At 45.3% G+C, this 72089-nt stretch overlaps 3 protein-coding genes across 4 annotated transcripts; 2 read left to right on the forward strand and 1 right to left on the reverse strand.

Moving 5' to 3' along the window:
• Window positions 1-30044: 30044 nt before the first annotated feature.
• On the forward strand, window positions 30045-39813 carry LOC136542544 (pentatricopeptide repeat-containing protein At2g41720-like). Of its 2 annotated transcripts, none has more exons than XM_066535045.1 (11): window positions 30045-30470; window positions 31564-31736; window positions 32620-32725; window positions 34511-35620; window positions 35689-35794; window positions 35881-36085; window positions 36813-36945; window positions 37522-37626; window positions 38073-38193; window positions 39120-39292; window positions 39378-39813. In XM_066535045.1, the coding sequence occupies exons 1-10, from the start codon at window positions 30096-30098 to the stop codon at window positions 39143-39145; spliced, it is 2460 nt and encodes an 819-aa protein (XP_066391142.1). In that variant the 5' UTR covers window positions 30045-30095; the 3' UTR covers window positions 39146-39292; window positions 39378-39813. The 2 variants fall into 2 exon arrangements, with proteins under 2 accessions (XP_066391142.1, XP_066391143.1); XM_066535046.1 differs by having other exon boundaries at window positions 39120-39239.
• A 5758-nt stretch (window positions 39814-45571) lies between these two features.
• On the reverse strand, window positions 45572-46024 carry LOC136544504 (transcription termination factor MTEF1, chloroplastic-like). Its single transcript, XM_066536645.1, has one exon. It carries the CDS (start codon window positions 46022-46024, stop codon window positions 45572-45574), a length of 453 nt encoding a protein of 150 aa, XP_066392742.1.
• A 4325-nt stretch (window positions 46025-50349) lies between these two features.
• Window positions 50350-50766, forward strand: LOC136544506 (secreted RxLR effector protein 161-like). The gene has a single exon (XM_066536646.1). It carries the CDS (start codon window positions 50350-50352, stop codon window positions 50764-50766), a length of 417 nt encoding a protein of 138 aa, XP_066392743.1.
• The last annotated feature ends 21323 nt before the right edge of the window (window positions 50767-72089 follow it).

Below are 72089 nucleotides of genomic sequence, written 5' to 3' on the forward strand. Positions count from 1 at the left end.
TGGGAAAATGATCCTCACCCCATTGATTGACATTGATAGTCTCAACCTATCTATATTTTGAACCTTTGTGGTCATTGATGACAAAGGGGGAGAAAAACAAAGATATTAGTGATATTAGTACATGGAGAGAAAAACAAAGATATTAGTGTATTAAGATAATGAAAAGACAACAAAGGGGGAGAACTTGATATAGGGGGAGAGATATGACAAAGGAAAGGGATCAATTAAAATGTTGAGCACATAAGTAGGGGGAGCAAGATCATAAACTTGTATGGTGCATTTAAAGGTGCATTTCATATATTTGCTTGCATGGCACATGTTTTAAAATTTCAATATCCATGCTTGTGTGGTGTATGCTAGTTGTAGGTTTGAATGATGAAATGAAAAACTAGCATGCATAGGTTATCTAGTGATTTCATTTCCAAGTGTTTCTAAGTGGTATCGAGCTAACCATGGTGCTAAGGATTGTATAATGGTGCACTCCAATTGGTATCACACTTCAAAGGTCTATCTTTTATACCTTAGCATCATTTGGTAGACATTGTCTCCTATATTTCCTATCTAAGCATATGTGTAAGCTACAATCCAAACTCTTAGCACATATGTAGGGGGGGCAATTGCTACCATTTGGAGTTCATAAAACTTGTCCATATCCTTTTACACATAGTAAATATGCTTGGGCAAGCAACATGGATTCAATTAAATTTCAATTCATATCTTTGTGAAAGGGTTATCATCAATTACCAAAAAGAGGGAGATTGAAAGCTCTAGTTTGATTTTGGTGAATTGATGAAACCCTAAGTGCTAACTTAGTTTATCAAAGTGATAATGAGATAGGTAGCACATTCTAAGTGATGAAGCAAATGAAGACCATGACATGATGATGGTGATGCTATGGTGATGATCAAGTGCTTGGACTTGAAAAGAAGAAAGAGAAAAACAAAAGGCTCAAGGCAAAGGTATAAATGGTAGGAGCCATTTTGTTTTGGTGATCGAGACACTTAGTGAGTGTGATCACATTTAGGATCGATAGTCATACTATTAAGAGGGGTGAAACTCATATCAAAATACGGTTATCAAAGTGCCACTAGATGCTCTAACTCATTCGCATATGCATTTAGGATCTAGTGGAGTGCTAACACCCTTGAAAATATTTATAATAAAATATGCTAACACATGTGCACAAGGTGATACACTTGGTGGTTGGCACATTTGAGCAAGGGTTATGAACTTCACCGGTGGAGTGTCCGCTCATAGAGTGCGGACAGTCCGACGATGCCACCGATGCCCTAGACAGAAAAGATGGAGGTCACTATAAGTGACCAGATGCTAGTCTCATTAGGACTAGTGTGTCCGGTCAGGTGGAGCATGAAGACATTGGCGTCGGTCTCTGATCGGACACTGGGTCACTTAGTGACCGGACGCTGGAGGGTTGCATCAGGTCCTACAGACTGGCAGTGCATAGAGGAGACGTCGAGTGACCGGACGCTGGGTGAGTCCGATCGAGCATGACCAGATGCGTTCGGCTATGAAAAATCATTTCTGGATGCTTACTAGAAATGACCGGATGCTGAGGTCTAGCGTCCGGTCATATTATAGTAGCACGTCCGGTCATCACTTAACCATTGAGATCAGGCGCTCAGTATTTGAAGAGAGGGGACATGTGGCATGCATTGCACGACTAGACGCTGGGGTCCTACATCATGTCGATATGACCAGAGCATCCGGTCACCCCATGTTATGCCCAGTGAAGGAGTACAACGGCTCTATTTCATGGGGGCTTCTATTTAAGCCCCATGACCGGCTCAAACTCACTCTCTTGGCTATTTGCATTGACATAGCAACCTTGTGAGTTTAGCCAAGGCCCTCTCACTCATCTCCATCATAGATTAAACATCTTTGTGAGATTGGGAGAAAATCCAAGTGCATTGCTTGAGTGTTTATATCTAGAGGCACTTGGTGTTCGTGTTTCGCTATAGGATTCGCTTGTTACTCTTGGTGGTTGCCACCACCTAGATGGCTTAGAGCAGCGAGGATCATAGAGCAGAGGGTGGTGATTGGTTCCGGCTCTGATCGCGGTGATTGTGAGGGGTTCTTGACCTTTCCCCGATGGAGAGTCAAAAGGCACTCTAGTGAATTGCTTGTGGCTTGTGTGATCCTCATCTTGTGTTGGTTGTGCGGCACCCTATTAAGGGTTTAGCGTGTGATGCCAATTAGCATGTGAACCTCCAAGTGAGTGAATCACCACAACGAGGAGTAGCTTATCGGCATTGTATTCATCATTTGATTCCGAGGTGATTGGTCTTTATTGGCATTCATTCTTGTGATTGATTGGCTCATTCCTCGACACGGCGGTATAAACAAATTGCTCACTCTATTTACATTACCGTAAACTAGTTGTCAAGCTCTTTAGTGTAGCTAGTTGTGAGAGCTTGTTAGTTTGATTAGTGTGGCTCTTTAGTTAGCCTTTAAGAGCACACTAACTTAGTGTAGTGACATAGTTATTGTATGGATAGAAACTATATAAACTATAATTGTGGTAGATGGCTTATTTTTTTAGTAGGCTAGCGCAAAAGGTACTCTAGTGAAATGCTCGTGGCTTGTGTGATCCTCATCTAGTGATGGTTGTGCAGCACCCTATTGAGGGTTTGACATATGATGCCAATTAGCGCGTGAACACTTGCTTCGCCTTATAATTGTCTAACCGGTTTTGTTATGTGTTGTTGTAGAATTTTTTAATAGGCTATTCACCCCCGTATAGCCATTAGGACCTTACAGCTGTGCTCCGACCGTCTCACGTCATGTCCTGGTCCCTACATCCCTGTGACATTGTCGGACGCCCGTGTGCGCTTGTTTCCTCGTCGGCCCCGCTCTCGTCCTTGCTGCTGCTGTCGTGTATGGTTTTGCTTGCTTTTTCTCCCTCACTGCTTGCCACGTTGTCTCCTCGCATTAACTCGGCCTTGCCTTTGCTAGCAGAGCACGTGGTTCTATCCCTGCCGCGTCATGTCCCTTCATGTTCTATGCACGTGCAGGCGTTGCTTCTGGCCATGTTGTGCTAGGCCGCACATGCTGCTGCACCTTCCTTTGCTTCATGAGGACACCGAGCTACTCTCGCCCTGCTCACACCCTCTCGCGTGCTCTCCACTCGTCCTCGCCCTGTTCTCCCTCTCTGGCTATTGCTTGCCGTGGCCGCGTTGCCTTGGCGCTGCCCCTCTAGAGCCACCGTTGCCCACGCGTCGTTCCGCCGTGCGCCTTAGGAGCACTGTTGCTGTGCCTTCTGCCCCCGTCGTAGTTTCACCTCCATTGCCTAGTGCCAAGCCCCCACTATGCCCCAATGCCACTACTGCGCGTAGCATTGCCTTGCCGCCGTCGAGCACCAAGCACCGCGCGCCAGTGTGCCGCACCCCACTGTGGCCATGCTCACCATACCGAGCCGCAATGCTCTGCCATGGCTATGTCCACCAGTGCCAGCTCTTCCCCACGTGCGAGGCTCCCTTGGTTCCATGCTAGAGCAGCGGCCCTAGCTCCTGCTGTTCTCCCTCCCCCATGCTGTTTGCCTCGCCTCGCTCCTCCGCATTGCTGTGGCCGCTTCCTCTGCCGCCACCGCGCACGAGTGTGAAGTCCACAGCATGCCCAGGCGGCGTGGACCCACGCCGCTCCACCTCCGCCGTCGCTGTGCCTTCCATAGTTCATCGTCGGTGCATCCCAGTGTTGCGCTGCTCCACCTCCTGTCGTGCCCCATCGTCGCCCCTAGGCTAGCCGCATGCATGCATGGCCAGGGTGCTGTGGGCCGCCTTTGGCCGCATCACCGACGCCCGTGCACATGGGCAGGTCCGATGCTGCTACTGTGCCGCCTGGTCGCCGTTCCACCGGTGGGAATCAGCCAGAGCCGGTGCTCCTCTGTTCCTCTGTTTCACCATGGGAGAGAGAAGGGTAAGAATCCAAGTAGAAAGTTTGTACAGGGTTCTTATTGCAAGATATGTGACTCACATGAATAGTACGTTTATACTACGAGATGATTTGAGGAAAGCTCAGGGGTCTCATCGCTAAGGTGTAGCCATCGCCCTGCCCTGATCACGTGGGCTGGCTTATTGGGCCACCGGCCGTGCCCTCGCTTGGGCTGGCTTATTGCTCGATGTGCCGGTGGGCCGTCCGTTGCCGTGCTCGCATGTGGGTCGTCCTACCTGTGGGCCTCGCCTGGGCCACTGGTCGCGCGCCCCGCCTGGGCCGCCGTGTCCTTACCGCGCCACTGGGCCGCGCCTGGCTAGCAGGCCGCGTGCGCGGCTGCTGGGCCGCCGCGCCGTGTTGGGCCACGTGCGCACCTACAAGCCAAGCTTGGCCGCCCAGGCCTTTTCCTATTGAGTTGTTTTGTTTTGTTAAATTAGTGCTCTTCAAAAATTGAAAATAAAGTGTAGAAAAATCATAAAAATGCCAAACTAATTTTGTTAGGCACCTAAAATCATAATCTATCTATTAGCGTATTTGGTTCATCTAGTTTGAAAATGTTTCCAAGGTTGCTCTAATTATTTTAACATGCTTAATATTGTTAAAAGGTGAACTTGTAGGAATTTTCGTGATAAATCGGTGATAGTGTTGGCTCTAGAAATTTTACAGTAATTACTAATATTATTAGTTGCTCACTATAATTTTTATAGCTCTAGAGTAATTAGTTTGTTAGGTAGATGATGATGCCCTATTTTGAATAGAGATTAAATCAATAGGACGAAGTAAAGAAACACTTTAGAATTTTATAACTAAAACATTTGTTGGGAAACATCTTATTTGATATGTAGCCTAAATACGATCATCGTTAGAACTAGCTCGTTAACTTGAGAGGCGTAAATCGTATTTCTACGAGTCACGATTGCAGTTGATTAATTACTTCTTGCATTGCATCGCATTGCATATCATATAGGTACGATGATGGATCAATGTATCAAGTGAAGGATGAGTGGGAATCTGGGGATGATGCAATAGGCTTTCCATTCAGAAGATGTGGGTGATCTGAAGATGCAAATACTAATTTTTGGTTATATCTTACCCAGGCAAGCCTCGGTGCATAACCCCTACTTTTCTGCAATTTAAATTATATTCGTGCGATAAGTTTTAAGGAGTTGAATGAAACCCACTTGCATATATATATATATATATATATATATATATATCTTTATCCTATGAGTCTTACTAGTATGGCAGGATCTTATAGATTGCTATGCTACATGACTCCGGTAGAAGTCGAGTGATTGCCTATCACTCACGAGATATAGGAAATATATTACTGTATTATTATTACTTAGAAAATATAAATGGTGGAAAGCAAAAATGGTGATGGGGCAGGGATATGGTTGGGTATTGGTGGGTGTAAGAGGTTGTGTCCTATAGCCACGGGGCATAGCTTGGTTACACTGCTTTCCCTGTTTGTGTCGGTTAAGGACCGACCGTTGTATAAGACTCTAGGCAAGTCATATACTTATTATTCCGAGCACATACTTGGGTATAGATGCTTGGAAGACTTATTGCTCTCTTGTCATGGGTTCTGACTCTTTCTGGATCGACTGATTGGAGGCGAGGATGGGGGAGATCCTTGCACCGCACTGAGTCCAGGACTCAGAAGTGGGAGCTTGGAGTCCAAGTTTGGATGAGGACCAGGACCCTAGGATAGGAGGGTGATGGGTTGGTCCGGCTTGTGCCTAGGGTACAAGTAGAGCATATGTTTTTGAGATACCTAGCTGGGGGCATTGATTCATGAATCACTGGGAAATGCGGTATGACTTGTCCTAACTCTAGCACCATAGTAAGAACTGAAAGATAAAAGATGGAAAAAGAAAATCTAATTGCTTACCACCTGCTTGAAAGCAGCACAGGTTCTTACACAGAATGGTTAGTTAATGAACTAATGCACTGCTAATAAAAAACAAATATAAGGACACACTTTTAGTAATGCTCCTGCTGATGCAATAAACCCACAAGCCAGATAGCCTTGCATCTCCTTGGAGTCTTTTCTTTTCTCCTGTCGGGTAAGTCTTGCTGAGTACAATTGAGTACTCAGGGTTTTATTCCCCCTGTTGCAGGTGACAGGTGGATGTTAGAGCTGACTCTTGTGTGTGGACTCCTCCTGGTGGGCTCAGCGAGGATTCCTTTATGCTGCGATCGTAGTTTTTACTTATAACTCTCACTAAATGTTTTTCTAAATAAAAATTTTATAACATGTTGTCCTAGTTTATTTATCAATGCTTTATCATGTCATGAATAGATATTTAATTCTGTTGTAAATCTGTTCACATGTTTATATCCCGCTGTTAATTTAAATTATTCATAACTCTGATAACCTGTTTATGTTCTGCTGTTATAACAATAAATATTATACTCTGATGTTGTATTAAAAGTGATGTAAGAAATTATTAAGAATAATGTAAGCTTTATTCTCTCATTTGTGATCCTAATGAAAAAATATGGATTTTTGGGTTCTCCCCTAGGATGTACCCGACCGTGTAATTTAGTGTTCTCCTTTGAGTGCTTAGTGTCTAATTGAAGACGAGCACTCCTGGGAGGCATTAGATTAGGTGGTTCTGCCACAGGTGGTATCGAAGCCAGGTTGAGGAAATAAAGCTTTGAAAACCTCTTTCTAAATAAAATTTGGCAACAAATTCTTTTCAAAAAGTTAGGGCGTTTAGCTACGAAGTTATATAAGTAGCCCTATTACTATGGTTAGGTATCTAGGATAGATGGCACTCTGCTGACTTAGGTAGGCTTAATCAATTTTCTACAGGTACACTGACCCCAAGCATAGTTCGATAGTATCAACTAGCTACAGGGAGAGAACGATGTGCTAAAATTCTGAGAATGGTTGCCCTATATGCTGGCAACAGTGGAAGGACGTATAGGACGTGCATTCATGCATATCCTATTTGTGCATTGTAGTGTCGTATTGCTTGAAGATACGCTACACATAGGTATCACGTGTGTCGTATTGTGCATGACTGCCTTGTTCTTGTTCGGAGTTATTTCTGAACTGTGGCTTCGTGCTCCGCGTTCGCCCATGATTCATGCCTATCGTGACCCACATCTCCCCATACTCTTTTCTACGCTCTTGTCGAACCCTTGCCCTATAGTCGTACTAGTTAGTAATGGCATCGCACGTCGCTCGCCTCGAACACGCGAAATTTGGTCCATTCATTTATAGTGATCCCGCATAGAAACCCTGGTGAACCACGTCAGGACCACTGACCGCTTTGCCTTTATAAGTAGGGTTCAGCTTAGCCATTGGTACCACCACTCGGCGCACTTTAGCTCGCTTAGCTTTTCTTTTGAGCAAGCCTTCCGCTCAGCCTTCTTTGCAACCATCGTCAGGGATGGCAAGACCCTAGGTTAGTAGTTACTACCTGAATGTTGAGGGTTTTCCCAGAATCCTGCATGCCACCTTGCAAAGGCTCAGAGTCAAAGATCATCCCAAGTATGAGGGTCGTGAGTATGAGAAGCATGGCACCGAGCGGTGTGAGGTTACCATCTATATTAGGAAGAGTGAAGAGTTCCCCGATCTCACTGAAGCCTGGAATGTGACCGCAACCGGGTTTCGATTCATCGACACCTACCAGGTTGTGGCTCGCAAAGCCTTATGGTACCTATGCTAGATCTATGAGGAGCCCATTGCCCGTACCCTTATGAGGTTCTTTCCACCTTTGGACAAGAATCGGCTGGCATGGAGGGCTCACATGAAGGCTTTGCAAGGGTGGGATGCGCAAGAGGATAGTTCAACCGTGGTGCACTAGACCATGTACCTGCTTGCTCTGGATGAGCAGTATGACCGGCAAGCCATGGAGATGAGGAAGTGTCTCCGATGAGCCGAGGAAGCCAAGATCTTCACCCGGATGCTCTAGGTGCAACTTGCCAAAGCACATGCTGGTGCGGCAGCTGCTGAGAGCCAGGAAGCTGCCATGTTAGAAGCTCTGAAGGAGGCTAAAGATTAGCATGCCCATCAGCTGGGTGTGGCCTATCTTGTCACCAGGGCCAAGCGGAGGACGATGGCTGTGGAATGGCAGGATCCCTTAATTATGGAGGGAATCCGTGTCTACCCGCTAGAAAGAAGGAGAACCAGTGTTGTCATGCCGCCAACACCTCCACCTTCGAAAGTGTCTGAAGTAGAACCTTTGATTCCTCTCACTCAGCCATTGTCAAGAGACAATGCAGATCCATAGCTAGGGCGGTAGAAGAATCTACCAAGTCCAGGAATGAAGACACGTAGGTCAAAGTAGATTAGTCGCCTTGGGATGTTGTACCCGTAGTAGTAGTGCTTTTCATCACTGTCCTCCGGTATTGTACTCTTGCCGTTGTTCTTTGCTCGTAGTTGTTGAGATCGTTCGACTATAGGTGAATGATGTATCGTGAATGGGAGGCTAGATGCCTATATGATGTACTCGTATAAGACCGTTGGAAGATGCATTTTGTTATTTTGCTGTGTTTATTGCATCCATCTACCCTTAAAGTTTTGTTATATGTGCTTAGAATTTTCAAGGGCGATGTTAAGAGGGTTACAAGAAAAGTTGCCATTCAGATGCTAGCAGATCAGCCGTGATTGGAGAACATTAGACACTGTATCAACTAAATATGGATGTCCCAACAGAATACTTGAATCTTTTTTTTAAATCAAATCCATCGTTGGATTTGAATTCCTTGTCCCTTGTTCTTTGAATCTTCCCTTACAACACTCCCCTTACTCTGTGGTCTATGACCCCACCACCTTTATAGCATGTAAGTTGGTAATAGTTGCATGGTTAATAGCTTGTGGTGCCACAACAAAACTAAGGGCTCTCTGTGGAACAACTATCACATGGTGACGCCGCTCGGCACGTGCTGGTATCGAGGTTGTTGACCAAGTGCCTTTACCAAGTTACACCGTGTTGACGAAATATGGTTGGCAGTCTACCTAGGGGTATGCCCAAGGTAGTAGATTATCGGTAGACAGATGCGCAAGCCCCAAACAAGACGGTGACGCAAAACAGACACGAGGTTTTATCCAGGTTTGGCCGCCAAGAAGGCATAATACCTACGTCCTGCGTCCGATTTGTATTGCTGTATGTCAATGAGAGATGTTTTTTAGAGGGGTCCCCTACCTGCCTTATATAGTCCGGGGGGCAGGGTTACAGATCTGGAAACTAATCCTAGTCAATTACAATTGCCATATGTGGCCGGATAAGGATTCCTATTCTAACCGACCAGGATCCTGCTTGGTCGCCAAATCCGTCTTGATTCCTTGTGCAGGATTCCGATCAGGTTAACTGGGCTGCACATCGTCTTTCGGGTGGACCGAACCCATTAATCCGGGCCAGCCCAAGCTTAGCCGTAAGGGTATAGGGGTTAATACCCCCACAGCTAGTCCTCGAGCATCATGTATTATGCTGCGACATGCCATTTTAACCTTCTCCGACAAGTGAGGCTTGAATCCTTGACGCCTCCGACCACCGTCATCACTGGAGAAGTAGGTTGTCCGAAGAATGTATGGTGCTCTTAAGAAAAAAGAAAAAGATTTCTGTCCTAAGAAGTATGCCCACTTGTATTTCTGAAAAGAAATGTAAGTGGTCTTTAAGCATTAGAAGCGTAGGGGTCGAAAAACAAATACATTCACCGCAAGGTGAAGTGTGCCCACTTAGTCCCCGAGCCTGGTAGTAGGTGACGTAGGCACGTGGTGCCAGGGTCTAAAAAGAATTCATAGTTTAGTTGAAAAACCGAATTGCCGTACAGACAAAACGTGATGCACCGGCAGGTGCATCATACCGACGTAGTTCCCGAGCTTGCTGGAAGGCAAAGTATGAGCCTTGTAGCAAGGTCTAAAGAAATGTCTCTCAACTGTATGTGAGTACAAATCACATGTAGCCAAGGAGAACCATTATTCAAGCAGTGGTCGGGGCAGTCCCTTAGCATATTAATAATCCTTACAATCATTCAAAGCACAGGGGTCGATTTAAACAAACACATTCACCGCAAGATGAAGTGTGCCCACTTAGTCCCCGAGCCTAGTAGTAGGTGATGTAGGCACATGGTGCTAGGGTCTAGAAAGAAATTCCGCTGAAGTTAAGAATCCAATTGCCGTACAGGCAAAACAAGATACACCGGCAGGTGCATCGTACCGACATAGTCCCCGAGTTTGCTGGAAGGCGAAGTATGAGCCTTGTAGCAAGGTCCAAATAAATGTCTCTCAACTGTATGTGAGTACAAATCACATGTAGCCGAGGAGAGCAAAACTCCAAGAAGTGGTCGGTAGAGTCCCCGAGCACAGCGATAGTCATAGCAGTTCCTGAGTATGGTAATAGTCGGAGCAGTCCCCGAGCACGGCCGTGGTCGGAGCAGTCACCGTGGTTGGAGTTGTCCCCGAGCGCGAGAGTGGTCTGGGCAGTCCCCGAGCATAAAAGTGGTCTGGGCAGTGCCCGAGCACAGTAGTGGGCTGGGCAGTTCCCGAGCATAGTAGTGGTTAGGGCAAATCCACGATCATGTGCGCTGCTTGTACTATTATTTGGTGTATTTATTTTTCTCTATTCTCTGCCAAGTCCAGTCTGACATGTCTGGTCAAAAAAGTAAATAGGTATAGTACGTCATTCTGTCTTTTTTTTTGGCAAACAGTCGGTTGACACCTGTATTGAGGTGTGTCAGTGTGGGCCCTCTTACACCATCAACGAAGAGGCGCGTACACTGTTAACGAAGGAGCGTGTTTATTGGCACAGATTTTGAGGTTGTGTGAACAACTGTCTACGGCGCGTGCGCACGACTCCCAATATTCTCGGGCGAACGAAATGACGGTGCTCTTTGTTTTATATAAAGTAGACCTGGTAAGTTACTCACACCGTTCCCCATTGTCATCCACCGCTGCAACCTTCTTCTTCCTCCTGCCGAACCCTTCCTCCGAAAATCATCGCCAATCCCCTCGGCCTCCCGTATCCACCCTCTTAAGCGGAACGAACTAATGGCGAAGAGAGACACCTAGAAGAAAGGCGGGGTCATGGCGAAGGAATGGTGGAAGTCACGGAGCAATGAGCAAACCATCGAGGACCTCGTCACCATGGGAGTGCTCCACAACAAGGCACTCGCGGGATGGCGCGCACCGGAAGGAGAAAGCTTCCCCGATCCACAACCAGGTGAGATTATGGTTTTCGAAGACTTCTTCAAATGGGGTTTTGGGATTCCAGTGCACCCTTTCCTTCAGGGTCTCTGCTTATACTACGAGATTGGGATTTGCAATCTGCATCCCAACTCGATTCTTCTTGTCTCCACCTTCATCCATCTCTGCGAAGCTTATGGTGGCTTCCAGCCCCATTTCGACCTCTTTCGCCACCTGTTCTGTCTTCGGAAGAAAGGGAGCGGTGGCTCGAAGATCGTCGGAGGTGTCTACCTAAACCTGCGTGACGACATGAAGGCTCAATACTTGCACTGCCCCTGGAACACCTCATTGGACGAGTGGTACAAGAAGTGGTTCTACATCCGTGAAGAGCCGAACACCATCACTCTATACGACGTGGGGCTGATTCCAGAGAAGAAGAATAGCTGGTCGGAGAAACCCAAAAACTTGGAGCAGATCGCCGAACTGTTCGGGATGATCCTGTGGGGAAGGCTTGATGGCCCGAGCGTGGTCGGCAACTTCATCAGCCGAAGAATTCAGCCCTGCCAGAAAAGGATTCATCCTGGCTTCGAATACCAAGGAGGCGCTGATCCGACGAGGACCAGGAAGGAGCCGCTCGACAAGATGGAAATCAAGGCCAGGATTGGAGAGCTGTTCAACCTGGCCGATCCCAATTATGTCGCGCTAAACGCCATCGAGCACGCCTTCAAGCTGGCTCGACCTCCCCCAAAGGTAAATGACGCCTCCTTTTAACTGTAGAGTCACATTGTAGCAAGAAAATAATTGTTTTGTCCCCATTTTGTGTCTCAGTGTAATGGTCGGGACCGGGCAGCAGCGTTCGTGTCACCTCCCCTGGTGTAGAATGGCCGCAAGCTATTGGCCCAGCCGCCCAGACCAGCGCCAGGACCGACGACGTTCACTGGGCGGTACATGAGACTATAGAGGACACATCGACCAGAGTCGCTGGCAAGCGTCTGGCTACTAGCAAACGACGCCAAGCCATCTTCCCTCTGTCGGACAACAAAGCAGAGGATACGGACATCTTCCGGCTCGTCCCTCGAAAAAGGAGAAGGTAGGTAGGACTGACGGAGCAGGGTGGCTCTTTTGGGCCAGCAGTGGTCACGGCACCGACCACTGCAACATAGAGGACAGATGAAGGAAACGTCCAGCATCATACCCCGACGCCTGTACCGGAGGTGGAAAGAGTTCTGCCGGAAACTGCTGAGCAAGCGGAGCAAGGGCGGTCGAGGAGACGTTCCTTCGCCACATCATTCCGCAAGTCAAAACTGTAAGTATCTATATTTTTTATGTAAGCTTGCATTTTGCATTGGGTACTATTATTTTCTGAATTTCTCTCTGATGCATTAGATCGGCATCCACCGAGAGCCCCGACCAGCTAGCTGGGTGCGGCATGTCCTTGCCAACAATGGTGGGACAAACTGCCCAGCAGCCAGCCGTGGAGGAGCCCATAGTAGGGACTCCACCTGGGCCTCAGCAGGCGGATGACCAGACGCCAGTCCCCGAGCAGCTGGTCAAGAAGACAACTGAGCAGAGTACAAGTGCTCCAAGCATGAACCCTACTGAGGCGGATACCATGGCGCCAAGGGAGCTGGATATAGCCGAGGAGCAGCAGCCAGAAGTGGCGCAGGACGTTTTTGCCAATGCGACGGCTTGTGAAAAAGCCCTGGTGGTTGTGGAGTCAGCAAACTCCAGACCAGCGCCGCCTCCCGAACAGGAGGCTGAAGAGGAAGAAATCAAAGAGGTCCTGGGCTGTCCCCAAGATAGGCGACAACATGTATATGTGTCACGCTATCGGAACGACGAATGGGTCATGCACGAGGAAATCCCAGAGGTCGAAGAGACCTTAAGAGTCGAACGGGCGGCCAAGCGTCTGGTGACAGAAGTCTAGGTATATTTGGCTTGAGTCCTTGACCCTATTGTGTAGTTGAACTGTCTGATGTAGTTTGTCTGTATGCAGGACTTGATGAAATCTGCAAGATACCAAAAAAGGTGCTTCGACCAGATTGAAGGAATTACGGCGACCAATAAGGAGCTGGCGGCTGAAGTGGAACGCTTACGGCGCCAACTTGAAGCCGCCGATCAGGAGAGGACAGACTGAGAAGCACAGAATCAAAACCTGGTCGGCCAGCTCAATAACAAAGAGCGGGAGAGAACAAGTAAGTTTTCACCATATCATAACAAGTGCAGGACTTGTGTTATTATGTTCTTGGCGGTAACAGCTATAATGCAGGTTTAGAAGCTGAAGTGACCCGCCTCTAGGGGGAAAATAGCCGTGTGACCGTGGAATGTGGTCGCTTGAAGGAGGATAACGAGAAACTAGCACGCAACCAGTCTGAACTCCAAGACCACACTACCAGAATGAAGGATGACCTGAAAAGTAAGCATTCTAGATCACCTTTCTCATTCTATTGCCCACCTTGTCTTGTCTTGTCATCACGTTTAATGTCTTGTACTGCATTCAGTTTTGAAAGTCAATGCCAAGAGGCACCTAGAGGCCATGATCAAGGAGCGCGACGACTAGAAAGCATGATGCCTCAAGGCCACCGAGGAGCGGGACATGTGGAACAAGCGATGCCAAGAAATGGCAACTGGCATTGTGCCCATCCTCGATCTTATTGACCCGGCGCTCACAGAGGAAGAGCTAAGGACGCCCCAGCTCGGACTGGTCGAGAGATGCAAACAAGCATGGGGATGGTTCCAAGAATTCGTGAAGGAGGCAGGTGAGTACACGGGTGCCCATGTGCTAAGCATGGTGCGTGCTCACTACCCCCTGATCGATCTCAAATGCCTAGAGGCTGGGTACCCAAAGGAGATAGACCCAGACAAGGCAGAAGAGCTTCGGACGGCCCAGCTAGACTTGTCGTCAAAGATAATTGGCAATATTAACCTGTGTGGAGGTGGGACAGCACCTGTACAGGGTATGCCATCGACAAGCTAGCTGGAAATGCCATCAGCTGCGAGCCAACCAACGAAGCCTGTGGTCTTGACCAGCCAGGCACCGGTGGGGCCATCCCCTTCAGCTCGACTAGCGCAAGAGTCCCTGAGACTCGAGTAGGGTATCAGAGGCGGCGAGCAGTAACTGCCATGCGCCCCGACCAGCCAATGTAATAGGCTTAGAGCTATAGGAGGATATAGTTGTGTTATTGTAAACTTGAGCCTCTTTAGGCAAGCTTGTAATAACATAACTGTATATCATAATAAGCTTGTTTGCTTTGTACAAAACGTATTTAAGCTTGAAATTTTTCGTTGGTGTAACTAAGTGGGAACATGTTAACGTTCTGTTTAGTTGTACCATTTTGCTCGACACATCATCCCGAAGAGTTTGTGTGGCCCTAGTTGGCATGTGGTCGGAGTGTGAGGTAATATGACCTGTGCACACGTGGACATAGACAAGTCAAACCAGGGGGGACCTGCCGATCACCCACAACGTAGAGAGCGGATCCCGTGCACGTGTTGGGAGGAACCGGAGACAGGACCTGCTCTGAAAACCGTAGAAAGAGTGGTGGTCGGCTTGTACTGGCTAAGTCAGAATAACCACAAAATTCGGAGTGACACATTAGAGTGGTCGGAGAAATCATAATTGCTTTATTAAAGTAAATCGAAAATACAAGTGGGGTACATATCTCAGTAGTTAAGCATAGAAACGTCTAAGCTTGTTGATGTGCCACGAGTTTGGTATGTCCGTGCCGTCAAGGTGAGCTAACCTGTAAGACATTGGACGTGTGACTTCCTTGATCATGAAGGGTCCCTCCCATGGGGTTGCGAGTTTGTGGACACCAGCCTAGTTCGTCTTCCACTTCAGGACCAAGTCCTCGACCACGAAGAAACGCTCTTTAACATTCTTGTTGTAGTACATGTGCAAAACAGCAAGGTATTTGGCCGTGCGTATGCAAGAATCGAGCCTTTTCTCCTCTGCGCTGTTGACTTCTAGCTCCCATACTTCATTGACCTTGCCCTCATCGAAGTTCTCTACCCGTGCTGATCTGAAAGCTATATCTGGTGGGAGGACTGCCTCAGCGCCGTAAACCATAAAGTATGGTGAGACGCCGGTGTTATGACTGGGCTGGGTCCGGAGGCCCCAGACCACGGCTGGTAACTCCTTAAGCCATCTTCCAGGGGCTTTATCATTTTCTCTGTACATCCTCTTCTTCAATGCGTCTAAGATCATGCCATTTGCCCGCTCGACTTGTCCATTAGCTCTAGGGTGCGCCACCGAGACGTATTTTACAACTATGCTCCTTTCATCGCAGAAGTCTCAAAAAGCGTTCCCGGTGAACTAAGTACCTAGATCAGTAATGATGCTGTTGGGCACGCCGAAACGGTGGATGACCTGGTCGAGGAACATGACAGCTTTCTCTGAGGATGCCTGTACCAGAGGCATGTATTCTATCCACTTAGAGAATTTATCAATTAGCACAAAGATGCATGTAAATTTCCTAGGAGCCGGTTTGAAAGGTCCGATCATGTCCAGTCCCTAGCATGCGAAGGGCCAAGATGATGGAATCGTCTAGATCTCATATGCTGGTACATGGATTCTCTTGGCGAAGAACTGACAACCCTCACAGCGGTGGACTAGCTTCTCTGCGTCGGCTACTGCTGACGGCCAATAGAACCCTGCTCGGAAAGCCTTACCGACCAATGTTCTCGAGGCCGCATGGTTACCATAGGAGCCAGAGTGGATTTGGTCTAGGAGATGCCCACCTTTCTCCTAGGTTATACACTTCATCAAGATTTCCTCCTTTGTATTTTTGCGCCATAACTTGCCATCAACGAGCAGATACTGCTTACTGCGACGCATCAGTCGTTCGTTTTCTGTTCGATCAGTATAACCGCTACCATCTGTTAAGTACTTGATGAAAGGTGTCCTCCAGTCTGGCTCATGAGTGGTCGGAAGCGGCTCGGTTGTGCTTGTTGACGGAACCGTAGCCACTAATTGCCGGTTTGGAGCTTTGTCGACCATTGAATCTTCGTCTTCAATGGAAGGCATGAGCAGGTCTTGGACGAATACGCCATGTGGGATTTTGGCTCGAGATGATCCTAACTTTGACAACGCATCCGCTGCCTGGTTCTTGTCCCGGAGCACGTGTATGTACTCGATGCCATAGAACCTGCCTTCCAGCTTTCTTATCGATTTGCAGTATGCGTCCATCTTTTCACTGGTCGTGTCCCAGTCCTTGTTGAGTTGGTTGATGACCAGAGCTGAGTCTCCGTAGACATAGAGACGTTTAACACCAAGCTCAACCGCAATGCGTAAACCATGGAGGCATGCTTCATACTCGGCGGCGTTATTAGATGCTGGGAAATAAATCCTGAGGATGTACCGGAGCTGCTCCTTAGATGGTGACATGAAAAGAACTCCTGCTCCCGCACCGTCAATGTTGAGAGAACCATCGAAGTACATCGTCCAATATTCGTCGGATCCTAGAGAGGCAGGCATGCTTAAGTCTGTCCACTCGACGATGAAATCGACGAGTGCCTAAGACTTGATTGTAGTACGGCTTGCAAATTCCAAGGAAAAGGGGCATAGCTCCATTGCCCATTTGACGATGCGTCCGTTCGCATCCTTATTGCGAATGATGTCCCCCAAAGGATACTCGGTCATGACCACCACATGATATCCGTCGAAGTAATGTCTCAACTTTCGGGATGTTATCAGTATGGCGTAGATCAGTTTCTAAATCTCTGGGTACCTGGTCTTGGTTTCGTTGAGTACCTCGCTAATGAAATAAATTGGCCGTTGTACCTTGTAGGCGTGGCCTGGCTCATCGCGCTCAACCACCATTGTAGTGGAAACCACCCGATCGGTTGCCGCAATGTAAAGTAGGAGAGTTTTGTCTTCTCTGGGAGCAGTAAGTACTGGGGGTGATGTGAGGTATTCTTTTAGCTGCGTAAAAGCAGCGTCTGCTTCCTCTGACCACTCAAACTTCTTGGATGCTTTGAGCAGTTGGAAGAACGGTAGCCCTTTTTCTCCTAATCTTGATATGAAACGGCTTAGAGCAGCCATGCATCCGGTAAGCTTCTAGACATCTTTCACCTTTTTTGGGGGCTTTATGTCTAAGACAGCTTTAACTTTCTCTGGGTTAGGGCGAATGCCGTCGTAACTGACGATGTTGCCGAGCAATATGCCAGAAGGAACGCCAAAGATACACTTCTTTGGATTTAATTTCCATTGGAACGTATTGAGGGCTGCAAAGGTGCGTTCCAGGTTGTCGACAAGGGTACGTGCTTCCTTGGTTTTGACAACTACATCATCCACATAAGCCTCGATGAGGCCGTCTTTTATCTCGTCATTGAGGCAGGCCTGTATAGCTCGTTGGTAGGTAGCCCCGGTGTTTTTTAGCCTGAACGACATGGTCATGTAGCAGTAGGCGCCAAAAGGCGTAATAAAAGATGTCTTGATCTGGTCATCCTTTTTTAGAGCGATCTGGTGATAACCAGAGTAGCAATCGAGAAAGGAAAGCAGCTCGCAACCGGCGGTTGAATCTACGACCTCGTCTATGCAAGGTAAGCCAAAGGGGTCCTTAGGGCAGTGTTTGTTGATATCAGTGTAATCAACGCACATTCTCCATTCATTATTCTTTTTGCGTACAAGAACCGGGTTGGCTAACCATTCCGGATGATACACTTCTTTGATAAATCCGGCTGCCAAAAGCCATGTAACTTCTACCCTAATTGCCTTCTTTTTGTCGCGAGCGAACCGTCATAGCTTCTGCTTGATTGGTTTGGCCTTGCTGTTGACATTTAAGGAGTGCTCAATTAAGTTCTGAGGTACACCGGGCATGTCGAAAGGTTTCCATGCAAACACATCCACGTTGCCCCTCAAGAACCTGACGAGCGCGTCTTCCTATTTAGGATCTAGGTTGGCCCCGATGAGGGCCGTTTTGCTGGGATCGCCATCGACCAGCTGGATCGTCTTGTGCTCCTTGGACCTGATGTTCTTGCGTGGAGCCTCGAGCTCCGGGATCTCCAGGTGGTCGGCCGAGGTCTTCTTAGCGTCGAGTATGGTCTCGGCCATGCGAATAGAGAGGTCGTGGGCCTCTGCTATTTTGAAGCTATCGTCCTCGTAGGTATAAGCTGCGTATACATTGCCTCTGAGGGTTAAAACTCCTTTCTCAGTAGGCATCTTGAGCACCAGATACCTGTAATGAGGTATGGCCATGAACTTGGTGAGCGAGGGTCGTCCAAGAATAGCATGGTAGGTGCCGTCGAAGTCAGCGACTACGAAGTTGACGTAGTCGGTGCGGAAGTGGTCCGGAGTCCCAAATTGCACAGGTAGCATGATCTGCCCGAGAGGTGTGGAGCTCTGTCCGGGGAGAACGCCCCAGAACTGTGCCTCGTACGGCTTTAGGTCCGCCTGGGCTATTTTCAGAGCGGGCAGGCTGTTCTTGAACAGTATATCAATGGAGTTGCCACCGTTGATCAGTACCCTGTTGAACTGAACCTTGTTGATACAAGGATCGAGGACCAGGGGAAAACACCCTGGCTCAGGTATGGCGGCCCATTGGTCCTTCCTACTGAAGTAGATTTCACGGTGAGACCACGGAGGAAGCCGTAGATCGGTGAGAAGGTTGTCGGTGTTTGCCACGTTCAAGCAAGCGCGGGCGAGCAGCTTGCGTTCTTGTTTGGTCTCAATGGACACCTTGCCGCCGATGATGGTATGCACGCGATTAGTCGGCTTGACGTATTTATGACGAGGGTCCGCATCGTCATCGTCGTTGTCCTCGTTGCGTTGTTCCCCCACGTCGTTAGGCTTGTCGGACGTACCTAGAGCCTGTTGACGCATGTAGATAGTCTTAAGGACGCGACAATTCTCCATGGTGTGGTTTTACTTAGGATGGAGCTGGCAGGGCCCCTTCAATGCTTTGGCGTAGTCGTCCTCGTAGTTACAACGTCCACCGCCCTTTTTCACGGTATTGACCTCGCCATCGTCTTCCCAAGCACGCTTGCTCCTGTAATCGTCACAGCAGTTGCGCCGCTGATTACGTTGGTCACGGTGGTCACGGGAGTCGTTGCGCTGGTTGCGGCGGTCAAAATTGTCGTTCCGACCATGATTGCCGCGGTAATCGTCGCGGTGTAGGGGGTGGTCGGAGCGTGGAACCCTTGCTGCTGCTTCAACGATTATCTTTTTAGCGTCGTCAGCGTCCGCGTATTTCTTAGCGGTGGCCAAGAGCGCTGTGACTGATTCAGGCCTCTTTCAGAGGAGCTTGTCTCTTAGGGCGTCGTGGAAACGGAGTCCGGTGATGAAAGCCTTGATTGCTTCGTTGTCGAAGATTGATGGGACCTTGATGCGCATCTCCGAGAAACGCCGAACGTACTCGCGCAGTGGTTCATCCTTTCGATCTCGGATCCGTTGCAGATCGTACTTGTTGCCGGGTTGTTCACAAGTAGTGATGAAATTGTCGATGAAGGTCTGCCTGAGCTCCTGCCAAGAGTCAAAATAGTTCGCCGGTAAGCTAACCAGCCATTGGTGACCTGCATGACCAACAGCAACTGGGAAGTAGTTAGACATGACGTGCTCGTCAGCCATGGCTGAGCGGCACGCAGTTTCATAGAGCATGACCCATAATTCAGGGTTTTCCTTGCCGTCATACTTCTGAAGTTTCTCGAGCTTGAAATTCTTGGGCCATATGACTTGGTGAAGGTGTGGAGTGAACTGCTTCAGACCCAGTGGACCGTGGGCGGTGTCATACTCCATACGGCGATAGCTTTCATGGGATGCACGATCGTTGGCTCTCTGGTTGATACGAGCACGCAGATCACGTCCACCGAGGTAATGGCGGAGATCGTTATTGCCATCGCGGCAACCTCGATTGCCATCTAGATTAGCCCTGTGACCGTGGTTATCATGGCGATCGTCGTGGTTATCACGGTGGTTGTCACCTCGAACGTCGTGGCGGTTATCCTCCCGACGGCGGTTTTTGTCCCGACCACCATTATGACCACCGTTTCCGCCTTGACGATTGTTCGACGGGTCATTGTTGTGCGAGCCACGTCGGTTGAACGGCTGTGAGCGACTTGAGTATTGGCGGCTGTGGCTTGATTCAACTGAAATGGATGGAGCCCGGGCTTGATTCATCTCTGCGGTCTGAGCCATAGCAGCCGTCAGATAAGCTTGTATGTCATCACGGACTGCTTGGGTCTCGGGAGTGTTGGGCAGCCGCTGCATTATCACCATGGCGACGGCTACATTGGCGCTTGGGGTCTTGAAGACTTGTTTGTCCCCCACCCTGTCGAAAGCATTATTGAGGTCACGTGGTTGGACCCTTATGCGTCGTGCCTCCTGGTCTACTTCAGCTTCGATTTGCCGGCGATTAAACCGGTTGATATTGCGTGCTTCGCGTGCAGTCTTTTCTTGTTCTATTTCGCCGACCGCTGGCGGCTCGTCATTGCTGACAACATGGATCAAATCCCCTCGTCTCGGCGGGAAAGACGGAAATTGGGGGAAACCTGGGGCGTGGTCTGGTAGATCCGGATCGTATTTGACGCCTTCATCTTCGTGATGCTGAAGCTCGGTGTGGACAGATGCGTTGGATGCGATGCCGGATGAGGAGCTGGAGTCACCCTCTCGGACCGTGTGGACAGATCCTTCTCGATAATCCTCAATCCGGACCATGTTGACGATGTTGCATGGCTTCGGCTGAGATCGATGTACAGGACACAGATCCGAGCAGCGTCGTAGGTGGTATGCGTAGCTGGAGGCAGCATTTTGCAGGTCGTAAGGCTGGACCTGGTGGTTCTTCATCGGGACTTCGTACTTGTAGAGTCAGAGACTCGTCGTGAAGGCTGGCTGGCGACGAGCGAAACGCCCCTCAGGAGTAGATACGACCACGAGATCTGTTCCAAATCGCGCAGGACGACTGGTCTGAGCTAGTCAGATAGATCTATTGTGGGGAGCTGTTACCTGCTCATTAGGTTGGCTTTGAATCATGCTTACCAGAGCTAGGGTTTCGGCGAGTTTGATGCTGACCCCACCGATGGAGTCGAGCAGGTCGGTGTTGTCGATCTGCTTTCCTCTGTAGCGGGGAAGCGGATGACGGGTTGTCGGCGTGGCTATAGGCATGGTCGGAGCCAGATGTACCGTGGTCAGAGCCAGATCCATCGTGGTCGGAGCCATGTTCACCGTGGTCGGAGCCGCAGCCGATGCAGGTGAAGTAGTCGTCGGCGCAGGTTGGATCCACACCCTCTCCGTGGTCATGGCAATGGAGTCATCGGAGTCGGTGGTCCAGGTGATCTGGCCAACGGTGAACGTGAGGCCATTGGGCATAACCATGGAGCCAGAGATGATGACCATCTTGTTTGCTTGGAGAGCAGTACGCACACCCCCTACCTGGCGCGCCACTATCGACGAAATATGGTCGGCAGTCCACCTAGGGGTATGCCCAAGGTAGTAGATTATCGGCAGACAGATGCGCAAGCCCCAAACAAGACGGTGACGCAAAACAGACACGAGGTTTTATCCAGGTTCGGCCGCCAAGAAGGCGTAATACCTACGTCCTGCGTCCAATTTGTATTGCTGTATGTCAATGAGAGATGTTTTTTAGAGGGGTCCCCTGCCCGCCTTATATAGTCCGAGGGGTAGGGTTATAGATCTGGAAACTAATCCTAGTCAATTACAATTGCCATATGTGACCGGATAAGGATTCCTATTCTAATCGACCAGGATCCTGCTTGGTCGCCAAATCCGTCTTGATTCCTTGTGCGGGACTCCGATTAGGTTAACTGGGCCGCACGTCGTCTTTCGGGTGGACCGAACCCATCAATCCGGGCCAGCCCAAGCTTAGCCGTAAGGGTATAGGGGTTAATATCCCCACACACCGTCATACCACTTTTGCTACAAATATTCTCCTTGGGAATATTCGGGTGTTCAAACGGGAAATCCACAACAGGTTGATGACATAGTGTTCTCTCAAGGTAAGCAAGAGGAGGTGGTTTTGGAGGAAGAAAGTATGAAATGGTTTTAGTTTATATGAAAGACGGATATGGTCGAGGAAGGGAAAGAAAAAGAAGAGTAGTAGGGAAAAGTTAGTCGTGGATAGTCGGGAGTGACTATAAAAGCCTGAGTGGATGTTATGTCCCAAGCCCTATGTTTAGTTGACCGCGCTACGCATGCTGAGTTATTTTCGCTATGTGCCCTATGGACATTGACTGTGTTAGGCCCAATAGCACCCCGTTCTCATGTGGTCGCGACAACGTGCCGCACTCGCCATCCTTGTGCACTATGCGCTTTTCCTTTTTCCTAGCGTCCGGTCAGCTCTCGACCCCCATGCCTTCATCCCTGTACCAGACCCCCCACTTCCTCCCTCTCCCTTCTTTCTTCTTTTGGGGGCACGACCACCCACACGCCTCCCTCGTCAAGCGCATCCTCTTATCTCCTCTCCTTTATTTCCCATCCGCTCACTTGTGTAGGGAGCACACCATGGCCGCGTTTATCCCCACAACATGAACCGTATGTGTACCCTATCCACGCCATCTCCACTTCCGGTGTGTTGCGCCCTACCTCCATTCGCCACTATAAAATACCCTTGGCCCTTGCTCCGCCTCCCTATGTTGCGCCGCTCCGCCTCCTGTCATGCCCACCGTCGCCCCTGGGCTAGCCACGCGCGTGCGTGGCCAGGGTGCCATGGGTCGCCGTTGGCCGTATCGTCGACGCCCGTGTGCACGGGCGGGTCCAACGCTGCTCCTATGCTGCCTGGTCACCGTTCCACCGGTGGGAATCGGCCAGAGTCGGTGCTCCTCTGTTCCTTTGTTTTGCCGTGGGAGAGAGAAGGGTAAGAATCCAAGTAGAAAGTTTGTACAGGGTTCTTATTGCAAAATACGTGACTCACATGAATAGTACGTTTGTACCGTGGGATGATTTGAGGAAAGCTCGGGGGTTTCATCGCTAAGGTGCAGCCGCTGCCCTGCCCTGGTTGCGTGGGCCGGCTTACTAGGCCACCGGCCGCCCCCCCCCCCCCCCGCTTGGGCCAGCCTGCCTCGCCGGTGGGCTGTCCGTTGCCGCGCGCGCCTGTGGGCCATCCTACCCGCGTGCCTCGCCTGGGCCGCTGGTTGCGTGCCCCACTGGGGCCGCCGCGTCCTTACCGCGCCGCGGGGCCAAGCCTGGCTAGCAGGCCGCCGCGCCGCGTTGGGCCACGCGCGCGCCTGCGACCGCCCAGGCCTTTTCCTGTTGAGTTGTTTTGTTTTGTTAACTTAGTGTTGTTCAAAAATTGAAAATAAAGTGTAGAAAAATCATAAAAATGCCAAACTAATTTTGTTAGGCTCCTAAAATCATGATCTATCTATTAGCGTAATTGTTTTATCTAGTTTTAAAATGTTTTCAAGATTGCTCTAATTATTTTAACATGCTTAATATTGTTAAAAGGTGAACTTGTAAGAATTTCCGTGATAAATTGGTGATAGTGTTGGCTCTAAAAAATTTACAGTAAATTACTAATATTATTAGCCGCTCACTGTAATTTTTGTAGCTCTAGAATAATTAGTTTGCTAGGTAGATGATGATGCCCTATTTTGAATAGAGATTAAATCGATAGGATGAAATAAAGAAACACTTTAGAATTTTATAACTAAAATATTTGTTGGAAAATAACGTCTTATTCGATATGTAGCCTAAGTACGGTCATCGTTAGAACTAGCTCGTTAATTTGAGAGGCGTAAATCGTATTTCTATGAGTCACGATTGTAGATGATTAATTACTTCTTACATTGCATCGCATTACATATTATATAGGTACGATGATAGATCAATGGATCAAGTGAAGGATGAGTGGGAATCTGGGGATGGTGCAATAGGCTTTCTATTCAGATGATGTGGATGATCTGAAGATGTAAATACTAACTTTTGGTTATATCTTACTCAGACAAGCCCCGGTGCATAACCCCTACTTTTCTGTACTTTAAAATATATTTGTGCATTAAGTTTTAAGGAGTTGAATGAAACCCACTTGCATATATATATATATATATATATATATATATATATATATATATATATATATATATATATATATATATCCTACGAGTCTTACTAGTATGATAGGATCGTGTAGATTGCTATGTTACAGTATTCCGATAGAAGTTAAGTGATTGCCTGTCACTTGCGAGATATAAAAAATATATTACTGTATTATTATCATTTAGAAAATACAAATGGTGGAAAGGAAAAATGATGACCAGGAAGGGATATGGTTGGGTATTGATGGGTGTAAGATGTTGTGTCCCGCGGCCACAGGGCATAGCTTGGTTACACTGCTTTCTCTGTCTGTGTCGGTTAAGGACCGACCGTTGCATAAGACTCTAGGCAAGTCACAGACTTATTATCCCGAGTACATACTTGGGTATAGACGCTTGGAAGACTTGTTGCTCTCTTGTCGTGGGTTCCGGCTCTTTTTGGACTGACTGATTGGAGGCGGGGATGGTGGAGGTCCTTGCACCGCACTAAGTCCGAGAGTCAGCAGTGGTGGCTTGGAGTCTAAGTTTGGACGGGACCTAGACCCCAGGATAGGAGAGTGATGTATTGGTCCTGCTTGTGCCTGGGGTACAAGCGGGACGTGTGTTTTTGGGTACCCAGTTGGGGACATTGATTCGCGAATCGTCGAGAAATCCGGTACGACTTGTCCTAACTCTAGCACCGTAGTAAGAACTGAAAGATGAAAGATGGAAAAAGAAAATCTGATTGCTTACCACCTGCCTGAAAGTAGCACATGTGCTTACACAGAATTGTTAGTTAATGAACTAATGCACTGCTAATAAAAATCGAATATAAAGACACACTTTTAGTAATGTTTCTACTGATGCAATAAATCTATAAGCCAGATAGCTTTGTATCTTCTTGAAGTCTTTTCTTTCCTCCTGTCGGGTAAGTCTTGCTGAGTAAAATTGAGTACTCAGGGTTTTATTCCCCCCGTTGCAGGTGACAGGCGGATGCTAGAGCTGACTCTTGTGTGTGGACTCTTCCTGATGGGCTCAGCGAGGATTCCTTTACGCTGCGATCGTAGTTTTTACTTATAACTCTCACTAAATGTTTTTATAAATAAAAGTTTTATAACCTGTTGTCCTAGTTTATTTATCAATGCTTCATCATGTCATGAATAAATATTTAATTTCGCTATAACTCTGTTCACATGTTTATATCCCGTTGTTAATTTACATTATTCATAACTCTGATAACCTGTTCATGTTTCATTGTTATAACAATAGATATTATACTCTGATGTTGTATTAAAAGTGATGTAAGAAATGGTTAAGAATGATGTAAGCTTTTATTCTCTCATTTGTGATCCTGATGAAAAAATATAGATTTTCGGGTTCTCACCTAGGGTGTGCCTGACGGGACCACGTAATTTAGTGTTCTCCTTCTAGTGCTTAATGTTTAATGAAAGACGGGTACTCCTGGAAGACATTAGATTAGACGGTTCTGCCACAATTTACTTGACTAGTTTCACAAAGTAGTGTTGCCAAATCTTGAAGCCCTAAGCAACAATGTAAAGGATATTAGGTCTTGTTTAGATTTATAGAGCTAACAACTAGCTGACCTATCTTTATTTCCTAAAGATAAACTGGCATACTATTTTTAGTCTACTTAGCTATGAATTAATTGTTAGTCCATTAATCTACATGTAAGTAGGGATGAAAACGGATCGGATACGAACGGATATCACTCATATTATATTTGTTTTCATATTTATGTTCGGATTCGGATTCGGACACGGATAGCGTTCGGATACATATACGAATACGGATTGACTCGGTTACGGATACGAATAATGAGTATCGAATACGGTATGAATCGGATTCGGAGAAGGTCGGATACAAATATCTATTCGGATATTGAGTAAAAGCAGCATATATATATATATATATATATATCATACGTGCGCAAACCATTACACCACTCTATGAATCCATAATCCATCTAGATTAAGCCAAAAGACTAAAGAGTAAAGCAACAAATAAGATAAAGATACAAATACATCATACATCAAACATCATACAAGCACCAATCTTCACGGCATGAGTAGAAATAGCCAAGCTCATGGCTTCATGGGTCTCATGGAGTCATGGTCATGGATTCAAGATCTACAATCCTTATATAGGCCATTTTTTTATTTGAGAAAGTTTGAACAAAATATAGTTCAAATTTCATAAGTGTGTGATATAGTTTTAGAAAGTCTATATGAGATTCAAGAATTTGTGACTAGTGTTTGATAAAACTTTCTCAAATGGGAAAATGAGCTATGTAACAATTGTAGATCTTGCTGAGATGATCAAACTTGGTATTCAGAGTTTTTTCATCTGAGGTCATTTAGTGTCTCATTTGAGCAAGTTTGACCAAGTCAAATTTGGTCAAATAAAAAAACAACACTTTGACTCTAGTATTATGAACTCTAAATGACTTCAAATTGAAAAGTTTTGAATACCAAGTTTGTTCAACTCATCAAGATCTACAATTGTTGTTTTGGTCAACTTTCCATTTGAGATAGTTTGGACGGTTCAAATTTGTGATTTTTAAATTTCGACGCCTACAAACTAGTTTTTGGAACCCTAGATTATCTCAAATTGAAAAGTTTTGAATACCAAGTTTGTTCAGATCATCAAGATATACAATCCTTATATAGGACATTTTTTCATTTAAGAAAGTTTGAACAAAATGTAGTTCAAATTTCATAAGTGTGTGACATAGTTTTAGAAAGTCTATATGAGATTCAAGAATTTGTGACTAGTGTTTGATAAAACTTTCATAAATGGGAAAATAAGCTATGTAATAATTGTAGATCTTGCTGAGATGATCAAACTTGGTATTCAGAGTTTTTTCATCTGAGGTCATTTAGTGTCTCATTTGAGCAAGTTTGACCAAGTCAAATTTGGTCAAATGAAAAAATAACACTTTGACTCTAGTATTATGAACTCTAAATGACTTCAAATTAAAAAGTTTTGAATACCAAGTTTGTTCAACCCATCAAGATCTACAATTGTTGTTTTGGTCAACTTTCCATTTGAGATAGTTTGGATGGTTCAAATTTGTGATTTTTAAATTTTGATGCCTACAAACTAGTTTTCGGAACCCTAGATTGTCTCAAATTGAAAAGTTTTGAATACTAAATTTGTTCAGCTCATCAAGATCTACAATCCTTATATAGGCCATTTTTTCATTTAAGAAAGTTTGAACAAAATGTAGTTCAAATTTCACAAGTGTGTGACATAGTTTTAGAAAGTCTATATGAGATTCAAGAATTTGTGACTAGTGTTTGATAAAACTTTCTCAAATGGGAAAATGAGCTATGTAACAATTGTAGATCTTGTTGAGATGATCAAACTTGGTATTCAGAGTTTTTTCATCTGAGGTCATTTAGTGTCTCATTTGAGCAAGTTTGACCAAGTCAAATTTGGTCAAATGAAAAAACAACACTTTGACTCTAGTATTATGAACTCTAAATGACTTCAAATTGAAAGGTTTTGAATACCAAGTTTGTTCAACTCATCAAGCTCTACAATTGTTGTTTTGGTCAACTTTCCATTTGAGAAAGTTTGGACGGTTCAAATTTATGATTTTTAAATTTCGACGCCTACAAACTAGTTTTCGGAACCCTAGATTGTCTCAAATTGAAAAGTTTTGAATACCAAGTTTGTTCAGATCATCAAGATCTACAATCCTTATATAGGCCATTTTTTCATTTGAGAAAGTTTGAATGAAATGTAGTTCAAATTTCACAAGTGTGTGACATAGTTTTAGAAAGTCTATATGAGATTCAAGAATTTGTGACTAGTGTTTGATAAAACTTTCTCAAATGGGAAAATGGGCTATGTAACAATTGTAGATCTTGCTAAGATGATCAAACTTGGTATTCAGAGTTTTTTCATCTGAGGTCATTTAGTGTCTCATTTGAGCAAGTTTGACCAAGTCAAATTTGGTCAAATGAAAAAACAACACTTTGACTCTAGTATTATGAACTCTAAATGACTTCAAATTGAAAAGTTTTGAATACCAAGTTTGTTCAACTCATCAAGCTCTACAATTGTTGTTTTGCTCAACTTTCCATTTGAGAAAGTTTGGATGGTTCAAATTTGTGATTTTTAAATTTCGATGCCTACAAACTAGTTTTCGGAACCCTAGATTGTCTCAAATTGAAAAGTTTTGAATACCAAGTTTGTTCAGATCATCAAGATCTACAATCTTTATATAGGCCATTTTTTCATTTGAGAAAGTTTGAATGAAATGTAGTTCAAATTTCATAAGTGTGTGACATAGTTTTAGAAAGTCTATATGAGATTCAAGAATTTGTGACTAGTGTTTGATAAAATTTCTCAAATGGAAAAATGAGCTATGTAACAATTGTAGATCTTGCTAAGATGATCAAACTTGGTATTCAGAGTTTTTTCATCTGAGGTCATTTAGTGTCTCAGTTGAGCAAGTTTGACCAAGTCAAATTTGGTCAAATGAAAAAACAACACTTTGACTCTAGTATTATGAACTCTAAATGACTTCAAATTGAAAAGTTTTGAATACCAAGTTTGTTCAACTCATCAAGATCTACAATTGTTGTTTTGGTCAACTTTCCATTTGAGAAAGTTTGGACGGTTTAAATTTTAGATCATTTCTCCATCCAAGGTCGTTTGAATAATATCCGGATAATATCCGTTTGGAATATCCGGATATATCCGATACTTAATCTGATTATCCGATATCCGCCGGATATCGATGATATTACATCTGTATTTGATATCCGCCTAAGATATCCGTTTTATTATCCGTATCCGAAAAAAATACGGATATCCGAGTAACTATCCAGATAAGTGTTCATATTTGTTCGGTCGAACGGACGGTCGAATAAATATCCGTACCGTTTTCATCCATACATGTAAGAGAAAGCAGACTCTTAGCCGCATAATTGTATTGGGCATCAAAAAGAATATTGTTTTCCCTATTTCAAATGTGTCATAGACCAAGAAATGTCTTGAACTTATTCAATACTACTTTTCAGCCATGAAACAATGTTTTTCTCTCATAACATTTCAGCATAAGTCAAATTTCAGCATAAACAAACATGGAGATTGTATACAAATCTAATGGCGACCGCCTTCCATGAGATGTCACATATAAAGAACATGCGCTCATCAATAGGCAAACTATATGGCATGTTTGGTATGGCTCTAGTTTCAGTTCGGACGTTAGTTTTTTAGGAACCCTTAGAACCGTTTTTTATAAATAGTAGAGGAGAAAAAAAAAGCCTCCAGAGAATTTGTGGAGGAGGCTACCAAAGAGGCTCATGGTTCTTGACAAATGAAAAATGAATAATGAACTCATGGGATAATTTTGGATTTAAACTTATCAAATCACAAATGAATCACTTTGGATTTAAACATATCAAAAAGCCCTGCCTAAGGTTTAAACTTATAGAAATGTTATGCAACACACATGCGTTTTAGCACAAAAAAACACATGAATTTTTTTTATCTCTCTCCCTCTCTCTTTCTCAGGGTGAGCGCACGCGGCAGCGGAGAACCAGCACCAGCACGCGAGCGAGCGAGCGCGGCGGTCGTCGGGCGAGCACACACCGGCACGTGAACGCGCAGTGCGGGCGAGCATGGCGTGGCTCCAGCGAGTGGACGCGGCGGGCGAGCATGGCGCGGCTCTGACAAGTGGACGCGGCGGGCGAGCGGATGCGGCTCCGGCGAGCGAACGGCTAGCAGTCTGGGAGGAGCGTCGAGCGAGGCAAAGACGGAGGCGAGCAGCCTGGGCGTTAGCGGCGGCTACCTGCAGCGACCGCGACCTGGGGCGGTGACGGCGGTGGATCTGTGATTTGTTTTTTCTTATAAAAAAATTATTTTATATGATTTATGATGAGGTCGGAGGTAAAAGAAAAGCGAAGGCTAGCGAATTTTAATCTTACGGACTTATCAAATCACATGACGCAGTCCGGAAACGCCTCGCCCACACGTCCATCCGCAACGCTAAAGCCGCCGCGCCGCGGCGATGTCTTCCGCACCCCCGCCTCCGCCGTCGCTGAACCCCGACGCGCCCCCGCGCGTCGTCCGCGCGCTGGCGCGGCGGCCTCCTCCGCGCGCGCCCGGTCCGCCGCCGTGGGCGGAGCGTCGGCCTGCCGTGTCTGTCGACCTCGACCGCGGCCGTCGCTGGGTCCGCACCGAGGTGGACGGCGTCCGCGCCGCGTCGCTCCCTGCGCGGCACCGCCTCCGCTTGGAGGGCAACCGGTGGCAGCGGGACTGGAAGGTGTCCGAGGTCGCCGCGCGCGTGCTCGCGCTGCCTCCTAACGACGCGCACGCCGTCGACGCCGTGCTCAACTGCTGGGCCGGTCGCTTCGCACGCCGCAATTTCCCGTTGCTCATCCGCGTAAAGCCCCATACTCTCCCTTTTTTCTGCACGCCTGCTTGCTATACCGATACATGTTCGACGAAATGACTGTTGGTGCTGATGCTACTATTGGCCAGTAGTGTGGCATTCAAATGGGCAAATACTTGAGAGGAGCAGTACGCGGTGAACTTATAGTGCAGCATCTATTTCACTTAGGGGCCGTTTGGATCCTTTCATTTTGGAGGAATTGGAATCTACTCAATAAATTAAGCTTTGGTTTGGAATTTGGCATTCCACAACTTTCCGAAGTTCACATAAGCCTATCTCAAATTCATAGGGTGGGAAATGGAATTTGATTCTCTAGATCATCATGCTATGTTTCTACTCTCTAACTTATAGCACGGTCTTCAACTTGCTTCCCTATAGTTGAAATGCTACATAGAAGTATCTCCCTTGTATGGCTAACAATAATATACAAATATATTACATATACAACCCTATTAGCTTAATTAATTTGTGCCTAAATTATAATTATTAGAATGAATTCAATTCGAAGGATCCAAACGGGCCCTTAGTGTTGAGTTCTAGTTGGTATTGATGGTAACAAGTTCATTCTCAGTTGAGATTATGATCATTTTCGCTATGCAATGATTACAAATTTACAATCACCACTTTTGTTTGTTGCTAACATGCTATCAGATAATCAATTTACCTTAATAGCGCAAGTATTCTGTAGCAACTATCTTTGGTGCTTTATATAAGGATTAAACTACAGTTTACGGTAGCCTTGCGTCTATTTGCAGGTGGCATCGGCAACTTTGCTGATATTTTGTTTTGTCTATGGATTTCTCAGATGGACATTTACAACTTTGATGTTCACTATCAATATGTCTCTAAAGCTACGGTTTTCTCAATCAGTTCAGAAAATCTAGTTGTTCTCGCAATAGTCAATTGTCACCATATTTTTTGTGGGCATGTTATTAGAGACTGTATTATAGAACACCTTAGTAGCTTCTGCACTTGCAAGTCATGGTTCTTATTTTGTAGCAAACCAAACATCTCCATAACTTCACTGATTACAAGTTAGCCTGTTCCAGTGATAACGCACTCACACAGTTTGTGTCACCTGTAGGAAATTACAATTTCTGGATCCTTGAAACATGCTGTACATGTGTTCCGCTGGATGAAAAATCAGGAGAACTACTGTGCTCGCAATGACATTTATGGCATGATGATTAGGTTACATGCTAGACACAATCAGGTTGATCAAGCGCGTGGCCTGTTCTTTGAGATGCAAGAATGGCGGTATGGGTCATATGTCATACTTTCAACACCTTGAACAATAATTACCTATTCTTTTCTTTCACCGTCACAAGAATTCACAGACTCATATAAGTTAACTACAAATAATAAGTTTGCTGTAGAAGTTCTACTGATTCATCGTATTAGATTGTCATTTGCAAAGTTTCATGACGTTTATTTGTTTTGCGTTTCCTTATTGTACACTATTGAAGAGAAAATCCATCCTATGCTGCTGAATCACCGAACTGATTCAGAATAGGATACTTGCTGTAGGCCCCACATACGATTGTGGTGTATTGTGTGAAGACTATGTTATTTAGTAATATTCTTCAATGTATAATGAACCACTCTGTAATGTGGGGCCATCAGTACCAACGCAGGTGCAAGCAGTCAGCAGTAGCCGCGTCAGGGTAATCGGTGAAGTTTCAGAGTTAGTTCAGTTTCAGTTAGGCTCTTGGTTCAAGGAGGATTCAGTTTATAAGAAGATATTGGTTGTTAGGAGATTATGTTTGTCTAGAGATAAGATAGTTGCTTGTGCATGGGGCGATTGTAATCAGGCCTATTATATAATATAAGTCCTTGATGTATTTTGGAAACACCAAGCAAGATTAATCTACTCCCTCCAACCTCTCTCTCTACCAAGCGCAGGGAAGTCAGGGCTTGACCCCAGCCCTCTGTCTCCTCTCGTTTACCAGCTATATCCTTTTCTGTTCCATGCTCCTTATTTTCTACTGTTATTATATCACACCAATCAGATATGTTGCTTAAAATATAGTTTACATGCAGCTGTTGTTCTTGTATTGTCTTTTCATTAGTTTGGTGAAATGGTAGCCTTTCCATTATCTATTCACTCTTGGTATGCTTTACACTAACAATATATCCATAGGTGCAAGCCTGATACTGATACATACAACTCTTTGATCCATGCTCATGCTCGAGCTGGCCAGTGGCGTTGGGCCATCAACATTATGGATGATATGCACCGTGCTGCTGTAAGTATTCTTCACAGTTATATTATTCATTCCGTCATAATTCCATACTTGTCTGGATGTGCTTTGTACTTTCTTAATGCTATGGAGCAACTTGGAGAGTTTTCTTGATCATTGCTCATGATTGCTTTCAGACTGTGAACTCACTATTGAATTTTTTGCTCACTATGCTTAGAAGGTGGAGGCTTGCTAGCCTTGTGAATGAATGTAACAAGTTATTGTTGCAGTATAAATTCATAATCTCCATTCTTCGTAGATAGATGCTCATGGGAGAATTTCTTTTCTTTTGTTTCTTCTTTTCCGGGCAATGAGGTAGAAGCACCTTCTTGATTGAAATGAGTCGTTGACAGCTCCCCTGCATATTCGAGAAAAAAAGGGGTAGAAGCACACTTGCACATGCTTTCATGTGTGAATACCCGTGGAAGTGAATTCAAGTAGTACTACCCCTGCACCAACACCAATAATGAATTAATGGCAATTACTAAAGTACATAGTGCTTCATGTAGCTTTGCTACAAATTTAGTTTTATAATGCCATAAATCATCTCATGTACATCAAAGATATGTACTTGCTGGTACATTTTGCATGTGATTTCATTTTTTATGTTGTGCTTACTTTCCATTTTAAAACATCTGACTAATCTTGTGTTTTCTCAAATTCTGATGTTATGTTTAATTTTTTTATATGTTTTTTTTTCTCGAAAAACGTAGGAGATCTGCGCCTCATTATATTAAGAAGAAGGAGGGTGTAAGAACCCAACAACAATTACACCAAACACCCAACACACCAACACAAACACAACACCACGCACTCACAGCCTAACACGCCTCAGGAAACAACTGGAGGCCGATCCTAACAGCACCAATCAGCACCAGGGACTAACCACCAGGGAGGGGGGCAGACAGGAGGGATAATCCTCGAGCCCCTGCCGAGGTCCACAGCCGACGCTCCTCTCCAGCCAAGATTAAAGCCCCAGCAACACTTGGAGCCGACCCATCAAAAACACAGCGATTATGATGATTCCAGATAATCCAGGCTCCAAGAATGATTAGGGAATTAACACCTTACCTCACCAGCTCAGAAGTAGCACTACTAGTTCTTTCCCACCAATCAAGAAAGGAGTTTTCTGAAGGTTGTGGGGATAAGGCGTGAAGACCGACCTGTCTTAGCAAAAGAAACCAAAATTCCGTAGCAAAGACGCAACCGACCAGGAGATGGTTGATGGTTTCTTCATCTTGATCACAAAGTGGACAGCATTCCGGGCGGGGCAGCCCACGGCGTGCAAGTCGGTCTGCTGTCCAGCACTTATTGTGCGCAACAAGCCATATGAAGAACCGACATTTAGGTGGTGCCCAGGACTTCCAAATTTTCTCCCATGGAGCAAAGAGGGTCGAACCCAAGAAGAAACTCTCATATGCCGACTTGGCTGAATACTGTCCATTAGAAGATAGCCTCCAAATATGTCTGTCCTCCCTTTCTGGCTGTAGAACAGTGACTGAAAGGATGTCCCATAGATTGATTAGAAAAAAAATGCTACCATGGTCCTAATACATGCAGCAGTCATTTTTTTAATGAAATTTTGAGAGTTGTTGCTGAAAGTGAATAGGCATCACTAAACCAGAATAGACATTGAGGATTACTATGAAGATCTGGATTACTGCTTAAAAACTAATTGCCTGAATGCTCCTGGAGTGACATTAACAAAGAAACATCATTGGAAAAAAAATCCTAGTCATTATACATTATGGTGGTTTAGTTTACTCTTTTAAAAGATACTTTTTGTTGCAGATACCTCCTAGCCGAACTACGTATAATAATGTTATAAATGCGTGTGGGGCTGCTGGTAACTGGAAGAAAGCTTTAGAACTTTGTAAGAAGATGACTGAAAATGGTGTAGGACCAGATTTGATCACGCACAACATTGTCTTGTCTGCTTTCAAGAATGGAGCTCAGTATTCAAAAGCCATAGCTTATTTTGAAATTATGAAATCCTCTAAAGTTGCCCCTGATACGTGCACCATGAATATTGTGATCCATTGCCTTGTAAAGGTTGGGCTGTATGGGGAAGCTATTGAATTGTTTAACTCAATGAGGGAAAGAAGAACAATATGTCCTCCAGATGTTGTTACATATACTAGCATAATGTATTCTTATTCTGTTTGTGGGCAAGCTGAAAATTGCAAGGCGGTCTTTGATATGATGGTTGCTGAAGGTGTCAGACCTAATATTGTATCCTACAATGCACTTTTGGGTGGTTATGCCTCACATGGTATGCACACAGAGGCCTTGGAGACTTTTAAATTACTGAAGCAAAATGGGTTGAGACCTGATATAGTTTCCTATACCTCCTTACTTAATGCTTATGGTAGATCTGCACAACCTGAGAGGGCTAGGGAGGTCTTTAATGAAATGAGGAAGAATGCATGCAAGCCAAATAAAGTCAGTTACAATGCACTTATTGATGCTTATGGATCTGCTGGAATGTTGAAGGAAGCCATTAGTCTGCTGCATGAAATGGAGCAAGATGGCATTCAACCGGATGTTATTTCAATCAGTACTCTGTTAACAGCATGTGGCCGCTGCAGGCAGCTAACTAAAATTGGCATAATTCTTGCAGCAGCTAAGTCTCGAGGGATCCAACTAAATACAGTTGCTTACAACTCAGGCATTGGAAGCTATTTAAGTTTGGGAGATTATAAGAAAGCTTTGGAGTTGTACATGTCAATGAGGGCAGGCAATGTGAAGCCAGATGCTGTGACTTACAATATACTCATTAGCGGATCTTGTAAATTGGGAAGGTATGTAGAGTCTCTGCATTTTTTTGAAGACATGATGGACCTGAATATTCATTTGACCAAGGAAGTCTACTCGTCCGTGATTTGTTCATATGTCAAACAGGCAAGTGTTGCTGGCATTATCTCTCTGGTTCACTGTACAGAATCAGTATTCTAACAATGGTAATTCAGGGAAAACTAACTGAAGCAGCATCTGCTTTTAATTCTATGAAAGAATCTGGTTGCTTCCCTGATGTTTTGACATATACAACAATGATTAAAGCCTATAGTGATGATGGTAAGAGTCTCTTAGGGTGAGAAAATATTTCAATAGTTTTAAATTATTAACTAATCCTGTGTTCCATATGGATCATAACTCATAAGGGAGCTGGAGGAGAGCATGGGACCTATTCAAAGAGATGGAATGTAATGACATACAGCTAGATGCTATTGTCTGTTCATCCCTCATGGAAGCATTGAATAAGGGAGGTCAACCTGAAAGGGTCCTTCAGTTGATGGAATTCATGAAGCAAAAACAGATTCAATTGAACCAAAAGGCTTATTTTGAGATAATATCTTCATGCACCATGTATGTTTATCCACTGTTTTAAGTTGTATGTGCACTCTTGAATTGGTGACTAGGTTGATTATTATTGAAACAGTGTTCACTCTCCACTATTATGTTGACTTCTTAAATGTATCTACATTTTGCTGCAGCGTGCAGCATCACAATGTTTAGTTGTACTACATATTTAGGCATGGGTAACTTTCACTCCTGTTATGTACATAGTATTATGCAGCTGAACTTTTGAATTACCATTTGTATTTTATTGTGTTACCATTTGAGATACTCACATGTACCTGCTTGTTGTTTTGGTGTCACCTCGCCAAATATATACAATTACTCGTCAATAAGAAACAATAGAACTAAAGTCGTATATTTGTTGAGGTAGCAGGATAAAACATTGTCATGGGTAATATGTCTCTCTTTTGTGTTAGAACAAATCGTGTAACTAACAAACTGATGTGTTGAGGCTACTGGAACTATTTGTTTGCTTACTCTGTTCAAATGATTGTTCAGTTATCCAATGACATCCTTTTATATTACTTGTTGGGCATTTGCAGTTTTAGAAAAAGAGCCTCTGCACCAATAACCATTATCATCTAGATCATGTCATGCTTTTATCTTGTTTTCATGGATATTTGATGCAAGGAGTAGTTTGATGTTCTATTTTTCTGTTATATTTCTTTTAAAAGATTACTAGTCCTGGTAATTTAACTTGTGGGAGTGTGGGACTTTTACTGCTTGGCAACAGGCTACGGGACTGGAAAACAGCAAGTCAAATAATCGAACATTTGGATTCCTCTCTCTCATCGATTTCTTGTGGCACACTAAACCATATTTTAAATTTTCTTGGAAAATGTGGCAGGACAGAGAGCATGATGAAGGTATAATTTCTCCCCTTAAGAAGGTGCCATGTGTAACATATTTTTTTATATAATTTCCAACTAAGACAATGTCATGGAAATAACTACTTTGTTATCATTTATTTACATTACCCAGTTACCTGGCAGAAACTGCTCTGGCACCATAATGTTTTTCCTGCAAACTAAGAACCATTTGATCTCAACATCAGAAATTCCGATAGACTCCTTGTTTCAGAGGAATTACTACTTCTGTCTGATGTTAATCTTCCTTCAGTGTTACTGTGTTGGTTTCTTAATGGCACCAATGTGTGACAGCAAGATATAGCCTCCATGCGTAACCTATATATTGCTGTTCTCTACCAAATAAATGATTTGTGCATGAAGAATAATATTACCATCTTTACTAGCTTTGAATAATCACTGTTTCTTTTGTGAAATGCTTTGATGCTTGAGGAACACACCGACTTGTTCATAAAACTTGTGGAAAAAACTATTTCAGTAGTGGTGCTTTGTCTGTTGGTCGTGCATTTCCTGTTACTGCTTCTCCTTGGACTTTTTGAAGGATGATACTTATTGTTATGATTTTCTATCACACAGCTGTTCTATAAGATGGTGACTTCATGCTCTACTGTGGGCCTTTCTACTTATACGATTCTGCTGAGAAATCTCTTAGTTGTGGGGAAATGGAGAAAGTATGTTGAGGTACACAGGGCCTATCGCTAGGCAGCTATACTATCTCATTTGAATAAGAGTTGATGAGTCCTTCATAAAAGACCCCCTTAAAAAAAGAGAATTATATTTGCTAGATTCCATTTGCAACTTGCTAAATTGTGATAAGATGTTGGTGTATTAAAGATCTGCATTATTTCTTTTAAATCAGAATGTCATACATTGTTTTTTCGTTTGACATCTTTTGTCTTGTTATTTGGTGTGAAGCCTTCATCCGCTATGACCTGTTAGAAAATTTTGAATTATGGTAAATTATTCATTCAACCTTCTGCCTCCAGCAAACAACAAGCATTTTAAGCTAGGAGTTGATTAGTATCTGACTCAAAATATGTATGAAACAGGGGGAAAAGATGGACGATAGTTTGTAGGTGTCGAACTTAATCTCGTGTCTAATTATTGTCTTTGTTTGGTCCATGTAGGTTTTGCAGTGGATGGAAGATGCTGGAATCTGTCCAACACTCTATATGTATCAAAGCGTGCTTCCATATATCTGGAGAGACAACAGTATGGACTATGTTACTCTCATGCAAGAAAAAATAAGTATGACACTTCCCAATCTAATCATTGTTTGCATGAAAAGCATGTTATTGTTCTTTGATCTAATAATATCTTTAAGTATTTTTATATTTATTTGTATTCATTATTGCCCTTGTTAAATCTATAATGTCCAGTTTGGGGACTTTGGTGCATTCCATCTCATGTTTTGAAATTTCTTGAACTAAGCTTCTGCGAAACACAATTACTGTATTTTGTTAACCATCATAGTTCAATTACTGTTCTTCTTCTTAGGCCTTTGTATTTTGATGTTTTAATTTATTTCATATTAATTAATTCATTTTTTGGGAAGTGTTATATTTTTCATAAAACTATTTTGAATCAAATTAGTATTATAATATGATATTATACTGATATAAAATCAGGAGGAAACAAGATGCAACATGCAACTACTTTAATTAGTCCATGTATTAAAGAAACAAAAACATATATTTAATTACCAAATTACTCTTATGACAAACCAAAGCGAGTTATAAAAACAAACATTGTGATTTCCAAAGTCTCATAGTACCATTGCACTTGTATTGGATGTTTGGAATCCTTTTCTTCCTTTGAATCTTCCTTTGTATCATATGCTCCTTCAATGTCTGTGAATGTATGAACCTGAACCAATGGATTTTAAGGGTTTGTTTTACTTTGCTCTGTTGCCTGTCATGCCTTTTGATTTCGTTTTACTTTAATGGTAGTGAAAACCTCTTTGATGCAACATACATGTATGATGGATTGAAGTGACTTTTATTGATCAATTCGTCTTTAGTCCTTATTCTGTATATGCTCTTCACTATACTTTACTTATTCTATATGCTCTTCAGTATTCTCATTTCTGTTTCCATTCTCCATGTGATTACGGGAGCATTGTGTGTTTTGCATCATGTTTTCCTGTATGACCCATTTTAGCTTGCTCATTCCAGATGCGTTACGAGAGAAGGTAACATGAACTTCAGATATGCATTTGCTTGCTTGGTATCAAGTACTAGAAGTCCATAACTGAATACTGAAGGTAGCTTCAGAATGACACTAGCAGCATTCAGGTAGGACATGATTGTGAGTCTGCCCTAATTCCTCTTCAGAAAAAATGGATATGGTAAGACTTTTCTAATATAAAAGAGTTTCACAAATATTCCCTGTTTCTTGTTATATAAGCTGTTGCCTTACCAATTACTTCTTAGGGACTTCAAGAACTGTAGAAAATGGACATGTTTCTACAATTGATAAAAGGTTGTCACATGCGAAAAGGATAGCCTCATGAATCATTGCTATGGCTTCTAATGATCACAGAAATTGGCCCATTTGTTGCTCGTATAGCTTGGCTCAGAAAAAAAAAACCATGTTACTCTTAGTTCGAAGTCTTCTTTTTTCCACTGAAGAGTTTAGATTCTTCATTCTTGTATAAGTCACTGTGACAGCAGTTCTACGAAATTGTAATTTATCAATGCCTTCGAAGCAAGCAGTTTTCCCATCTAGTGTCATTGTCTCGAGAATAAATCTGCTGTAAATAATGAAACAGAGACATAACTCCGACACTGAGGCTTTTCATGAAAAAAAGGGAGAGATGGCCATATGACCAATACTTGTAATATTATGATATATAAGCAATTCTAAGCAGGGTGCCTGATGGCATACGTGAACCTTAGCGCTTGGTGAGTATCAAGTCAAACGCAATGCTTGTACTTAATTGTAAAGATTTTGCAATAATTTTGGGGAGTTATCAAAGATTGAGACCTCGAATACATTTTACTAATAGAATGTTAATATTTATCTGCTAATAATTGGACCTCTCTGTCTGGATCTCTATAGATAGTAATTAAATATTCCTTATGTCTTAAATTATAAGTCATTTTAACTTTCAGGAGAGTCAAAGCATATCAAGTTTGATCAAATTTATATAATAAATTATATTATAAGTATTATTAGATTCTTTATTAACTATACTTTTATAGTATACTTACTTGATGTCTTAAATATTTATAATTCTTTCTATAATTTTGGTCAATTTGAAGATGCTTTCACTTAAAAAAAATTAGAACAACTTATGATTTGAAACGGAAGGAGTAATACATTTGCTAAGCAGGCTATGCTGAAAATTCTACTGTCCGCCCATTGCCTTCCATTCTGGTCCGTTAACGCGAGTGGTGCACACTTCGGCAGATGTCCATATATGGCCCAGATGTGTGTTGTCGGTAGTCTCAGCTCGCTACGATGGTGCGCGCACGTGAGCGATTGAGCACGATGGACATACACGGTGGTTTGTGTGTCCACCAACCACCACCATGGGGCCAAACCAGAGAGGGGAAAACTGCACTTATAATGTTAATCTGACACTCTATATTAAGATTAGTGTGTGTGTGGACTTGTTGGCATTCCAGAGCCTAAAACGCGATGCGGTCACTCAAAACGCCTTTTGTGCCGCTTCGTCACCGAAACGTTGCGGGTTGTCAACCTGCCGATCGAGCCCAGCTTTGTGATGGCCTGCCCCTGAACGTAACGCCCGAAACGAGGCGAGGCTTTCCCCTGCTCGTGTCGGCTCGATCGGCTGGGCTCCCCGCGGCGGGCACGACGCGCCCGTCACGCGACGGCGAAGTGACGACAACCAACCTAGCAAGCGACGTTGACAATGACAAACGAACGATGCGCGATCGAAAGCCACCCGCCACCGGACTGGATGGATGATGGATCCCTCCTCGTCCAGTCGTCCGTCGTCACGAGCGCATTAACCATGCCGGCCGGCCGTCCGCCCGCGCTGCCCGGGCGGCTCTGTCGCCGGCCGGCCCACACCTGTGCTCCCGGGGGTCAACCACCACCCATGCCTGCGCTGTGGTGCGCACGCGAGCCACGCGACGCTTGCAACTTGTGACGGCGGACCCTTTAAAAACTCTTATCACTCGTCGCTACTAGTGCTCCGCGTGCGTAGTGCTCCGTATATACACCTTTTTTTTTGTTGCTCTTTGCCTTTTGTATTTACAAGCTAGGACCCTGATCACCAACCGTGCCGTTCCTTTTCCAAAAACAAAAGCAAAGGAGAAAGGAAAAGGAAAAAAACTCGCTTCGCGGTGTCGGTGAGGGACGCCTTGCTCTGCATCTGCTCTGCTGAGGACGGGGCATGATGAATCAAGGAGCTCATCTCCTACGCACACCATCTCCTTGGACCATGAATCAAATAAAGGGAACACTCTTCTTTATCACGGTTGAAGACGGTGAACTACCGCCACTCGTCATCTTTATGTACAATACACCGACAGTTTCGTTGTGTCGGTCGGAACAATCAGTCGCCTGCTGATGCTCTGGCCGCGCGCCGCAGCCGCCGTCGGTACGTTACTGCGCCGTGCTCGACGGGGTGGGCGCGGCGGCTGGAGCCCGGTCGTCGGAGGGAGTCAGTGCTTGAGGCGCAGCAGCGGCGGGTGGGACGACTCGACGAGGATGGACCAGAGGATCTGCACGTCCTCGCAGGGGCACGACTTGACGTCCTCGTACAGGATGTAGATGCCCCTCTCTGCTCATCACAACACGCAGCAGAGAACATATCAGAACATGGATTGGATTGGATTGCATGCAATCGATCGGCGATCAAAGCACGAGCACTAGAACAGGAACGACAGAAGGAGCCGGGAGACGGCTGATGGCACGTACTCTTGTTCTGCGCGGAATGCATGCGGATCCAAAGCTTCTTGAGCGGCGAGAAGAGCGACCGCATCCACGCCATGGCCGGCCGCTCCGTCTCCCGCGATCGCTCCCGGCCCAGACTCTCCCAGCCCCAAGCCGTCGAACGCCGATCAGCCCAGCAGCTGGAATCGGCGAGGAGCAACGCCGCGATCGCTCGCCGCCCGCCAAGGATTTTCGGACGAGCAGCCGGGTTGCTTTGCTTGCTTGGACGCCGGCCGGGTGAAGTCACTGTGAAGTCCTCCGCTTTACTTCGACTGTTCTTTCTTTCCTACAGCCGACCGCGCCCCCGCTCTTAATAATCACCGGGAGCGGGGAGGGGGAGGAGGACTTTAAAACTCCCGGTGCCGCGTCGCTGTCCGTCCATATCTGATATCTCCCCTTCACGAATAAGCCAGCGGGCGGGCGCGCGGGAGCCTTTCGTTCCGCGCTAGGCGCTGCGCTCGAGAAAACTAAAGGCCAGCCTCCTCGCGACGCAGCCTGAAGGGGGAAAATCTCGTCTCCTTGTTAGGTCATCACGGTCTACCGCGTCATCATCAACAACAAAAAGCCACGTTGTTCATCTGCCGACCGATCGATGGCCGCCTGCTTCTTCTTGAATTGGTTTATTTTCGACGCGAGGGAGAGGGAGGACTGCCGCACTGGTCATAAACATTTCTTTGTCATGAGTATCGTATGAGCTATATATATTGAGCTACGTGCTCAAATTCAGTAACAGCCGCGTTTCTGTCGGCATGCGGTGTTCAGCAATCAGTTTGTGGACTTCTGATCCGTCGGCATGCTCAGATATATACGTTCAGGTGGACAGATGGTCAACAACACTAGCTCTAGTTCCTATGTCAAGAACAGCTCCAGCTGATCTTTCAAATCAAAAAGAAAAAGAAAAAAGAACAGCTCCAGCTGCTGCCTGTTTGTAACATGTAAGAACTAGCGATTATTTCTTCTTCAGGAGCATAAATAGCACACTCGTCAGATGAGCTCTTTCGGTCTTTGTCATATAGAGAGAGCACTGCATATGTTTTCCACGTACACAAGTGTCGACAAACAAACAAACAAAACCCTCGCAATCACAAACAAAGCACGTCGGGCGATTTCTCCGTCGGTGAACACAAACATAACAGCGCGGTCAGCTACAGGTCCGCCGTCCGGCGCGCGCACACGTCCATAGAAATGCGAAACGGGACCAAACAAACAGGGCTCGGCGTCATCTGTTGAAACATCCCCATTGCGGCACGAGACAAACGCAAACAGGAGAGCTTTCCCTTGCAATCCCATCCCATCCTACAGAGACGATCGACAACGACCGACCACACCACAAGGAAAAAGAAGAAGAAAAAAAGGAGGCGTACGAAATGGTGCGTGCGTGCGTAGGCAGTAGGCACTGCTGCGACCGCGATGGTTTCAGTATCTGAGGCGATGGCGAGAGCCAAGCTAACCGGGCGGGGCCCTGTGTTCGCGGCGGTTGCCTCCTCGCTTTCCTTCCCCCCCTGAGCCCTGAAGGAGACGCTTATTCAGGGACGGGACCAGCCGACGGCCTGCAGATCTCAATATGGATGGAGCCCCTGAGAGGCATCAGTGGAATGCCAAGTCAATCTCTGGCCCTACCCCTGCTCGCCTCGCCTGGGACTGGGCTTCGCCAGATGATCTCCTCCGTGCTACAACTACTACTGAACTTGCTAACAACCAATTGCAAGAGTGCTTCTAGAAAATGGGGTCAGTGAGAGCGTCTCGTCTTGTGTGAGGGAATGAGTTAGAGCATGCCATTCTTGCGATCGAATTAACGTATAGCATTGGGATTTGCACTCTAGATTGTTCTGATGTGATTTAGTCTGCTGTTAGCATGCGAACTAAACTAGGTGCAGATGAGCTAACCCATGGACCATTAAAATTTGACCACTGCATTTGCTGCATATCAGCATATGTGCTAGTCACTTTTTTCTCTCTCTCTTTTTTAAGATGGATAACTGGATTTTGGTATTATCATCTATAGGCGTAATCCAGTATAACAATCACATATCCTATACAATTTATTTTTAGGGTCCCTTATTTTTATGCATTCAGGTAGAGATTCTGTACTTTTTTTTTGGAAGTACGGTGCATGAGACAAGGATATAGGAGTATTTCTCATTAGTAGGCTAAACTTGTTTGTTTTGGGCGTCTTACTTTCGATTCCCTCATTTCTAGCAGTGGTCTGGTTACTGAAGCTCCGGAAGTTTATTTACATTTGATATAATGCGCAGACACATTGGTAAGAATGTGCAAGATGTTTGTAGTTGCACAGTCAGGGAATGAAACAACTTTTTTTTGAGGGGAAGGGAATGAAACAACTGATCACCAGCATAATGCTTTGGCAAAAAGAAAATGATTGGAATAGAAAAGGAAAGAAGATAGCCACCATTGCCCTCAATGGTGTTGCTAATGCTAATAACTAGGAACAAAATATGGCGCGGCAGATTTTTCCTAACTAAATGCTATCTGCACCTACCCTCGTTTGAAACATGCGAGGCATGAAAATTGCAAGGACTGTTGAAGTGCAGGCACCATTTCTGGTATTCTATCGTACACCTTTCGTCAGAAGGTGCAAAGGTGAAAAAGGCATGATAACACAAAATCTGAGCACTCAACTTCTCCATCTTATCTAAAATACCTCTTCTGATATACAAAAACACATGGATATTAAGATAAACTAGATAGTTAGCAATTTCTCTATGACGACATAAATGAGGAGCAATCTTTACAAAATGACCGAAATGAGGAACATAAAATCCTTGTACAGAGTATTTTTAGACTTGCTACACCCTGCATTTCTACTTACTAAAGTTCAGTAAGACGTTTTTCCATTAACGTGGAACAGATTGGGAGGGGAAACGAATCATGTACAGTGGTGCACACTTGTGAAATAGAATAACTGATTGCCACCATTGGTTTGGCAATAACGAAATAATGGAATAGATAATTAAGAAACAAGATAATGACCATATGATGGCAGATTTCCTCAACTCTATGCTGTTTCTCCTGAGCCTCACTTTAAATACCCAAAGGCATAGCAATTGTGAAGACTTCAGCATTTGGGTTAAGCTACGTGATTCTGAATCTCTGATCTTCCAGCCTTCAGCATGCTTACAGGTGACATGCCTTGTTTGCACTTGCACTCAGTAAGCAGTTCTCCCATCAGTTTTGGAGCGTGAAGGTTTCACTAAATGCTTGGAAAGTGGAGATGAATATTGCTGGTGGTCGAGGCTCATACACAGGCTATAAGAGTAGAAATATTTCGAGAGGAACGCATAGTATGACATATTGGAAGAAAAGCATTGTAAATAGCACCAGGACTCATACACAGGCTATAAGAGTAGAAATTTTTCTCGAGGAACTCATACTTCTTAATATCACAATGCTAAACAGCATGGTAACAAAAAAAAAGAGATTTCAATTTAAGAACAAATGGCTCCCCTATTCAATGGGCTTATTTTCAGAAGAGGCATACACGAGAAATCAATAACCTTAATCTTAGGCAGCCAAGCTATTTAATGAGTATGAGAGCTCAGCATCTTCATACATACTGAGAGATGAAAAGATCAAATACAAGCCGATCGCCAGCCAATGTTAGTTACAAAAGAAGAGAACAATCATGACCATCTGGACAGCTTCTAATGAGCATGAGTTACAGTTGCACCACCTGCCTAAAACACAAAAGGATATGCTAAAATTAGACTTCAGAGGGCACAATACCAGCACGAGTTGCAGCATAAGCATCTGCAAGGCCAGGAACAGAGTCCTTGTGACAGTCGATGAACTTCAATTTGAAAGTCTCCTCTCCTAAACTAGTTATTGTGAAAAAGTTTTTATTGCTATTCAGCAATCCCTTTTCCTCCAGGACCTTCAAGACATAATGCCGGGGCACAAGCCGCTTCTTCAGGCTGTATGAGAGCAGGACAGGCCTTTCCACAATGTACCGTGGCTCCATCATAGCCTCATTGATTAGGAACTCAATCTTGCGATCAAGAATCTTGTCAGATATTCCTATTATAGATGGCGCCTTGGACACTGCAGTGGAAACCTCAAACTCAGAACAACCAAGAGTCATCTTAAAGAACTCAAGCTTGGCGGCAACCTTCTCTTCGGACATACAGGAAACGACGGCCACTGCATGCCCGAACATCCCCGAAGTGGGAGGCACCCCAAGTCGTTCCGCCCGTGGCAGAAACTCTTTCACGCGTTCCGGGTTGTAGGTAAGCACCCGCGGGACATTTGAACACAGCTGGGCAATATCTCGAACACCCCACTGACGAAACTCTCCTATGTGCTATAGATAGATAGTTTGCATGTTTCTGTTATCAGCAATGCATGCGCGCAGGATCCGGCCTGTGGACTCCGCGCGCGTAGGACGTCAAGGCCTGGACTCGCTGGGCCACGAACCAGAGCATGCAGCGACAGCCGGCGACGTGGTGCGTGGGGATGGACGCGCACACTCCTCGCGTCGTGCGCGCTTAGCACGTCATGTCTCCTACTTGCTTTCCAATAAATAGAATACAAGTGCATCAGAAAAACGTTGCGTTCTAGCAGCACCAAATCTCTGTGTCCAGATCGTTTTATTCGTTCCCAGGTTGCCGCGCTCGTGTGTTCATCATCGCCGACGCTCACCGCCGTGCGAGTTCTGACAAGTGGTACCAGAGCCAAGTGTTCGAGGGACCTCGCCGTCGCCATGGCGTCTCCGACGAGACCCCGCGGCCGTTCACCGGCCGACAAGAAGGACGATTCCAAGAAGCCGGTCGACGGTTCCAGCGGCTCCGGCATCAAGACGCCGCAGCGCACACCGTCGCCGGATCGATCTCCGCCTCGCCGATCACGCATGCGCAACGCACGCCGTTCGTGCACCCGCGACGCACGCCGTCCGCGGGATGTCATCGTCGAGCGCATCATCAAGGAGGGCCATAGCTCCGACAACTGGCCTCAACTCACGAAAACCAACTATAATGAGTGGTCTCTCCGCATGAAGCTCAAGATGGAGGCGCGTGAACTCTAGGAGGTCGTGGAGTACGACGACGTCGACTACACCGACGACTGGAACGCGCTCGACGCCATCTGCAGCGCGGTCCCAGAGGAGATGGTGCATGTGCTCGTCGGCAAGAAGAGCACCAAGGAGGCCTGGGAGGCCATCCGCACTCTCCGCATCGGCGACGACCGCGTGAGGAAGGCAACGGCGCAGAACCTCCGCGCCGAATATGAGTCGATCGCGCTCCGGGAAGGCGAGCCCATCGAGGACTTCGCACTGCGCCTCACTAGCATGGTGCAGCGTCTGGCCACACTCGGCGATCCGGAGCCCGATGAGAAAGTCGTCGCCAAGTACCTGCGCGTCGTTCGCCCACGGTATAAGCAACTCGTGATCTCCATCGAAACTCTGCTTGACATCTCTCAGCTCTCCATCGAAGAGGTGACCGGCCATCTCAAGGCCGCTGACGACGTCGAGCCCGCTCCGGTGCACATCGTGAGCGGCAAACTGCTACTCACTGAGGAGCAGTGGGTGGAGAAGTACAAGAAGAAGGCCTCGGAGTCTAGGCGTGGCGGCTCTGGCTCTGGTGGTCGCGGCAAGGGCCTCGGCAGAGGTCGCGGACGCGGCACCGGCGGCAGCAGCGGCTCTAGCTCTTCGCGCCCGCCGCCAGATGACCCTTGTCCTCGCTGTGGCAAGAAGGGCCATTGGGCTCGTGACTGCCGCAGCAAGAAGAAGGAGGAGCCAGCCCAAGTGGCCCATGTGGCCCAGGAGGAGGAGGCCACACTCATGCTGGCCATTGCCACTACCTAGCCGGAGGGGATCGAATCCTCCCCAACGCCAGCGCTCTCCACCGAATCTCAGCCACCGTCCTCGTCAACCACCCAGATCCACCTCACCGAGAAGAAGGTGTTCCCCTCCTTCGACTCCGCCGCCAACCGGGATCCGAGCCAATGGATTCTGGATATGGGCGCCTCCAACCACATGACGGGCGCCCGATCGGCCTTCACCAACCTCGACACCGGCATCACCGGATCCATGTGGTTCGGAGACAGCTCCACTGCCCGCATCAAAGGCAACGGCGTCGTGCTTCTCTCCTGCAAGAATGGGGAGCACCGAACGCTGTCGAACGTCTACTATCTGCCCCGACTAACGGCCAACATCATCTCCGTCGGCCAGCTGGATGAGGGCGGTTACGAAGTCCTGGTGAAGGGCGGTGTGATGGCCGTCCGCGACGAGGAGATGCGGCTGCTCGCGAAGATTCCCTGCAGCCCAGGGCGCCTGTACGTGCTCGACGCCACCATAGCACGGCCGGTGTGCCTGGCGGCGCGGGGCGCTGAGGATGCGTGGGTTTGGCATGCCCGATTCGGGCACATCAACTTCACCGCGCTTCGCAAAATGGCCCAAGAAGAGCTCGTCCGTGGCCTGCCTCTACTCAGCCAGGTGGAGCAAGTCTGCGACGCGTGCCTCACCGGCAAGCAGTGCCACACGCCGTTCCCACAGAAGGCACTCGGGCGCTCCACCGAGGTCCTCCAGCTCCTCCATGGCGATCTCTGCGGCTCGATCTCGCCACCAACGCCCAGCGGCAATCGCTATTTCCTCCTCCTGGTCGACGATTACTCGCAATACATGTGGGTGGTACTGTTGCCGTCCAAGGATGAAGCTACGTCGGCCATCAAGCGTGTCCAGGCAGCCGTGGAGAGGAAGACCGACAAGAAGCTGCTCGCGCTCCGTACTGATCGGGGTGGCGAGTTCACTGCGGCGGACTTCACCGAGTACTGCGCCCAGCTCGGACTGCTTCGCGAGCTCACGGCACCGTATACACCGCAACAGAACGGTGTCGTGGAGCGTCGCAACCAGTTCGTCGTGGGCACGGCGCGATGCATGCTGAAGGCCAAAGGACTCCCTACCGTGTTCTGGGGCGAGGCGGTCTTGACGGCCGTGTATCTGCTGAATCGGCCTTCGTCAAAGAGCATAGGGGGCAAGACACCCTACGAGCTCTGGACAGGGAGTGCGCCGGGCGTCCATCATCTCCGCACGTTTGGCAGCATTGCCCACGTTAAGGTAACCTCAACAAATTCCAAGAAACTTGACGATCGCAGCAGGCGCATGATCTTCGTCGGGTATGAGGCTAGATCCAAGGCATATCGTGTCTACGATCCTTCTACCCGCCGTGTGCACATCAGCCGGGACATCGTCTTCAACGAGGGCGCTCAGTGGGCATGGCCTGCTAATCATGACGGGGGCGACACCGACTTCACCATCGCCGAGTCCACGGCGGAGGAGCCCGCCGTGATCACCACCACTCGTGCATGGGTGGGTCGTGCCTCTTCTAAACCTGCTGCATTGGGCTCCACCTCGACACCATTGCCAGGCGTGCCCACGTCTCCGTTCGTGCCAGCGCACACTCCTACTGCAAGCCCTGCACCAGGCTCATCGAGTGCCCATCTGCATCCCGACATCGAGTTCGCCACGCCGCCTGGGTTCGGCTTCATTGAGCAGTTGGACTTCGACCATGATGATGAGGCACCCCTCCGATTTTGGCGCGTCGACAACGTCATCAGGCCGGCCTCACCACTAGGGCTCGCTGGGCATGAACTGGAGGAGCACTTGCTGCTGGCAAGCGACGCCGAGCCGACGACGTTGGAGGAGGCCATCAAGCACGAACACTGGCGCCATGCAATGCTGGACGAGATGACGTCCATTGAAGCCAATGGTACATGGGAGCTCGTCGAGGCTCCCCCCCCCGCGTGAAGCCGATCGGATTGAAGTGGGTCTACAAGACCAAGAGGGACGTGACGAGCGTGATCACCAAGCATAAGGCTTGTCTCATCACCAAGGGGTACGTGCAGCGGCAAGGGATCGATTTTGAAGAAGTCTTCGCTTCGATGGCGCGACTCGAGTCCGTGCGGTTGCTGCTAGCTCACGTCGCCTCCAAAGGCTGGGCAGTGCACCACATGGACGTCAAGTCCGCATTTCTGAATGGCATCCTCTAGGAGCAGGTCTTCGTCAAGCAGCCACCAGGCTTCATCTTACGCGGGCATGAGCACAAGGTCCTGCACCTGGTGAAGGCTCTCTATGGCCTGCGCCAAGCCCCACGCGCCTGGTACGCTAAGCTCGATTCATCTCTAATCAAGCTGGGCTTCCAGAGAAGCACCTCCAAGCACACCGTGTACCTATGCGGAGCAGGCGACCGTCGGTTGGTCGTTGGCGTGTACGTTGATGACCTAGTGATCACGGGCAGCAACAACACCGACATTAGCAAGTTCAAGGAGGAGATGCGATCAACATTTCAAATGACTGACCTCGGCCAACTTCGGTACTACCTGGGTCTAGAGGTGTCCTAGACCGAGGTCGGCATCACCATCAGCCAGAGCACGTACGCTGCCAAGATACTATAGAATGTCGGTTTGGCTGGATGCAGTCCAAGCCACACCCCCACGGAGTCACGACTGAAACTAAGTAAGTCTAGCTCTGCTCCATCCGTTGGTCCAACCATGTACCACAGCATTGTCGGCTCTCTTCGCTACCTGGTGAACTCGAGGCCAGTTCTCACGTACTCGGTGGGCTACATCAGCCGCTTCATGGAGAAACCCACCACCGAGCACTTGGTCACAGTCAAGAGGGTGCTTAGATATGTTGCCGACACTCTGCACTTCGACTGTCATTACAAGAGGAAGAAGGAAGCACAGCTCATCCGCTACAGCGACAGCGACTTGGCCGGCGACATCGACACTCGCAAGAGCACAACCAGAGTCATTTTCTTCCTCGGTGGCAATGTGATCACCTGGCAATCCCAAAAGCAGCATGTTGTGGCTCTATCCTCTTGTGAGGCAGAGTACATAGCAGCAACCACTGCTTCTTGCCAGGGAGTGTGGCTTGCATGTCTTCTTGTAGAACTTAAAGGCGAGTAGGCGGGCACCATCTCACTGAAGATCGACAACGAGTCTGCCATCGCACTCAGCAAGAATCTAGTGTTCCACGACCAAAGTAAGCACATTGATGTTCGATTTCATTACATTCGTGAATGTGTCGAGGAGAACAGGGTTCAGCTCCAGTCCATTAGGATAGTGGAGCAGCTGGCAGACATCCTCACCAAAGCTCTGGGGCATGAACGCTTCTGTCAACTTCGCTCCAAGCTTGGTGTCTACAATGTACAGCAGGCACACTAGGAGTAGGAGGAGATTTGTTAGATACTCCTATGTGCTATAGATAGATAGTTTGCATGTTTCTATTATCAGCAATGCTTGTGCATAGGATCCGGCCTGTGGACTCCACGTGCATAGGACATCGAGGCCTAGCCTTGCTCGGCCATGAACTAGAGCATGCAGCGACAACCAGCGACGCGGTGTGTGGGGATGGACGCGCACACTCCTCGTGTCGTGCGCGCTTAGCATGGCATGTCTCCTACTTGCTTTCCAATAAATAGAATACAAGTGCATCAGAAAAACATTGCGTTCTAGCAGCACCAAATCTCTGTGTCTAGATCATTTTATTCGTTCCCAGGTTGCCACGCTCGTGTGTTCATCATCGCCAATGCTCACCGCCGCGTGAGTTCTGACAGAAACAAAGCTATGTTGGGCTTGATTAACCTATCAAGGCTCGCGATGAGGAGGACCCCATTCCTCTTTGCGGCCACCAGTACCTTCTCAAACAAGCCGTAGAAAGAGATGAAGAACTCAAGCCTGGGAATGATGTCGCCCTTGTGGAGAGCGCGTGAGGCGGAAGCGAACAATTTGGAGAGTAGAAAGACCGATGCAATCGTGGAGAGCAAGAAGGCGGGGGGCGATGTTATTCACCGAAGCACGGAGGAGTAGCGGGTCTACGGAGACGACGGCGGTGATGTCAGCATGCGAGAGGCCGGTGCCGGCGAGTAGCATTGTTGAATCCCCATTGTTAGCATCGTTGAATCCCAGGACCATAGATTTAGCCGGGGCGTTTGATGAAACAAAGACCTAGAACATGTTCTAGTGCAACAATAGAGAGAGATAGATGACGTCTGACGACCTGACACTGTGGAGGGGTAGATCCAAAGACCTCCATCGGGTTTGTTGGTGAAGTCTACGCACGGACAGCGACAGTCGGGGAAGATGTGTTGTAGATGTAGTGTCGGCGGTGAAGACGACGACGGCGCACTGCTATGGCGAAGGTACTTCCCGTCACTGGCTGCGCCCCTCACTTAGATCGGGTTTAGGGTTTGTCAATGGGGAGCTCGGCTCAGGCGAACCTCATGATTAGAGCCACCGGCCCCCACCTCTTTTTATAGTTGAAGGGTCGAGATGGCAGACTAGAGGGGGGGTGAATAGTCTTTTTAAAATTAATCACGTCGGCTAACCGAAACAAGTGCGGAATTATAACTATTGGTCTAGCCAAGACTACACCCCTCTATCTATGTTTTCTAGCACCTTCCAAAGATACTAATCAATCAACAAAGGTGCCGGGCTAGCTAGAGCTCACCTAACCAATTCTAGGAGCAAGGTTACACAAACATATGCCACTAGTACTTTAAGCAACAAGGGAGCTCCTACAATGCTAGTAAGCAAAAGCACAAGGCTAACTAAGCTCACTAGCAATGCTCAATAACAAGGCAACCAATGTCTAATTAGAGAGCACAAAAACTTAGCTACACAAACTAAGCAATGTGACTAACAAGGTTACTAAAACCAAATTAGCCACGCAAGGGAGCTACTTCTATGCTACATAAGCAAGAAGGTAATTAGCAAGCTACACAAGCTATCTAATTACAAGAGCAACTACACAAGCTTAATATGTATAAAAGTAATTGCAAGCTTGTGTAATAGGGATGCAAACCAATAGGAAGAATAAGGTTGACACGATGATTTTTCTCCCGTGGTTCACGTGTTTGCCAACACGCTAGTCCCCGTTGTGTCGACCGCTCACTTGGTGGTTCAGCGGCTAATTAGCATCACCCGCTAAGCCCGCACATCGGGCGCCGCAAGAACCTACCCCTTGAGTGAGGGTAGCTCAATGACACACTTTACTAGAGTTGCTCTTTGTGGCTCCCGCGGGGTGAGCACAATGCCCCTCACAAGCACTTCTCCGGAGCGCCGCACAAGCTTCTTGCGTGCTTTGACGGAGACCACCACCAAGCCGTCTAGGATTGGCAACCTCCAAGAGTAACAAGCACCACTGGCTTGCAACTCGATCACCTAGTGCCACTCGATGCAACCTCACGATGCAATCGCACTAGAATCGCTCAATCACACAATCGGATGATCGCTATCAAGTATGTGTGAGATGGAGGGCTCCTAAGCACTCTCAAGCATGGACACAAAGTCCCCCAAGGTGCTCCACATCAGCCATGGCCAAAGGCCACTTCTATTTATAGCTCCAAGGGCTAAACTAGCCATTACCCCTTCACTGGGCAAAAATCGGGCCGACCAGATGCTCCGGTCGTGTTGACCAGACGCTGGACCCCAGCGTCTGGTCGCTCACAGACGACCACATGTCCCGATTCCAATGGTCACTTGACCTAACCGGACGCAGCAGCTTCAACTGACCGGATGCTGAACCCCCAGCGTCCGGTCATTTCCAGTAAGGTATCGACCTCGACCGGACGCGTCCGGTCACACTTGATCGGACGCAGCCCAGCGTCCGGTCACACTCTAGCTTCTGTGTCACCGTACGTCAGCCTGACTGGACGCACCCTGCCAGTGTCCGATGCTTTCAGACCCAGCGTCCGGTCAGTTGACCGATGCCAGCGTCTTCGCGACCAACTCGTTTTCACTTCTAACTTTTTCACCCTTGCTCCAATGTGCTAACTACAAGAATTTGCATCCGGCGCAATAGAAAATAAGCATTCCATTTTCCCGAAAGTGCCGAATCCCAAACCCATCTCAACCCAGCAAACACCACCTCCTTTGTAGATGTGCCAACACCACCAAGTGTACACCACCATGTGTATGTGTGTTAGCTTTTCACAATCATTTCCCAAAGGATGTTAGCCACTCAACTTGCCACGCCACTTGATCCTAGCGACAATGCAAAGTTAGATGACTCGAGTGGCACTAGATGACCGATATGCAAACAAGTTTGCCCCTCTTGATAGTATGGCCATCTATCCTAAACCCGGTCATAAACTTCTCTACACACCTATGACCGATGAAATGAAATGCCCTAGGTTATACCTTTGCCTTGCGCATTCCATTCCATCTCCTCCAATGTCGATGCAACACATGCACCAACACGATCAATAATGATATGATCCACTTCATATTATCATGTGATCATATTGGTTCATCGATCTTGACTTTACTTGCTCTTCACCGTTGCCATCGTCCATCGATACCAAGTCTTGCTCAAGCTTCACCGCCACGTGGTCCATCACTTCAAAGCCTTTGACTTGCCCTTCACGCTTGCAATCGGTCCATCAAGCCAAGTCTTGTCTTGATCTTCTCCACCTTGATCACATGACTCAATGTCATATCTCATGTGCATTTAAGCTCCTTCATCATCATATGTGTGAGCTTTGCAACATCTCCAAGCCATTTTCACCTCCATGGCATATGTTGCTCATACACATGTACCTATGGACTAATCACCTGTGTATCTCACATGAACACAATTAGTCCACCTAAGTTGTCACTTAATTACTAAAACCAAACAAGGACCTTTCAATAGTGCAGGGTGGCAGGGGCCCTCCAGCCATGGTGGGCTGGGTGCCCCGATCAGGGCACAAATCAAAGGCCCAACTAGGCCATTGGGTCCAGTTAGGTTAGAGATCAACCTAACAATCTCTCCCTTGATCTCTTTCCATCTTTCACTTTCATATTCTTTACTTTTGTTCATTCCATTATAGATTAGTGCATAGAGCATGTCTCATCATCACGGTCCATTGCCGATAGATTTAACAGCTACAACACACTACTCTGTTCTGAAATAGATACTTATCTTTGGGCCTTCTTTTATCCAGGAATTATAGCCTTTCCCTTAAAGCCATGCCGGCTACATGTTCTCTGAACACGTTGGGTGGTAAGCCTTTTGTAAGCGGATCCGCGAGCATCTTTACTATACTTATATGCTCAAGACTTATGACTTGATCCCGGACTTTATCTTTTACAACATAATACTTTATGTCAATGTGTTTGGCAGCACCACTTGACTTATTATTGTGAGCATACTGTACTACCGGATTATTATCGCAGTATAACTTTAGTGGTCTATAGATGTCGTCAACCACCTTCAAACCGGGTATGAACTTCTTTAGCCAGTTCACCTGCCCTATTGCCTCATAACACGCTACAAACTCAGCATACATTGTGGATGATGTAGTGACGGTTTGTTTTGAGCTTTTCCATGAAATAGCTCTCTCTACGAGAGTGAGTACATATCCAGACGTGGATTTTCTATTGTCTCCCGCATAATTAGAATCTGAATACCCCACTATATGGAGTGAATCAGATCTTCTATACGTCATCATGAGGCATTTCGTTCCTTGCAAATAACGCAAGACATTCTTTACCAATTTCCAGTGTTCTATTCCAGGATTGCTCTGGAATCTACCAAGTAACCCGGTAACAAAAGCCAAGTCAAGACACGTGCATACTTGAGCATATTGCAAGCTTCCGACAGCTGAAGCATATGGGACCACTTTCATTTGATCGGTCTCATATTGATTCCTGGGGCATTAAAAATCCTCATATCTGTCGCCCTTGACTATAGGAGCAGGTGAAGGACTAAATTTGTGCATACTAAATTTCTTTAAGATTTTCTCTATGTATGCCTTTTGTGACAGTCCTAATACCCATTTACTTCTATCTCGATGAATCTCGATCCCTAGAATGAACAAAGCTTCACCAAGATCTTTCATATCAAATTTTGAGAACAAAAACTTCTTTGTCTCCAGTAGTAGACTGACATCACTACTAGCAAGTAAGATATCATCCACATACAGGACAAGGAAGATAAACTTCCTATTCTTAAACTTTGTATAGACACAATTGTCCTCTACATTCTCTTTAAACCCAAAATTTCTTATTGTCTGATCAAACTTCAAGTACCACTGTCTTGAAGCTTGTTTTAATCTATAAATGGATTTCTTTAGGCGGCATCCCATTCGTTCTTTTCCTTCCATGACAAAACCTTTCGGTTGTGCCATGTAAATATTTTCCTCCAAGTCTTTGTTGAGAAATATCATCTTTACATCCATCTGATGTAATTCTAAATCGTAATGTGCCACTAATGCCATTATGATTCTGAAGGAATCCTTACATGAGACTGGAGAAAATGTCTCATTGTAATCAATCTTTTCTCTTTGCGTAAAGCCTTTTGCCACAAGTCATGCTTTATATCTCTTTATATTTCCTTGAGAGTCAAGCTTTGTTTTATAGATCCATTTACAGCCTACTGTTTTGGCTCCTTTAGGAATTATCTCCAAATCCCAAACTTTTTTGGTATTCATAGATTTTATTTCATCTTCCATGGCCTCAAGCCACTTTGATGAATGATCACTTCTCATGGCTTCTTCAAATGAGGTGGGATCATCCTCTATTTGAAATTCCTCAGTGTTGTACACTTCATAATCAGCAGGAATAGCTGATTTTCTAACTCTTTGAGACCTTCTAGGGGCCTCCACATTTGGCACATCTTTTGTTTGAGGATGTTGTTGCTGTTGACACCATTTTTTGCACGTGTCAAAATGATCAGAGTGGGCTAATCGGCAGGAGGAAAGTTATTGTATACACTGACAGCCGATGAAAATCAGCTTGTAAAGATGGTTGTCGATGAATGGTGGTGGTCGATGGAGAGGTTGATTTAGACTTGGGCGTTGCCGATAAGGTTGGAAATGTTATTGTCGATGCCGATGAAGGAAGGCTTGAAGACTACTGCCGATGGAACAGGAAGTATGCCGATGGAGAGGAGGTCGGTGAGATTTCCATCGTAATCAAGGCGGATAGGGAAATAGATAGGAGTTGATTTCCTTTTCTATATTTGTTAGAGTATGATTCATGTAAGAGTCGCATGTTTCCTTAGATATGGTCTTGGTGTCCTAGTTGTGTTTGGTTATGTCTCGTTAGATCAGGGTATAAATATAGATTGAGGGACAATGTAATAGATATATCAATCAATATCAAAACCAATTTTTACTACTATTTGCATCTACTTACTTTTCGGCGACTTCGTCAATTTACATATTTTTCCTTTTTTATGAGTTCTCATTGATTCGGCGAGTTGCATAGCTTCAGTGCGACCTTCGGCGATCCTCGAGTTCCGTGTGAGTACCTCTTGGCCGTGACTTCCGGGCGTATCGCTGTTGTCAGGACCAAAGTGCTCGTATCTTCATCCTTGTCGATTAACAGGTCAAATCGACTGGCACGCTTTGGATATCGATTCGGGTATTAGCCCTTTGTATTTACAGATCCACTTTTGCATCAACACATCTTTTGGCACGCTCGGTGGGACCAATCAATCCGATCAATATGTTCAATTCCGAGATCGATTCGGGGAACATTATCGCGGTATCAGAAGAAGATCTTAAGGAAGAGCAGAGGCAGGCTATGGAAAAGGCTGTAGAAGAATACAGGCAGCTTTGTCTGAAATTGTTTAGCCTAAACAAGAGTGGACAAGTCATCTAGAAGCAAGATTTGCCGTTGCCTCGACAGGTTACCTTTGACTCCAATCCTGGTAAACTTCAAGAGATGGTTAATTCTGCAGTAAATCATGCTTTGATTAATCATTCCAATGTACTGTCCAATACTGTTCATAATGCTGTGGTTCAAACTCTCAAAGAAGGACAAGCATCACCGCATTACGTTGGGCCTGCCTATCACCAACCAGAGCTGGCATCTGTCAATACTCCATCGGCTCCCTCGGCCGTTGTGGGTGCAGAAGTTACTTCTCCTCCAGTGTCAGCAGGCTTACCTATTTTTCAATCTACACCGATACGATCAGATCCGGTACTACCAGGAGGATGAGTTCAGCTTAATACAGATCTAGCGGCATCAGCTATGTCAGGCCCTGTGTCTCAGAATAGCCAGATTCCTGCTAATTGGTGGAGATATAGTATGCCTCCGGAGTCATCTGCTTTCAATCCTAGGTTACCTCAAGTGTTTGATGCAGTAGGAAAAGCTCCTATACCATCGGCTGTTTCGCCGATGGCTCAAGTGCCTCAATATGCCACAGCAACTACTGTGCAACCAACTCCAGGAGGTTTCCAGATGCCTTTGGTTCAAACACCCAATTCAAGTCCATCGGCAAGCTTACTGCCGATGCAACAGAAAGCCCCTGTTATGAGTCAAACTGGGGTTCAGCTCATGCCTCAAGCTGGTTATAATTATCCAGCAATGTCAGCAAATTACCAGCCATCGGTAAGTTTTGTGCCGATAAGTTCTAATAATGGTTGGTCAGGACAGTTACCTGTTCAACATACAGTTCAGCAAAATCAGCAGGTTGCAGGGATTCAACAAGGTCATGTGCAAGCTGGTTTTCAGAATCAAGCATCGGCAGCTCAGTCGATGAATCCTTTCCAACAGGTTAATGGACCACAAGTAACGGCAAATATGCCGATTGCTGGAGATCATGGGCCACAAAGATATATGGAGGGATATCAGCAGGCACCTCCCGTAGAAATTCAGCCAGTCCATCAGCAGGAGGCTGATGCTTTTTGGGCCGATAAGATAGCAGAGATTATGAAGGATCAGTTTGGAATAAAACCCAAGGTCAATACTTATTCTTATCGGACTCCATACCCTCCTGCATATGATTTAATTCCTCTCCCAAATCGGTACAAGGTACCAGATTTCACTAAATTCTCTAGGCAAGATGATACATCAACAATGGAACACGTCAATCGCTTTATTATTCAATGTGGAGAGGCAGCTAGCAGAGATGAATTAAGAGTTCGACTATTTTCATCATCTTTGTCTGGATCGGCATTTACATGGTTCATTTCATTACCACCAAATTCTATTATTACTTGGGTTGATCTAGAAAAACAATTTCATAAGTATTTCTTTGCTGGAATTCATGAAAAGAAGCTTACCGATTTAGTAAAATTGAGACAGCGTAATGATGAATCGGTGGAAAGCTTTGTGCAAAGGCTACGAGATATAAAAAATAAGTGCTACAGTCTGGTGCTGGATGATCGGCAGCTTGCCGATCTAGCTTTCCAAGGGTTATTGCCACATCTTAAAGATAGATATGCTTCTCAGGAGTTTGAAAGCCTCAGTCATCTTGTGCAAAGGATCTCTGATCAAGATACTAGGGTTTTTTAGCCTAAAAAGAATTGGAGTAAAAAATTATCATTTGTTGAAGAAATAGGAGATTCTGATTCTGATGAAGAACCAGTTATCGACTTAGCTGAGTGGGTTAAGAATAAAAAGCCGATATCTTGTCCCTTTGGTCAGAGAGAACCAGAAAAGTTTACCTTTGATATCACCAAGGCCGACAAGATATTTGATCTTCTGCTTCAAGAGGGCCAAATTAAGCTGTCACCTAATCATGTGATCCCATCGGCAGAAGAGTTGAAGAAGATCTTGTACTGCAAATGGCATAATGCAACTTCACACAGTACAAATGAGTGCAAGGTGTTCAGGCAACAGTTACAATCGGCTATTGAATCTAGGAGAATTAAGTTTGGTACTTCCAAGGCCCAGAAGCCGATGAAAATTGATCAACACCCTTTTCTAGCAAATATGTTGGAGGCCAAAGGGAAGACCAAGGTATTGACGTCAGAAGCTGCTGAGAAGAACGCATTAGTAGATCCCCAACATCGGATAACTACCGATGATGCAAAAAGTAAGGGTTTGCTGGGAGAAAGCAGTAGTTCCAAGAACCCTCCTCGACCTGGCATTGTGATTACCCATCGAAGGTAGCAGGAGGATTGGCGTCAGCATAAGGACCGATATCGACAACAGCAAGAAGAGAGACGTCGGGAAGAATGGTATCGGCATAAAAATCATTGGAGGTGCCCGTTTTTCATCCATTGTTGGGAAGAAGGTATTAAATTGCCAACTATTGAAAATTACCCTGAGTGCAATGGTTATTATGGGGTTAATCGGTCAGAAAGGAGGTTTCAACCTGGCAATCAGGGTTTATTTATCAATGAGCCGATTAGAGGCAGAGCGTCAGTGCATGATCGGCTGGGGGGCAGACTTAGTGTACATGAAAGGCTTGGTAAACGCGCTGGATATTTTCCAAGGAATCAAGAGAAGCTTGAGGAAATGGCAAACGCAAGAGTTCCCGATGAAGAAATATTCTACAGGGACCCTAATATACGCCGTGTAGAATCAACTGGGACCTGTTATCAACCGGTTTGGGAAACCAAGTTTCCTCGATGGTGCCCGGAGGGTCTGACAAAGACACAGAAAAGAAGGATGCAATGTGAGCATCAGGAGGATTTATACCGAGAGGAAAATTCCTCCAATGAGAGGTCTGGTCATTAGTAGTGGCAGGTAAAACACAAAAATATGGGTCCATCGGCAGATGTTAATATGGTATTCATGTTGCCGATAGAGTTTTTGGCACTATCTGATAATGAGGACGAAGATGTTCTCTCTAATCAAGTAGCTCAGTTGACACTAGATCCAATGATGGTTGTTTTTGAGAAACCTACTGATAACGAGAGACAGCATCTTAAAGCTTTGTTTGTGAAAGGCAGAGTTGATGGGTAGCCTGTATCTAAGATACTTATCGACGGAGGGGCTGCGATTAATATTATGCCTTATGTGATGTATCGGAAACTTGGTAAGGGAGATCAAGACTTGACCAAAACTGATATGATGCTGAAGGATTTTGAAGGCAATGTGAAACCGGCTAAAAGGGCAGTATGCGTTGAATTGACCATCGGCAGCAAAACCTTGCCGACGGCGTTCTTTGTTATTAATGGCAAGGGTGCATATAATCTGCTTCTAGGGAGGGATTGGATTCATGGTAATTGTTGTGTTCCTTCTACAATGCATCAATGCCTCGTACAGTGGATTAGGGATAAGATTGAGGTTGTTCCTGGTGATTCTTCTTATATCATCGCATCGGCAGAATCAGATACTTATGAGTGAACTAAATGCATATCAGGAGAAGTTTAGGAAAAAGAGTTCCTTAGAGTTGCTGATTATGAAATTTCACCGATCCAAGCAGTCGGTTCTGAAGAAGAGTTTTAATGGATAGGTTTACCGATGATGGAAAATTAGGTCAAGGGTTCACATCGGCAGATGATTTAGTAGAAGTAGATATTGGTGATGGCGATAGGCCAAGACCTACTTTTATTAGTGCTAAGTTAGATTCCAAGTGTAAGCAGCAAATGACTGATTTGTTAAAAGAGTATAAAGATTGTTTTGCTTGGGATTATACTGAGATGCCTGGATTAGACCGATCGATAGTTGAACATCGGTTACCTATTAAATCTAGATTTCGGCCACATCAGCAGCCAGCGCGCCGATGCAACCCTAATATACTTCCTGACATTAAGGCCGAAATAACTAAATTAATTGAGGCAAAGTTTATTCGGCAGTGTCGATATGCAGAGTGGATCTCTAATGTGGTTCCTGTTTATAAGAAAAATGGAAAACTTTGTGTTTGTATTGATTTCAGGAATCTTAACAAAGCCACACCGATGGATGGCTATCCGATGCCGATTGCTAATTTGTTGATTGATGCTGCAGCCGGACATCAAATTATCAGTTTCATGGATGGTAATGCAGGTTACAATCAAATATTCATGGCCGAAGAAGATATTCCTAAGACTGCTTTCAGATGTCTAGGTCATATAGGGTTGTTTGAGTGGGTAGTCATGACGTTTGGTTTGAAAAATACCGACGCTACTTATCAAAGAGCTATGAACTTTATTTTTCATGAATACATCGGCACACTAGTGGAGATCTACATTGATGACGTAGTGATTAAGTCTGGAGATATCACAAAACATCTAGCCGATTTACGAAAGATATTGGAGTGCACAAGGAAGCATGGATTGAAGATTAATCATAATAAATCTGCATTTGGTGTATCGGCAGGTCAATTTTTGGGTTTTATGGGGCATCAGCGGGGCATCGAAATCAGTAGGAAGTCTATTGATGCAATTAATAAGGTGGTTGCTCCTGCCAATAAAACTGAATTGCAATCTTTGATCGATAAGATTAATTTCATTAGAAGATTCATATCTAATCTGTCGGGAAGGATCAAGGCTTTCAGTCTATTACTTAAATTGAAGACCGATCGGGAATTTGTATGGGGAGCTGAGCAGCAGTTAGCCCTGGATGAAATTAAGAAATATTTAATAAATCCTCCAGTGCTAGTTCCACCTCAACACGGGAAACCTTTCAGGTTGTATTTGTCAACTGATGATATCGTTATCGGTTCAGCTCTTATTCAAGAATTTGAAGGAAAAGAACGTGTTATTTATTATTTGAGCAGAAGATTAGTGGATGCTGAGACAAGGTATTCGGCCATTGAAAAATTATGTCTGTGTTTATACTTTTCTTGTGTCAAATTAAGACATTATTTGTTATCTGCCGAATGTACGGTCATATGCAAAGACGACGTAGTCAAGTATATGCTGTTGATGCCGATATTAAGTGGTAGAATCGGCAAGTGGATTTTAGCATTATCAGAATTTGAACTACGTTACGAATCGACTAAGGCAGTTAAGGGGCAGGTTATGGCTGATTTTGTCACTCAGCATTGTAATACAGTGGACTCTCTAGAGGTTGCTCCTTGGACACTTTTCTTCGATGGGTCCACATGTGGTGAAGGAGCAGGTATCGGTATTGTGTTGATTTCACCTCAAGGAAGGAAGTATGAGTTTTCATTGCCGATTGTTGCTACGTCGACAAATAATCAGGCTGAATACCAAGCCTTGATAAAAGGGTTAGAATTGCTGAAGGAGATACGTGCCGATGCTGTTGAAATCTTTGGTGATTCTATGCTAGTTATAAATCAATTGGCTGGGGTCTATGAATGCCGAAGTGAAGTTTTAATTTCGTATTATGAAAGATGTTTGCAATTGTTGAAAGGGTTTAGAGATTTTCGTCTTGAACATATTTCTCGACTGCATAATGAAGAGGCTAATCGACTAGCTCAGCATGCTTTAGGGTATTAGCCTATTCAGGAAGTGCTAACATCGGCGGTCGATATCGATGACTGGAGAAAGGAGATTGTCGATTATTTAAAGGATCCATATAAAAAGGTTGAAAGACGTATAAGGTTTCAAGCTACCAAGTATGTGCTCCTCGATGATGAATTATATTATCGAACTATAGATGGAGTTTTACTCAGATGTGTTAGCAGTGATGAATCAAAAAGCTTGATGGGTGAAATTCATGAAGGAGTGTGTGGAAAGCATCAATCGGCTTTCAAGATGAAGTGGATGATCAGAACGAATGGATATTATTGGCCGACTATTCTTGAAGATTGTTTTAAGTATTTTAAAGGATGTCAGGGGTGTCAAAAGTTTGGTAATATTCAAAGAGCGCCTGCATCGGCTATGAACCCTATAATTAAACCTTGGCCGTTCCGGGGATGGGCTATCAATCTCATCGGTCAGATTTATCCGCCATCGAGCAAAGGACATAAATTTATTCTGGTTGCTACCGATTATTTCACAAAATGGGTTGAGGCAATTCCTTTAAAAAAGGTAACGTCAGCTAATATGATCGATTTTGTGAAGGAGCATATTGTTTACCGATTTGGTATTCCTCAAACTATCACTACCGATCAGGGTACTATGTTTACATCGGGAGAATTTGATGAGTTTGCTGTAGGTATGGGAATTAAAGTTTTAAATTCTTCTCCATATTATGCTCAAGCTAATGGTCAGGCTGAGGCTTCTAACAAAGGGATCATCAAACTCATTAAGCGCAAAATTAAAGAAAATCCTAAGAGGTGGCATACAGTATTAAATGAAGCCTTGTGGTCATATCGGATGTCATGTCATGGTGCAACCAAAGTAACGCCTTATCAGTTAGTATATGGACACGACGTAGTATTACCTTGGGAAATTAAAATTGGCTCTAGGCGAATACGTTCTCAAAATCAGCTGACAGCCGATGATTATGATACTCTTATGAAGGATGAGTTGGAAGATGTGGCGGGTCATCGGTTAAGGGCTTTAGTTAGCATCGAAGAAAATAAGAAAAGAGTAGCCAGATGGTATGACAAGAAGGTGAAGGTAAAGGAGTTTGCCGATGGAGATCTAGTCTGGAAATTGATTTTACCGATTGGGACTAAAAGTTCAAAGTTTGGAAAGTGGTCTCCTAATTGGGAAGGTCCATATCGGATGAATCAATCTATTCCTGGTAACGCATATATTCTAGAAACCCCCGAAAGGGTCGTGTTTCCCAGAGCATTAAATGGAAAATATTTAAAGAAATATTACCCTAGTATCTAGATGGATGCATAAAAGTATAAGTGCCGATAACAGTCCTATCGGCTAGAATTATACAAGGATGTCAATGTCTCGTAAAGTGCCAATGCAATAGACAAGATTTACAAGTTTAACAAGGATTGGATAGCCAATATCGCACACAGGCGAATCTGGTCGGCTTCCTTCATTTCTTTGATGTCTTCATCGGCAGCACCCTCCACAGACTTGAGTTTTTTCTTCATGGCCAAGGCTTTGCGAGCCTGGGTATCTCTTTCTTGCTGAAGGGCCTTGATGGCATTGGGTAGCTGGCTTTCTTCTTGTTGAGCATGAGTTAAGGCTGCCTCGACTTCTTTCAATTCAGCCAATAGAGCCATCTTCTTTGCCGATAAATCTAAGATTTTCTGCTTAAGTTCAGCGCCCGAAGTCTGCAAGTTGCCGATACCCTTGTGCTTCTCATCGGCAATTTGTTTCAGTTGTAGCATCTCTTCTTTGAGTTGAGCCTGAGCTGCTCTATCGGCAATGCGTTGAGCAGCCCGTTGATATTGCAGTTGGCGGCTTTCTAAATGGACTGCTGGGAAGAGTACTTCTTCAACATCGGCAAGGACCTAGCCATGGATTGTTTTGAAAATTGCCTTTATAGGGTCCAAGTCATCTACCAGTTGGGCGGTATCCTGCTGTAACAAGTTTAGGAGAGCTTCCAACTTGGACTTAGTTTCTACCGATATTGTTCCCAGTGCAAGGGAGGAACTTGTTTCCTCTCCATCATCGTCAGAAACGTCAATGGCAAAGGAAAATAGGCTGTTTGGGGAGTCTTGTTCCTGAGGAAAAGAAAAAGAGGTCAGTTAAGGATAAGTATGAATATTATAAATCGACTAGGTCAATCGGCTTACCTGTTTCAAGGCAATTTCCTGTACTTGACTGGAGGAAGCAGCCTGGAGTATGCCGTGTGGAGGATCGACTGAGCTTGCCGATGGGATATCCTCTGTGACCTCATCAGTGGTTGGCTCTTGGGGTATGATGACTGATGGTATGTCCTGTACAGGAGGATTAACTGCTTGCTCAGTTGCATCAACTGATTCTGGGCGAATTGCAGACATTGGGGCAGATGTGGGGATCGACATGGACTTCTGTCATTTTGGCTGTGCCTCGGCATCTGTTAAGGCTTTGCGCTTTGCTTGGGCATCAGCAATGGTTGGCTGGGGGGCATCAGCACTTGTTGGTTGTGAAGCTTGGACATCTGGTACGCTTGCCGATGTACCCATTTGTTGCTGCAAAATAAGTGTAAGGTATGATGTTTAACAGATAAAATGTGAAATCAAAGGGATACCTCTGAAGGTTTGTCAGAAGAAGTGGTGCTTGATATCAGAGGAATTGCCGATGACGATCCAGCAGCGGCTCTTACACCCTGATGATTAATGTTAATACAATTTGTGATCGGCATGAGTAGAAATAAACAGGGTTGTTACCTTGAATGCCTTGACCAGGGCTGTAGCAGCAGCCAATGGAGTGGCCCTAGCTGTAGACAATTTGGACTTGGAGGTGATGGTCTTGGCATGGGTCTTCTGGTGAGTCAAAGCAGCTATGGTGGGGGCGTTGTAGCCGATCGGTGATATCGGGGAGACAGGCCAAAGATCGAAGGGTTTTCCACTTTTGCTCATAGATGGTGCTGGGTTGTTAACCTGTCACGAGAAAATTAGTTACCGATATATGAAAGGAAAAAGCAGAAGGGAGTTAAAAGAAACTTACTGCGCCATCAGGGATGGCGTATTCAGGGTCGATCATGTGCCGATATGTGTGAGCAGATGTTGCAAACAGTTGTTCTCTCCACTCTCACCACCATTGCTTATATGATTCGGTGATGAAAGATACTGGTGTCCAGATGGATAGATCGACATCTGTAGTATCGGCATCGGGGGAGAGTCGCACTACCCTGTTCTAATCTGTTCCGTAGGTGATTGTTTCTCTGGGTTTGATCACATCGGTAAAACAAAGTTTGATTGGCAGTTGCCCAAAAGCCAATTGACGGGATACTGTCGATGGATTATAAAACTCATGTGATATTGGTGTTTTTCCCGCTACCGAATGTGTTTACTGGGATTGCCCTGGGAGTAATGATGGCCATCATGAGCTCATTATCCTGATTCAGAGTGTCATCGGCAAAGTTGAAAAGAAGGGGGAATCTGTTTTCTTCATCAATATAAGGTACCCAGGCCTTATGATCACGAGAAAGACCATTGTAGAAGCTTTGGAAGAATCTGCCGATCTGGTCTTCATTGGCCTCTGTTCCAGGGAGGACAATTATGGCTTCACCAAAATTAAGGGGTGAGCGTGTTGCCGATTTCTCATCCCCAAGTACATGGTCTTCAGCAATTTCTCATGGGAATTGTTGGGCAAAGAAGTCCCATTGCAAACGTTTGTGCATATGGGTATTCAGCCACATGTTGATAAACCACCACGGGCCTCCTAAGTTGCCGATGGGTTCGCCAAGCAAAAGTTTCTGAGACACTTGATGAAGAAAATGATAAGTGGAGCTTAGAAGGTATCGGCCAAGAGGGAACCTTACACCATTGGCCAAGAGTTCAGCCGCAGGGAGGAAGGCGTTGGTTGGTCCTACTGATCGACCACAGAAGATAAATTTTTCTAACCACATATTCAAGAATGTGGCATGTTCCCTCTGGTTAACTGTCCCAGTCTTCTGGCATTCTTGAATATATCCTGTCCAACCGCCGATGTTGCGGGTATTCACCTTATATTTAGATTTTCTGCCATAGATGGAGCCTTCATCGACAGTTAAAATATCCAAGCCAGTGAGCATGTAGACATCGGCAAGTGTGGGAGTAGCTGGGCCATGTCCAAACATGAAAGTGTTTGTTGTGTCTGACCAGAAGTAAGCAGCTGCAATCATCATTGACTCATTCTTTTGCATATCGGCAATAGATAGCCTAATGCATTGGTCTAGCTTCCGTTCTGCCCAGTGTACTTGCATCGACCTATTAACCCTCAAGTACCAATTTTTCCACCCTTTGGTGGTTTTGGGCCAAGATCGGAATGTATCTTTCCATAAATTCAGAGAGAAATTTTGGGCTCTAAAGGGGATTCTGTTAACCTCTGCATTAATCAGATCAGTTGGATCTGGGTTGCCCATTGGTCCTAGGCATTGGACATGCAGCTGATTGGTTGGAATAACTAATTTGTTGTGCAGTTCCTAAGTTTAGAGGATCCGAAGAACAAAAGAAAAGAAAAATTACCAATTGTATGAACTCGCAAAGACTAGAGGAATCGAGGTAAAAGGTAACGGAAGTGGAACGAACCGTAGGGACGTCGAAGTTGATTGCCATTATCTTGAGGTAGATGGGGGCACGAGCCGGAGACTCGAGGTTGACGCTGGAGAAGAGTTCTTGTTGGTTGAGGTCGCGCAGTTGTTCATCGGAGTCGCCGCCGAAAAGAGAAAATGTCAAAGATTGGAGTCTGAGGGTAGAAGACGAGCGTTTTGAAGAAATCTATTTATAAGCCGCTTGGAGTAGGGGTATTTTGGACTTATCTCTATGTCGCGCGCATGTAGGTCAAGGTGGTTCAGATGGATATGGTAACTGTTCGCACGATGATCAGGGGATTGTACAGATGAGTTGATGGCAAGTAATCATAACTTGGAAGAGATATCGGTACAGGATATTTTAATTCTGAAAGTGGTGGTATTATTATGTTAGGGTCTTGCCGATGGATTATTGTTTCGGTATCTTAACCATAATCAAGGCAAGAGTGGTTAGCAATTGTGCGATATTTACTGAGGTGCGTGAATCAGGATTAGATTTGATTAGATTTGATAACAGATCAAGTTTTGGCTTGAAGGATGAGTTACGGTAATTGGGCGAAGGCAAACGTTATCTGGAGTAAATTTCAGAGCATTAATGGTTTTATACTCCGAAATTGGAGGGCATGTGTTGACATCATTTTTTGCACGTGTCAAAATGATTAGAGTAGGCTAATCGGCAGGAGGAAAGTTATTGTATACACCAACAGCCGATGAAAATCAGCTTGTAAAGATGGTTGCCGATGAATGGTGGTGGTCGATGGAGAGGTTGATTTAGACTCAGGCATTGCCGATAAGGTTAGAAATGTTGTTGTCGATGCCGATGAAGGAAGGCTTGAAGACTACTACCGATGGAACAGGAAGTATGCCAATGGAGAGGAGGTCGGTGAGATTTCCATCGTAATCAAGGCGGACAGGGAAATAGATAGGAGTTGATTTCCTTTTCTATATTTGTTAGAGTATGATTCATGTAAGAGTCGCATGTTTCCTTAGATATGGTCTTGGTGTCCTAGTTGTGTTTGGTTATGTCTCGTTAGATTAGGGTATAAATATAGATTGAGGGGCAATGTAATAGATATATCAATCAATATCAAAACCAATTTTTACTACTATTTGCATCTACATACTTTTCGGCGACTTCATCAATTTGCATATTTTTCCTTTTTTATGAGTTCTCATTGATTCGGCGAGTTGCATAGCTTCAGTGTGACCTTCGGTGATCCTCGAGTTCCGTGTGAGTACCTCTTGGCCGTGACTTCCGGGCGTATCGCTGTTGTCAGGACCAAAGTGCTCGTATCTTCATCCTTGTCGATTAACAGGTCAAATCGACTGGCACGCTTTGGATATCGATTCGGGTATTAGCCCTTTGTGTTTGCAGATCCACTTTTGCATCAACAGTTGCTCTCCCTCATTTGTGGCAATAGGTTTTATAGGATCCTAAAGAACAGATTCATCATCATTCATTGTTGCCACAGGTGGAATAACAATATGTGCTGGCACCATAGTATCCTACACTATCGATGCAGCGACAGCAGATAGTAAGAAAAATAGCTCATGAATCATTAGAGTGGGCGCATACACCTGCTTCTCTTCAAGGTCAATTTCTCGAGCTACCATGCTCCCCTCATCATTTTATCCTCTAGGAAGACAGCGTGTCTTGTTTCTACAAACTTTGTATGTTTGTATGGACAGTAGAAACGGAAACCTTTTGACTTTTCTAGGTGGCCAATGAAATGGCAACTCACTGTTTTGGGATCTAGCTTCCCAATGTTTGGGTTAAATACTTTAGCCTCAGTAGGGCTCCCCCACACACGCAAATGGTTTAGTGAGGGTACTCTTCCTGTTCACAACTCATATGATGTTTTGGGTACCGACTTACTTGGTACTCTATTGAGAATATGAATAGCGGTTTTTAACGCCTCTATCCATAGGCTCATCGGTAAGATGGAGTAACTTATCATACTGCATATCATATCCATCAAGGTATGATTACGCCTTTCAACTACTCCATTCTACTGAAGTTCACCCGGTGTAGAATACTGGGCTACTATGCCATTCTCCTATAAGAACCTTGCAAAAGGTCCAGAAACTTGGCAATATGGGGTATGCCGACCGTAGTACTCCCCTCCATGGTTGGACCTGACTATCTTAATCTTTAGGTTGTGTTGGTTTTCAACTTCTGCCTTAAATATCTTAAATTTATCCAATGCTTCTGTTCTTTCTTTGATTGGATAAATATAGCCATAACGGGAGTAATCATCTGTGAATGTTATGAATAAATCATAACCATCCACACTCTTTATTGGAAATGGACCACAGATGTCTATGTGAATAATCTATAGAATTCCTGTGCTTTGTTTGGCATATTTCTTAATTTTCTTTACATATTTTCCTTTTATGCAATCTCTGCATTGTTCTAAATCTGAGAGCTCTAATGGAGAAAGAATATCATTCTTAACTAGTCTTTCTATTCTCTCCCTTGAAATATGGCCTAAACGACAGTGTCATAATTTCAACAACGCATCGTGAGCTCTCTTTTGTTTTCTGTTTACATCCGCAGATGAGGATACATTCACATTATCGCACGCAACGTTCCTATTATCGCATACAACATTCATATCATCACGTAGTGATAACAAATAAAGCTCATTTTGTAAGATAGCAAGACCAACACATGCATCATTAAATGTTATCTTACATTTGCCATTTCCAAAATGGCAATCATATCCATCATTGTCCAAACATGAAACACTTATTAAGTTTCTCTGTAACGAGGGAACGTAAAGAACATCTCTAAGTATAAGTTTGAAACCATCAGCAAGCTCAAGAGAAAGATCGCCAACAGCTTCAACTTCTGTTTGGACTCCATTTGCTACTTTAACGTGTCTTTTGCTTCTTTCCGTAGTCCTCGTCGAACGGAATCCCTGTAAAGAATTAGCAACATAAACAGTTACACCTGAGTCAATCCACCAAGTAGATTTCGAAATCCACCAAGTAGATTTCGAATATTGTACATACATGGATTTATTTATGAACGTAATAATATTCTCACCTTTTTTTTGCCATGATCATCTTTAAGTAATTGGAACAATTTTTCTTATAATGTCCCGTCTTCTTGCAATAGAGACATTGGTCTTTCTCTACTGTGAACTAGTTCTACTGAGGCTTATGCAGCATGGGACCCTTTCCTTTTGACTTTGAGGAGAAGTTGACATTATTATCCTGTTTTTTATTGTCTTTCAAATAATTGATAGAGCCACCATTAGCAGCTTTCATCCTCTCCTCTTCTTGCACACACATAGCCATGAGCCTTTCCATGTCTTATTTTTTGGGCTGTATGTTATAGTTGACAACAAAGGTGTCAAACTCTTTTGGCAAAGAAGCAAAAATCAGATGAATAAGGAACTCATCCTTGAGAATCAAATCTATTGGTTTTAGCTTGGATGCCAGATTGCTCATCCTTAGTATATGCTCTCTTATGTCATCATTACCTGAGTACCTCTTTGTCACCAGCTGCTTTTTCAGCTGGGTAGCATATATCTTTGAAGAGCTAGTGAATTGACTCTTTGTTCTTTCGAGATACTCGGTGACGGTGTCACACTCTAGGATTGAGCCCATAATTGCAGGCTCAATCGTGTTCTTTATCACAGCCAAACACTTTTTGTTGACAGTGACCCATTTCCTATACTCAAGGTCATAGAACATCTTTAGGGATGCAAAATCCCTCTCTCTGGTTGCCCAAGCGGCATCAGCCTCGTTTGTCTCTCTCACCGGTGCTACAGGCTCTGTGGGACACGGTGTGGTGACTACACAGTCCACCTCAGCCAAGATGAAGGCTAGGTTGATCTTTTTCTTTCATTCAATATAGTTATCACCTTTGAGAGTGGGAATTTCTTTAATACAACTCATCAAGTTGTATCCTCCTGAAAACATAATTTAAATAATGTAAGAACATAAATAATAACAATAACAATTGCATGTCTTAGTTTCAATGTTGGTCAAAATTAAAACATACAATTATTCTCTACACTAATTCTAGATCACCGTTGGGCAGAAATAGAATTAATGCAAGACAAAACATCATAATATTGCCATTAATCAACATTGGTCAGAATAATAACAATATTATGATCAATTAAAATATATCCATTTTTCAAAATTAAATTAATGAAAATAACATCTTTAAATACGCAGCGAAAAATAATTCAATTTGATGAATTTTACCCACAGGAAAATCCTCTTTTCTATTTTCTTTTAGCCATCTATCCATTTTCCAGGAAATAAAATTTTACTGGAAAACGAAAAAACAAAATGACTCAAATATCACTGTTCATTTGATCCCGCCAACAAAACAGCCCGGCCCACTACCTCTTGCGCGCGCTGTGCTTCCTAGGCCGCAACCTGGGCCTGGGCCGCCAAAGCTGCGCGGCTACGCGCGCCCGCCTGGGCCGTGAGTTGGCCCGTTCGATCTCGGCTGCCCGCACCGATCCATTCAGATCCGACGGCCGAGCGGTGAGATCGGGTGAATAAAACCCGCTGACGCCGGCCTCTACCCGAAAACCCTAACTCACTTTCTCCTCTGCTCTCTCTCTCTTCGCCGCTCACACTTC

Source organism: Miscanthus floridulus, chromosome 3 (genome assembly GCF_019320115.1).
Source record: "Miscanthus floridulus cultivar M001 chromosome 3, ASM1932011v1, whole genome shotgun sequence".
NCBI lineage: Eukaryota > Viridiplantae > Streptophyta > Magnoliopsida > Poales > Poaceae > Miscanthus > Miscanthus floridulus.

Coding starts and splice junctions, on each gene's coding strand:
- LOC136542544 (XM_066535045.1), top strand. CDS start 30,096: ATGTCTTCCGCACCCCCGCCTCCGCCGTCGCTGAACCCCGACGCGCCC. Junction 35,621..35,688: donor TTTGTTCATATGTCAAACAG/GCAAGTGTTGCT, acceptor ATGGTAATTCAG/GGAAAACTAACTGAAGCAGC. Junction 36,946..37,521: donor GGACAGAGAGCATGATGAAG/GTATAATTTCTC, acceptor TCTATCACACAG/CTGTTCTATAAGATGGTGAC.
- LOC136544504 (XM_066536645.1), bottom strand. CDS start 46,024: ATGTTCGGGCATGCAGTGGCCGTCGTTTCCTGTATGTCCGAAGAGAAG.
- LOC136544506 (XM_066536646.1), top strand. CDS start 50,350: ATGTACCACAGCATTGTCGGCTCTCTTCGCTACCTGGTGAACTCGAGG.